The 60,948-nt window shown below is 40.9% G+C and overlaps 3 protein-coding genes and 1 non-coding gene across 6 annotated transcripts in view; all 4 read left to right on the top strand.

Annotated features, from left to right (window-relative positions):
• The first annotated feature begins 6,334 nt into the window (after positions 1-6,334).
• On the top strand, positions 6,335-12,641 carry manea (mannosidase, endo-alpha). Of its 3 annotated transcripts, none has more exons than XM_038969180.1 (5): positions 6,335-6,452; positions 7,985-8,627; positions 8,741-8,850; positions 10,920-10,996; positions 11,292-12,641. In XM_038969180.1, the coding sequence occupies exons 2-5, from the start codon at positions 8,099-8,101 to the stop codon at positions 11,923-11,925; spliced, it is 1,350 nt and encodes a 449-aa protein (XP_038825108.1). In that variant the 5' UTR covers positions 6,335-6,452; positions 7,985-8,098; the 3' UTR covers positions 11,926-12,641. The 3 variants fall into 3 exon arrangements, with proteins under 3 accessions (XP_038825108.1, XP_038825107.1, XP_038825109.1); XM_038969179.1 differs by lacking the exon at positions 6,335-6,452 and adding an exon at positions 6,459-6,626; XM_038969181.1 differs by lacking the exon at positions 6,335-6,452 and adding an exon at positions 6,625-6,738.
• Positions 12,006-12,081, top strand: trnaa-ugc. The gene has a single exon. It is a non-coding gene; the product is annotated as a tRNA-Ala (tRNA).
• Positions 12,642-17,836: 5,195 nt separating the features above from the next.
• On the top strand, positions 17,837-21,320 carry fut9a (fucosyltransferase 9a). Its single transcript, XM_038969625.1, has 2 exons — positions 17,837-18,032; positions 19,142-21,320. Exon 2 carries the CDS (start codon positions 19,150-19,152, stop codon positions 20,236-20,238), a length of 1,089 nt encoding a protein of 362 aa, XP_038825553.1. The 5' UTR covers positions 17,837-18,032; positions 19,142-19,149; the 3' UTR covers positions 20,239-21,320.
• A 35,201-nt stretch (positions 21,321-56,521) lies between these two features.
• Positions 56,522-60,948, top strand: part of fhl5 (four and a half LIM domains 5) — a 19,685-nt gene continuing 15,258 nt past the window's right edge. Inside the window, exons 1-3 of the mRNA XM_038969671.1 lie at positions 56,522-56,598; positions 56,764-56,935; positions 59,824-59,998. Of these exons, the coding sequence (XP_038825599.1) occupies positions 56,777-56,935; positions 59,824-59,998 (334 nt within the window). The 5' untranslated portion in view covers positions 56,522-56,598; positions 56,764-56,776. The remainder of the gene's footprint in view (positions 56,599-56,763; positions 56,936-59,823; positions 59,999-60,948) is intronic.

The following is a 60,948-nucleotide window of genomic DNA, read 5'->3' as shown; positions in this document are numbered from 1 at the left end:
CAACTCTAGGTTCAAAAGTCTCCTTAACAGCTTCTACCCCCAAGCCATAAGACTCCTGAACATTTAATCAATGGCCACCCGGACTATTTACATTGACCCCCCCTTTGTTTGTACATTGCTGCTACTCACTGTTTATTGTCTATGCATAGTCACTTTACCCCTACCTACATGTACAAATTAACCCGACTAACCTGTACCCCTGCACATTGACGCGGTTTATTGTTATGTAATCTTATTGTGTTACTTTTGATCTTTTAATTTAGTTTATTTAGCAAATACTTTCTTAACTCTTTCTTGAACTGCATTGTTGTATAAGGGCTAGTTAGTAAGCACTTCACGGTAAGGTCTGTTGTATTCGGCGCATGTGACAACTACATTTGTATTTGATTTAGACCTTTTCGTCCCGATGGGAGACATGGTTTACCCAGAGAACACTGCTACTCCAGATGCTCTCTCCATCTGACCACGTGTTCTCTCACCGTCCAAAATATTCTGGTTGTCACGGTGGTGGCACAGGGCTACTCATTTCTAGGCTTGGGCGGATTACTGGGGTATTTGGAAATAGCCAAGGAATGGTTTTTCAATACATTTACTATTTATTTGAACAACAAAAAAAATATACAACTATATATTTGTAACTAAACTCAGCAAAAAAAAGAAACAACCATTTTTCAGGACCCTGTCTTTCAAAGAAAAATCCTTAAAAATCCAAATAACTTCACAGATCTTCATTGTAAAGGGTTTAAACACCGTTTCCCATGCTTGTTCAGTGAACCATAAACAATTAATGAACATGCACCTGTGGAACGGTCGTTAAGACACTAACCGCTTACAGACGGTAGGCAATTAAGGTCACAGTTATAAAAACTTAGGACACTAAAGAGGCCTTTCTACTGACTCTGAAAAACACCAAAAGAAAGATGCCCAGGGTCCCCGCTCATCTGCGTGAGGCATGCTGCAAGGAGGCATGAGGACTGCAGATGTGCCAGGGCAATAAATTGCAATGTCCATACTGTGAGATGCTTAAGACAGCACTACAGGGAGACAGGACTGACAGCTGATCGTTCTCGCAGTGGCAGACCACATGTAACAACACCTGCACAGGATCGGTACATCCGAACATCACACCTGCGGGCCAAGTACAGGTTGGCAACAACTACTGCCCGAGTTACACCAGGAACGCACAATCCCTCCATCAGTGCTCAGACTGTCCGCAAAGGGTGAGAGAGTCTGGACTGAGGGCTTGTAGGCCTGTTGAAAGGCAGGTCCTCACCAGACATCACCGGCAACAACATTGCCTATGGGCACAAACCCACCGTCGCTGGACCAGACAGGACTGGCAAAAAGTGCTCTTCACTGACGTGAGTCGTGGTTTTGTCTCACCAGGGGTGATGGTCGTATTCAGGTTAATCGTCGAAAGAATGAGCGTTACACCGAGGCCTGTACTCTGGAGCAGGATCGATTTGGAGGGTCCATCATGGTCTGGGGTGGTGTGTCACAGCATCATCGGACTGAGCTTGTTGTCATTGCAGGCAATCTCAACGCTGTGCGTTACAGGGAAGACATCCTCCTCCCTCATGTGGTACCCTTCCTGCAGGCTCATCCTGACATGATGCTCAAGCATGACAATGCAACCAGCCATGCTGCTCGTTCTGTGCGTGATTTCCTGCAAGACAGGAATGTCAGTGTTCTGCCATGGCCAGCGAAGAGCCCGGATCTCAATCCCATTGAGCACGTGTGGGGCCTGTTGGATCGAAGGGTGAAGGCTAGGGCCATTCCCCCCTAGAAATGTCCGGGAACTTGAAAGTGCCTTGGTGGAAGAGTGGGGTAACATCTCACAGCAAGAACGGGCAAATCTGGTGCAGTCCATAAGGAGGAGATGCACTGCAGTACTTATTGCAGCTGGTGGCCATACCAGATACTGACTGTTACTTTTGATTTTGACCCCCCCCTTTGTTCAGGGACACATTATTCCATTTCTGTTAGTCACATGTCTTGTGGAACTTGTTTATGTCTCAGTTGTTGAATCTTGTTAAGTTTGCTGAAAATAAACGCAGTGACAGTGAGAGGACGTTTATTTATGAGTTTATTAAGTAGTGGTGGCTGATGGGAGAAGGTGGCAGAATCTGAGGTTTAGTTTGAAATTGCAAGTGAGTCAGGTGAAGCTAATAGTACAGAAAGTGAGAATGAGTGGATTACAGTAGCAAAGAAAAAGGGAAACAAAAGTAGGAAAGCTGTGGTAGAAAATAGGAAACCACTACAATCATGTTTAGACGGAGTGAGGGTTTTGGATCAATGCTACTTGGGAAATCCATTTAACGTCTCGAGGAAAATCTGAAAATCTGGAATGTGTTACCTGTCACATTATTTTACATTATGAAGCTTCCCGTAGATCCCCAGAACAGTTGAGCCAGTCACGTGTTTTTTTGTAAATATCACAACGGAAGAAAGTGGGAGCAGGTGAGTTGTGCTGTGTATTGACAGGGGTTGCATTTTATATTGAGAGAGTATATCAACAGTTGTTTTGCTTCAATAGAGTGATTAGGGACATGCAACTATATTTTCACTTCACAGAAAATACATTAGTGCAACACATTCTCTAGAAAATTGTTAAATGTTCATCAGATGACAACTGAAGTGCAACGCTATTTGCCTGGCAACCACACAAGTGAAAAAGCTTTTTTTGCCAAAACTATGCATGGGCATCACATTTCTAATGTTTATCATAGAATGAATGTAGCCAGCTACATTACCTAATGTTTTATTTAAAGTTAATCTTGAATTTACTAGAGAAATGTAGGCTGACTACATGAGAAACGTTTTGGAGAAAAGTAACTACACATTAGTCAGAGCGCTGTCGGCTGATAGAATGCCCGTTCGTGAATTCTCATCCACTTGGGGAAGTGTAACTGAAGGACAAAATGAGTCTGATGCGGAGCAGAAATTCCAACTAGAAGCATTTTAGATCTGCATTTACAAAACGCATCAAGATATTTGTTATACATTTAATTGTTTTTCCTGTGTGAAAAACAAAGATTTCCTAAGTTTAACTCGCTAGTTATCTAAGTCAGTGGCTGAATTAATAAGGTGACGGAGCATCATAATGTGTTAGCTTTCTGCGGTGTTTGAGAAATTAAAACCCTTTGGATGAGTTATCTGTACAGCTGCCACTGCTATCTTTTGACATCCTTGTGTTTTTTTTCTCCTCTCCATTCTCGGCCCGTCTGCTCCTCCCCCATCTTCTCAGAGCAGAGCAGGCAGGCCCGTTGCCCTAGTGTCACGTTGCCCTAGTGTCACCATACTCATTTCTCCTAAGTGGAGATTCTCTTTTCTCCCTCACTCACCTGTCCATCTACTCATTTTAATTCCATGCTGTCACTTGTCCACTCAAGCTTAACATTGTTGTCATCTATCTCCCACCAGGTGCCCTTTAGAGTTCCCCAATGAGCTTGACACATTGATAAGATAATTTGCTGATGATGGCTCACCAGTCATTGTACTGGGTGACTTCAACCTCCCGACGTCTGCCTTTTATCCACCCCTTTCCTCTTTTGACCTCATTCTTTCCCAGTCACCTCCGACAAGGCAGGCAATGCGCTTAATCTCATCTTTAATATATGCTGTTGGCCTACTAATCTCACTGCAACCCCCCTCCAGGTCTCTGATCACTGCTTTGTTTCCTTTTCAGTCTCCATCTCCTCCAAGCCTACCCACATGTTCATGCGGTGTCGCAATCTTTGTTCCCTCTCTCCCACTACTCTCTTCTCTTCTATCCTATAATCTCACACTTCTGCTAAATCCTTCTCCCTCCAGATTCTTCCTCTTTGACCCTACTCTCCTCCCTTTCTGCATTATTAGTTTGTTTTAACTACTCCTATTGAAATGGTAGTTTCAGGTACTCAGCAAGAAGATCTGATTTAACTATTATTAAAACAAGACCCCTATGGCAAATATAAAGATCCAGTCCATCTAAAAAAAACTGGAGGCATCTCACACTTTAATGTTGTGATGCAAAAATACCAGCGAAATGTATAGCACTCAGAATTAAAAAAGGGTTTTCCATGTATTGTTCATTCTGATCGGACAGGTTTTTTACATGGACGATACATTGTCAAAATACGACAACTCCTAGAATAGAACAACATGAATCATCTAAGAAGGCATGCCTGGTATTCATAGCAGATTTGAAAAGGTCTTTGATAAACTAAGAGTCGATTTTATAAATACTGAACAAAAATATAAATTCAACATTTAAAGTCTTGGTTTCATGAGCTGAAACAAAAGATCCCAGAATTTTTCCATAAGCACAAAATGCTTATTTCTCTCAAATTTTAGACACAAAATTGTTTTCAAATTTAAAATCTGTTAGTGAGCATTTCTCCTTTGCCAAGATACTTAAAAAAAAACTTTAAACACCTGACAGGTGCGGCATATCAAGAAGCTGATTAAACAGCATGATCATTACACATGTGCACCTTGTGCCGGGGACAATAAAAGGCCACTCTAAAATGTGCAGTTTTGTCACACAACACAATGCCACAGATGTCTGAAGTTTTGAGGGAGCATATAATTGGCATGCTGACTGCAGGAATGTCCACCAAAGTTGTTGCCAGAGAATGTAATGTAAATTTCTCTACCATAAGTTACCTCCAACGTCATTTTAGAGAATTTGGCAGTACATCCAACCGGTCTCACAACTGTAGACCATGTGTATGGCGAGTGGTTTGTCAACGTTGTGAACAGTGCCCCATGCTGGTGGTTGGGTTATGATATGGGCAGGCATAAGCTACGGACAATGAACACAATTGCATTTTATCGAAGGCAATTTGAATGCACATAGATACCGTGACGAGATCCTGAGGTCCATAAATCCGCCGCCATCTCATCATGTTTCAGCATGATAATGCACAGCCTCATGTCGCAAGGATCTGTACAAAATTCCTGGAAGCAGAAAATGTTCCAGTTCTTCCATGAATACTTTCTGAAGGCACTGGATTTCATGCCTGTATACTCACCAGATATATCACCTATTGAGCATGTTTGGGATGCTCTGGACCGATTGGTACGACAGTGTTTTCCAGTTCCCGCCATTATCCAGCAACTTCACACAGCCATTGAAGAAGAGTGGGACAACATTCCACAGGGCACAATCAACAGCCTGATCAGCTTTATGCGAAGGAGATGTGTTGCGCTGCATTAGACAAATGGCGGTCACACCAGATAATGACTGGTTTTCTGATCTACGACCCTACTTTTTTTTTTTTAAAGGTATCTGTGACCAATTCCCAGTCATGTGAAATCTATAGATTAGGGCCAAATTAATTAATTTCAATTGACTGATTTCCTTATATGAACTGTAACTCATTAAAATCATTTTAATTGTTGTGTTTATATTTTTGTTCAGTATAGATCAGAAAACGTGACTTCAATGTCAGCAAAATACATATTTCCAACTTTCATTCAAAACCGAAAATGAGTGGATTTCAACGTCATTTTACTCAATGGAAGACACTATACAATTTTGATTCAATAGTTGGATTCAGCCATAAATGTATTTTAGCAAAAAGGCAACGAAATCATATGTGTATTGCATTGTTAAAAGAAGAAAATGTGTTCTAATTAAAAGAGTGATTTGGTTCAGTGAACGAGTTGGTGAATGTGTTTGTTGTAGGCCTAGTAAGTCAATCTAACATATAATATGCCATTTTCTATGATCGGTTGAAATTTTAATCCTGAGTTGGGAAAATTGCACCAAAGTGAAAACTATTCAGCATGGAAACGGATTCACAGTTGGGGCTAGGTGGATTAATGCATCTGACTCTTGATAATTAGGTATTTCAATAATTAGTTACATCTGTCCCTAGTCCAAATACATGGGTTATAAATACATTAGAATGTATCAATGATTTTACTCACCACTGGCTTTAGCTGGCAAAATGGGAGGATCTTATGAGATGATCGAAAATATTGTCTTTCCTTTATGACGCCACAAAGATGGTGTCCTTTTTACGTAATGTGGACGGTTGATCAGTGGCATCACAGAGAAAAACGTTTGCTCGTGGAAGCAAACAAACAATTTACATAAATACACTATGCACAAGAAAATCATGATATATAACTAATATTTTGCTGGCTGGTTTAATGCAATACGTCTTCTTGAAAGATTGAGGGCGACATGCTTTGGGAATGCACCCTTGACTGCTGTTTTTCATTTGCTTGCTCAATTTTGTTCGTTTGAGCGCAGCGCACTCACAAATCTTCAGTAACATAGATGGATCATAGAGTGCTTTGGCATTAGGTCAGATAACTTGTAGATCTATACGCCGTCTACCTACGCAGCACGTGAAACCCGTCACATGTCACCAACACATTAATGATAGGCTATGACAAATCTTGAACAGGAACAATGCATAGCGTCAATTCACAAGTAGATTGTCTTGTGTATAGCGTGGGTAGGTACCCTGTGACCTAATGTCTAACTCAGTAAAACCAACATTTTAGTGTGCTTCGGACAAAATAGATAATACTCTAGTAGCTCATTCGGATTCGGATTTCCGCTGTCCTGTTCAGTCTAAAGTTCAATGCAGCAATGTCCGGAGAGAACAACAGCAAGAAAATTAATGCTGGTAATGTTAACCTTGATTGTTGAATCGTCGTATTTTGCAAGAATATAGCTTCATTTCGACTTTACGGCAAATGCGTTTCTTACGGAGTAATCTGCCTCTTCTAAAACACACGGTAGTAAAATTTCAATATAGCATTTCCGCATAGCGCACTGACATGTTGGTTGTTGTAACAGTGTAACTATTAAACGATAATCATAACAAAATACTTTCACATTGCAATATTGCCTTCCCGGCATATCACTAGACATACAATAAGAAACTATTAAACTGTTAGCACATTGCACGTAGTGTCTGGGAATTGGGAAGGTGCAATGTTCTTTCAATTTTTGATATCTAGGCTACCCATTGCTTCTTGAAGAATACAAGTATGTCTCACGATTTTAGTACAACTTTCTGTCTTCGTCAGAACCCAAAATATACGATTTTATTTATTCCTTGTTTACAAGCAACGCGAATGTAATTAAACGAGTCGGCAGGTAGCCTAGCGGTTAAGAGCGTTGGGCCAGTAACCGAAAGTTCGCTGGTTCAAATCCACAAGCAGATCAGTTGCGCAGTCTGCCTGTGCCCTTGAGCAAGGCATTTAATCCTAATTGCTCATGTAAATCTCTCAGGGAAATAACTTCTGCTAGTGTCCATGTGCCCTTGAGAAAGGCACGTAATCCTTATCTCTCTGGATAAGAGTGTCTGCTAAATGACTCAAATGTAAATATAGTGAAATATGGTTAACCTTTGGATCTCCTGGACAGTCAGTCCTTGGATCTAGAGTGCACTGTCGGTACATTTTAGTGGGGTTGAATTTGACTTGATTCTTTCTCACACTAAAACTGAAAAGCAACATTTATGTAATAAAAAATGACATGGACAATTGTGTAAGAAAGTCACATTCCTTACCTCCATTACATGTCGTTTACATTTCCCTAGCAATATACCTCAGCTGTACACCAATACAAGTGGCGGGGACCTGTTTTGTTGTTTTATTTAATTGTAGCATTAATGCATGATAGGCCTGCTAATGTAGACACTCTAGCTGATAATAATAATAAGGAAGTGGATATTTAACCTGCAGACAGGGGTATAGGGGTCAGAATTAATGAAAGTTATAGTCAGGTATAGTTTCAGTAAGGGTTAGGGAAAGGCATAAAAGTTAACATTGGGTTAGCGTACCATTGTCCGCCGTCATTCATTTTCTGCTGGTCAAATATAAACTGCTTCATTTTAGAAATGATCCTCACTCTTTTTGGGGGAACACTGTCCCTAATCTGTCACTTGCATTTCAGTTGTCAGTAGGCTATTCCTGCCCTATCATGAATGGATAATTAGTCAACCTGTTTTTTTTTCTTCTGCATTTCAATTTGTAGAATGAACCAACATGGAGCAGCCAAGTTTCATTGACAACAATGAGCCCAAAAACCTCTAACGTTAACAGTTCTCCCAAGAATGGACAGTGGATCACAACAAGCATTAACTGAAGAATGGCAAGGTTTAGACGAAAATCTTGCTGTACATTTATTGGTTTGGTGTTGCTCATATTCATAGTAACAGTTGTTTTAAAGTCCTTTACACCAGAATATTCTCCATTTGGAAGCATCTTTGGTCTGGAATTGTTCCCTAATATCAAAGGACCTGGAAAAAATGACATTCAAATGCTTAGTAATATTGACAGTGTCGTCCCTGAAGCACTGAACAACATGAATGACGTAGACTCTGAGAGGGTCAAGAACGTAGAAGCTGCCCTCAGGCAATTCCCTGCTCCAAACTACAATATTCATGCCTTTTACTACACATGGTATGGCAACACACAGTTTGATGGAAAGTACATTCACTGGGACCACCCTCTTCTGCCACACTGGGATTCAAAGGTGGCAGCAGGATACCCAAGAGGGAGACACAGCCCACCAGATGACATTGGGGCCAACTTCTATCCTGCTTTAGGAGCTTATAGTTCCAGGGACCCCTCTGTTATTGAAGCTCACATGAAGCAACTGCGAGCAGGAGCTATTGGTAAGGCTTTGCCGTTGGTAATACATTTAATTTAGTATTTTTCTGCTACGGCAAGACCCAAGTATGCCATGTCATTCATCATCAGTTGAATAACTCAGTCTGTGCATTTCTAGGTGTTCTTGCTGTTTCCTGGTATCCACCTGGCATGAAGGATGAAAACGGTGAGCCAACAGATGACATTGTGCCTTTGATACTGGAGGTGGCACATGCATATCATGTAAAGGTGTGTATGATAATCAATGAAAAGAGCAAGCATGGCTCATATATAGTGGGGTTTGAAGTTCTTGGCACCTTTAAAAAGATGAGCAACAATGACTGAACAAAATAAATAATTAAAATACTGAGCTATATTCTATGCTCAAAGAAATTGGGATATTATATTTAGTACTAATACAATTGCTTAAGGAAAGCGATTAGAGGAAATAGGGGTCATAATTATTGACACCCCTGTTTTCAATACCTTTCAATATCGCACCCTGCGAGGATAATGGCACTGAGCCTATTTAGAAAATGTTTTATGAGTTGGAGAACACATTGAGAGGGACCTTAGGCCATTCCTCCATACAGAATCCTTCCAGATCCTGGATATCTTTCGGCGCTTATGGACTGCCCTCTTCAGTTCAAACCACAGATTTACAATGGGGTTCAAGTTCAGAGACTGATGGCCATTACAAAATGTTGATTTTGTGGCCAATTAACCATTTCTTTGTGTGCTTGGGGTCATTGTCTTGCTGGAGGATCCACCTGTGGCCAGTTTCAGCAACCAGGTTTTTGTGGACAATATCCTGATACTGGGTGACGTTTATTTATAATGGGGTCCAGGAAAAGTTGCTGCAATGATGCCGTTGACTTTAACAAGAGCCACAGGACTAGTGGAAGCAAAATAGCCCCATAACATTAAAGATCCACTGGCCGAATTTTACAGTAGCTATGGGGTTATTTTCTGCTCATGGTTTCTCATTTCGATGCCAAACCCACCACTGGTGTGCGAGTCGGACGTGCTCCATTTTCATGTCATCTGACCACAGCACCGTTTCCAATCCAAGTGGCAAATGCCAGTGCAGTTTAGCAGACTCCAAGTGTTTACATTTGTTGGATGACAAGAAAACACAACTCTTCGATGTCGAAATGAGAATGCACGAGCAGAAAATAACCCAATACCTACTTTTAAAATATGGTGGTGGATCTTTGATGTTATGGGGCTATTTTGCTTGGTGGTGGATCACCTAAGTTGACTAACTTGTTCACAGGATTGGTTAACACTTGGCTCCTAGGGTCTCCACCGAGCTAGTTCAATACACTTTTAGTTTTAATGCACCGTATTGCTGGAACAAAATTCTAAATGCATTTCATCTTGATGTTCTGGTGCCGTTTGGGCAATTTTAAAGTATTGATTGGCGCTTTATTTGTGGAATGTAACTGTAGGAATGTAACTGTTTTTCTGAGTGATTTGTGATGTTGTATTTGTGCTTAGGATGACTGTGCTTTTATATTTTAATATATATTTTGTTTTTAATATGTATTTTATAGGGTGCATTTGGAAAAGAGACCCAGGTCTCAATATCTCTTCCCCGTCAAAATAAAAATAAATGGGGCTATTTTGCTTCTACTGGTTCTGGGGCACTTGTTAGAGGAATCATGAACTTTACCCAGTACCAGGATATTTTAGTCAAAAACCTGGTTGCCTCTGCCAGGGGGCTGAAACTTGGCCGCAAGTGGATCTTCCAGCAACCCCATGCACACATCAAAGAAATGGTTCATTGCCCACAAAATCAACACTTTGCAATGGCCATCTCTGTCTCTGGACTTGAACCCCATTGAATACCTGTTGTTTGAATTGAAGAGGGCAGTCCATATGCGCAGAGAAAGGACATCAAGGATCTGGAAGGATTCTGTGAGGAATGGTCTAAGACTCCCCCCCCCCCCCCCCCCCCTCCATGTGTTTTCTAACTCCTAAAATATTTTATAGAAAGGCTCAGTGCCGTTATCCTCGCTGGGTGAGGTATTGAAAATGGGTGTCAATCATTTAGACCTCTACCCTTTTGAGAAAATAAATGATTACTTGTTAAACTAAATCAATTTTCTCTGAGCAATTTTTTTAGCACACAATATAGGTCAGTATTTGAATGATTTATTTAATACAGTCATTTTGCTCATCTTTATCAATGGCGTGAATACTTTTGGACCCCAATGTACATGTGTTCTTTGACAACATAAAAAGAAAGTAATTTTTCAGTTCATCCATTGCCTCTTTTTTTCCCATATTACTGTTGATTTGTGTTTACTACACAGGTTGCTTTTCACATTGAACCATACACAGGAAGAGATGAAACAAGTATGTTTAACAATGTCAAGTACATCATAGAGAAGTAAGTATTACATCATTCCTTATTTTATATTTCTGATTGGCCTTTAGTCTTGTCAGTATCAATAGAGTTCCACTTATATTACTATTTAACATACGTTTTTTACCTCAGCTTAACTCATTTATTTGTTCAGTAATACCTTATATTGGCAATGTTTCAAATATTACCTCAGCTTTATGAATTTGTATATGATCGAACAGCCTAACTCAAATCAGATCATGTCTATTTCTTAATCTTTGTAAGTAGACCCTGTTTGTAAAATGGTACTTAATTTGTAATCCTGTCATTCTATCTGAAGATATGGTGAGCACCCTGCATTCTACAGGCATAGAACAAACACTGGCAAGTTTCTTCCTCTATTCTACGTCTACGATTCCTATCTACTCAACTCAGAACAGTGGGCAAAACTCCTTAAACACACCAAAAGCAGTAGCATTAGAGATACTCCCTATGATGGTATCTTCATAGCCCTTCTTGTTGAAGAGAAACACAAGAGGGATATCGTCACGGCAGGTTTCGACGGAGTCTACACTTACTTCGCCACCAATGGGTTTTCCTATGGCTCCACTCAGCGCAATTGGGAGTCCATTAAAACTTTCTGTGAAGACAACAACCTGTTGTTCATTCCGAGTGTGGGGCCAGGTTATATTGACACCAGTATTAGGCCTTGGAATTTCCAGAATACACGCAACCGCATTAACGGGAAGTACTATGAAATGGCCCTGAGTGCAGCCCTAGAAGCTGGTGCAGATATTATATCTATAACATCATTCAATGAATGGCATGAGGGAACCCAGATTGAGATGGCAATTCCAAAAACAAGCCAGACTGTGTACCTAGACTACTTACCACACAAGCCTGTTGTCTATTTAGAGGTAACTCGCAAATGGGCAGCAATATTTAGCAATGAAAGGAAGAGACGGCTAGAATGATACGAAAAGCAAGGGCCTAACATTAAATCTGACCAGAAATTGTCTTACACAATATAGATTATGAAATTTGACAACAATAGGGCCCCGTGTGGCTCAGTTGGTAGAGCATGGCGCTTGCAACGCCAGGGTTGTGGGTTCGATTCCCACGGGGGGCCAGTACAAAAAAAGTATGAATGTATGTACTTGTAAGTCGCTCTGGATAAGAGCGTCTGCTAAATGACTTAAATGTAAATGTAAATAGTGCATGTGACAGAAACCTATATTGACTTTTTATCCTGTATGGTAACATTTATCATGGTTTTACAGATGAACTAATGAAAGGGCAGCCTTGAATTGTGTGGTCTTTGTCCTGCTTTATATGATTATAATGATTTGTACTTTAATCTATAACTGTTATATTTGGGTGGTTTAAACCCCTTCCTGGGCTAAAAAGCACTTTTAAAGGAGGGTCTGAATTGAATATGCTTTTTGTCTCGGAAATTCTTAACCTGGGTCTGTACAAAACACCACAATGTGACAGTTCCTACTTCATTGCACTACTGTATATACTGTCTGCTTTTTTTTCTTTTTCTTACCCATCCACCAATAGGTGCCTTTTGAGAGGCATTGTATAACCTCCCTGATCTTTGTGGTTGAATCTGTGTTTGAAATTCACTGCTTGTCTGAGGGACCTTAGAGATAATGGTATGTGTGGGGTACAGAGATGAGGTAGTCATTCAAAAATTGTGTTGAACACTATTATTGCACACAGAGTGAGTCCATGCAACTTATTACGTGATTTGTTATGCACATTTTTACTCCTGAACTTATCTAGGCTTGCCATAACAAAGGGGTTGAATACTTACTTATTCACTCCAGACATTTCAACTTTTCATTTTTTATTAATTTGTAAAAAAAACAGTTACACTTTGACATTATGTAGGCCAGTGAAGACAACATATCTATATAATCCATTTTAAATTCAGGCTGTAACAACAAAATGTGGTAAATATCAAGGGGTGTGAATACTTTCTGAAGGCACTGTACATACCAATGTCTAAGCAGCTTAAGTTTCTGTTAATTGTAAACCATAATGCACGAATATATACATCCTTAATTAAAATAAACATTTTGTACATTTAGGCTACTCTTGTTATTTCAGGGTTATCCTTCCTTATTTCTTTAAATACAGGACAGTTAACAAAAGGGGCAAACATTGTCATATTAAAATTACCAACCTGGGTTACCTCCTACGAAGCAGCCTCAACATTATCTCTTGTAATGCGCATTGTAGGCTACTGTATCTCTGAACAATTTAGATAGGGGATTATTCAAATAGACTATCAAGTAAACTTTAATTAATCACGAATCTTGTCAATTTAATGAGTATGGGTTTACATACAGGTTATGCCTATGTTGTAGGCTACATGTCATTTTAATAATGTACTTGGAAAACCACGTCACCTGCGAACAAATAATTGTATGAGCAGCGTCAATATTGCACATGCATTCCCAATTGAAAGATGGGGAACGTATGATGCACATTACATTTATTCAATAATGCAATTTTTTGAACGCATGCCCACTGATAGAATCTCTGCTGGGCTACCTACATTCGGTTTCACGAATACACTTTCAGCCTATATCTGCATTGTCGGTAAATAGGGGCAAGGAAGGTAGCGCATGGGCAGCCAGTGAGGAATTATTCCACATCGCATCACATGCCTTACATGGCCGTCCTTATATTTAACGAAACGATGCATTTGCTCAAATTTAGTGAATTGAGAATAACAGTCATTTTCGAATTCTGGTAACCTTCTCGGTTAGGTCGCATGGGAGGGGGATTTTATATAGCCTCCCTACATTGCAAGTTCGCGGAAACGTTATGGGTTTCGCCTCCTATGAATCCTGGCCAATTCCTGCAAATATTGCCATCAGCGCAAATATTTATTTGCATCCTTAACGTTTTCGGCATGTAGGACTGTATATATGAGGGAACGACCCGGAAAAGCAATGGAAGATATGCATATTTTAATACACGCTTGTCGAGATGGTGAGTAAAATTGATTTTTCTCCGCACCGTGTCAAAGCAGTGGTACCTCGTTTCGCAAGCCAAGATGTGCTAACTAATTATAAATAAAACATCAAGAAGAATCTGAAGGAAATGCGTATATCTCATCATTCAAGTCACCATTTTTGCATTAAAAAAAAATACACATTTGTATTAAGGTCATTGACGTTATAGGCATTTGTCTTCGATGATTTGCCCCCTATGAATGACGATAAGGAGTAGCCTATGTTTACACGCCTGTCAGTGTTCTCAAAGATGCTTATATATGGCCCACATGATTTGAAGCTCTGTTGGTGCGTAAAAGGGCGTTTGTTAACCAGAGGGAATAGGGCTACAATAATATAAGGCTACATTTTTTACCAATAGATTTTATTTTAAAGACACCAACGACAATGCTGCTTAATGAGGAATGACACTCATTGCAAGTGTGTTTAGGCTACAACTGGTTTTTAAATGACCTTCAGTTGCACCGGCTGAAAATTAATTCTTACTATGGATACTGCTCGTTTCAACCTTTCGCCAGTGTAGCCAAACCAAACGAGAAATGCAGGAAAATTATTATAATAGCCAATCTGCAAATGGACCTGTTTTATTCCGCCCTCAGATAAAGCCAATAGCCTACACAAGACCACTGCACCCCCACCCCCCCAGTTGTCATACTAGTTTGAAAAAACAATTTGATCCCTGCATAAACTTATACATTTACCAAATGAAAATAAGCGCAATGAGCCTTAGCAATTTCTCTATATAATTGATTTCTTTGACTTTAGTTTTGATCACCATGGAAACCTAACTATGCCACCTGTGAATGAAGAACTATTATTCTAAAATGTCTCACCCTCACAGTTTAGTTGTCTGCTTCCATTCACCCTTCATCATTATCATTGGAATTCAGTCCTATTTTGCATACTATAGCTTCCCCTTAAATCCAACTTAATACATTTCAACCTTTTAAGCACAATGTATCACTCTAATACTTACAGAAAGTGGATTCCTGTCATGTAAGAGGATTTGGTGTACATGAAAATGCATTGATACTGTAAGCCTTTAAAATGAGGTGCATTTGTCTACCCTAGTCCATTAATGGCTGATGAACATAGCTCTCTTAACCACTGCTCAGTCACAAATGCCTGTCTGTATAGAAAAATTGTGCCGCCATACGGCAATACGCTAGAAAATTGTGAAAGACTCTGGAAATTGGAAAGTTACTGGTTTATCTAGAATCATCTCTTTATAACTGTTTCAAGAAAATATGGAATACATGAAAAGAGTAGTCTAATTCTACACAGATATTATTTGATTTGCTTATTTATTATCTTATGTAACATGCAGGTCACAGGTGTGTGTTCAATTTACAAGAGCTTGGAACATTATGTGTTCACTCCGCCTTAAGATGGCAGCATTCTCATATGCATGCAATTGATGTGTGTGACATGTCACATGGATATTTGAATACTGTATTTTTCTGACAGTGATTCAATTAATGTGTAGTGGAGGAGTAGGTGCTTAATTGAACAACCAGTATGCATGTGTGATGAGCATTCTTGCCTAAGACCTGAAGAATTGTGTTAGCTCCCAGAACGTATACCTACGGTATAGGTATAGGCTTTAACTCGATAGGTTAACACTGAGATGAATCAAGTTCAGTATCAGGCCAGTCAAACATGTAAAGTAGTATCACCAAGTTATTCCAGTGGTGCAAGTCTACCCTGATTTGTTGATATTGTCTTTTTAAAGCTAGAATCCTTAGCAAAGCAGATACCCCGCCTCTGTTTTGATGAAAACCCATTTACTTGTTCCACATTTTGTTACGTTACAGCCTTATTCTAAAATGGTTTGAATAAAAAAAAAAATCAGCAATCTACACACAATACCCTATAATGACAAAGTGAAAACAGGTATGTAGAAATGTTTGCAAATGTATTAAAAATGAAAATCAGAAATAGCTTATTTACATAAGTATTCAGACCCTTCTTTGCTGTGAGATGTGAAATTGAGCACATGTGCTTCCTGTTTCCATTGATCATCCTTGAGATGTTTCTACAACTTGATTGGAGTCCACCTGTGGTAAATTCAATTGGTTGTATATGATTTGGAAAGGCACACACCTGTCTATATAAGGTCTCACAGTTGACAGTTCATGTGAGAGCAAAAACCAAGCCGTGAGGTGGAAGGAATTGTCCGTTGATCTCCGAGAAAAGGATTGTGTCAAGGCACAGATCTGGGGAAGGGTACCAAAAAATGTCTGCAGCAATGAAGGACTTCATCATTCTTAAATGGAAGAAGTTTGGAACCATCAAGACTCTTCCTAGAGCTGGCCGCCTGCCCAAACTGAGCAATCGGTGTAGAAAGGCCTTGGTCAGGGAGGTGACCAAGAACCTGATGGTTACTCTGGCAGAGCTCTAGAGTTCCTCTGTGGAGATGGGAGAACCTTCCAGAAGGAAAACCATCTCTGCAGCACTCCACCAATCAGGCCTTTATGGTAGTGTGGCCAGACGGAAGCCACTCCTTAGTAAAAGGCACATGACAGCCCGCTTGGAGTTTGCCAAAAGGCACCTAAAGACTCTCAGACCATGAGAAACATGATTCTCTGGTCTGATGAAACCAAGATTGAACTGCCAAGTGTCACGTCTGGAGGACACCTGGCACCATCCCTATGGTGAAGCATGGTGGTGGCAGCATCATGCTGTGGGGATGTCTTTCAGTGGCAGGAACTGGGAGACTAGTCAGGATCGAGGCAAAGATGAATGGAGGAAAGTTCAGAGAGTTCCTTGATGAAAATCTGCTCCAGAGCACTCAGGACCTGTGCACTCAGGACCTACTGGGGCGAAGGTTAACCTTCCAACAGGACAACAACCCTAAGCACACAGCCAAGACAACACAGGAGTGGCTTCGGGACAAGTCTCTGAATGTCCTTGAGGGGCCGAGCCAGAGCCCGGACTTGAACCCGATGGAACATCTCTGGAGAGACCTGAAAATAGCTGTGCAGGAACGCTACCCATCCAACCTGACAGAGCTTGAGAGGATCTGCAGAGAAGAATGGGAGAATCTCCCCAAATACAGTTGTGCGAAGAAGACTCGAGGCTGTAATCGTTGCCAAAGGTTCTTCAACAAAGTACTGAGTAAAAACAGTTTTTGCTTTGTCATTATGGGGTATTGTGCTTAGATTGACGAGGGAAAAAAACAATGTAATATATTTTAGAATAAGGCTGTTACCTAACAAAATGTGGAAAAAGTCAAGGGGTCTGAATATTTTCCGAAGGCACTGTAACTGTTTCAGTTTTAACCATGTTTTGAGGCTTTACAGTGTTTTTTTTACATTTACATTGTTTTCAAACATTGGTGTAAACAAGCTTATATTTTAGGTTCTGATGGGGAATGACAGTTGAACTAAGCTGATGAGGCATATATAAGTTATATATTCTTTATGAATCAATTAATATATATTATATATAATATATAAGTCCAAAAATGGATGTAGGAATTAAATATTTGCACTTTAAATGGGCAATCTGCGATTGCTACAAAAACACGCTTGTATTTGTAGCAACACACATTGCCCCTTTAAAGCTAGGATACTTAGTTGATACATCCATTTTTGTACTTATAAATTAATGATCTACCCATTGATTCTTGAAGAACATATAATGTATACATGCCTCATCAGCTTAGTTCAACTGTCATACCTCATCAGAAACCAAAATATAAGCTTGTTTTACTCTGTTTGTAAACAATGTGATTGTAAACAAACACTGTATAGCCTCAAAACATGGTTAAAACTGAAACAGTTAGGGTGCCTTCGGATACTCCCTTTTAACAAACTATTGTAACCTCACTTGTTCTCTTTTTCTTAAGGATACATCAATGAGATGACCTGGGAACTCAACATCAGACCAAAATCACTAGATGACTAAGGACCTTATTCCAACTGTGTGCAGCAACACCTCATTCAAACACTACTTCAAACACTACTACTGAGCCAATGTAGAGCCTGCCCCTTCAGAATTCCATGACTTTTTTCCTTGCCTGGATTTCAGCACAAAGTCAAATCTACCAGGTGTGGAATAGTTATTTTGTTCTTTGATACTTTTGAACTAATAGTAAAAGGATTTAATGCAGATTCAATGTTACATTACCTTTTAGATATCTACTTCTCACTGCAAATTAGAATTATAAGACTGCCAGGGAGAGACAATGCTTTTTTACCAATCGCAAACTAGCCCAACCCACTGGGCACAGTAGTCAGTTCAATGTCTAATGTTGATTAACCTTTGGTTGAGATGTCAACTAATGTGAATTCAATGTGAAATCAACCAAACATTTCACCATGTCATTGGATTTAGGTTAAAAGTTGGGTGAAAAAGACTAAATTCCCTTACGTTGATTACTTTTTGTAAATCCAATCAGTTTCTCATGTTGATTCAACGTCATCAGATTACATTTTTGTAATGAAATGGCGTGGATACAACGTTAATGCAACCAAGTTTTGCCCAGTGGGAAGCACTATACTTTAAAAAGCTTCCACGTCTTGCTGTCTTTATTCAAGCCACACTGCAAGTTAAGAAAGTGCAAGTTAAGAAAGAGGGCAGTTAGTAGTATTTGTGGACGTGGTCTCCACTTTGACAGAGAAGTTTGGACTTGAGGTATGTAAGACCGCCGCTCCTCACGATCATCTGAGAAGATATTATAAATCATCACCATACTCGGTTCACAGCAGAGCAGACTTTCATAGACCTTTTGCACCATAGTTTGTTTATATCCATTGGTTATTGCAGGTTGTCGAAAGGCACACTGGATTTACCTTGCCCAGCGAAGATTCACATTTGGAGCCATTCTATCGGTCCCTAGTTGAATCTCTCTCCTACTCTGCAATCCGGGCGAGCTAATCTCGTGTGCTCGTTCACAAATCGCCTCAACACACTTCTCACACTGCACGAGCCACAACAAAAATGTTTGCCAAACAGTTCATTGAACGTAAAAGCCATTATTTAACGTTGTTGGCCCTCTCATACTGTATCAGGCAAGGACAGACACTTACAAACAATCTCAAACTTTTGTCATCATTCCTCTCTTCCTCTTATTCACTGGAAAGAGTAATTCTGATTAAATAAGGAATTCACAGATTCATTGATTTTAATGTTGTTGTTTTTTACGTATCTTTTATAGGACAGAGTATGCCATCTGCACCTTTCCACAGAATTCTACGACCCCTTCTACTTGGCACCTTCCTACTGGGCTGTTTTGTGACTCTGTTTTTGATGTACTTTAAACCGTCCACTAGCTGGCTATCAGGTCCTGTAGAGTCAACAGCATCCACAATCCGAGTTAAAAACCTCTTCTCCGCCAAGAGTGACAAAAACCTGACCACTGTACTCGTCTGGCTCTGGCCCTTTGGACAGACCTATGACCTGGGTGTCTGCAGCTCTCTGTTCAACATTGAGGGCTGTTTCATCACAGCAGATCGGAACCTATATAATAAGTCAGATGGGGTCGTCATACATCACAGGGATATCTGTACTGATCTCTCCAACCTGCCCCCCCTTCAGCGTCCCTCCTTCCAGAAGTGGATATGGATGAACCTAGAGTCACCATCTCACTCCTCTCAGCTGCCCGGTATCGAAAACCTGTTCAATTTAACTCTGAACTATCGCCAGGATGCTGATATCGAAGTGCCTTATGGGTCGATCGTGACGGCCCAAGGGGACGAGGATTTCGTGCCTCCGAGCAAAAGCAAATTGATCTGCTGGATTGTCAGCAACTGGAACCCGGATCATGTGCGAGTGAAGTACTACAACGAGCTATACAAACACATTGAGGTTCGCGCTTATGGACAAGCCTTTGGGGAGTACATTGCGGATCAAGACTACTTTCCTACCATTGCCAGTTGTAAATTCTACTTGGCATTTGAGAACTCAATTCACAAAGACTACATCACAGAGAAACTGTATAACCCACTCTCTGTAGGGACGGTGCCTGTGGTTTTAGGCCCGCCAAGACAGAACTATGAGAACTTTGTCCAGGGGGATGCTTTTATCCATGTGGATGACTTCACCTCTCCCAAAGAGTTGGCTGACTATCTCCTGCTCTTGGACAAAAATGAGGAAATGTACCTCAGGTACTTTGAGTGGCGACGGCACTTTAAGGTGAAAAAGGCATACTTCTGGGCCGAACACACATGCCTCACTTGTGATTATCTCAGAAGGCACAAAGAGTACAAGGCATTCAATAACCTCGATAAATGGTATTGGGGTGGAACGCCTTGAAGGCCCAAGAAATTGTTGTTTTGCTGTTGGAGGCATTGCTTGAAAAATATTTTCAGTCATGGACAATGCTTCAGCATGTTTTTCTCAGTGGTTACAGGGGCCCAAATTAGCCATTCCCTTTTTTTATTTTGTTACCAGCCAGATTTGCTCAGCCTTACTTTGCCTATTGCATTTTCATTCAATCATGTATTTGTATTTATGTTGTAGTCATTTGCAATGCTTTTAATATTTGTTTTATAAAATAACACTTTTATATTTAATGTCTGAACGTGACCACATTTGCTGCTATCTGTTTTTTTTAATGATGTACTGTAACTGTTTCCCACCCCATAAGGTGGGAATCAAGCTGACATGCCACATCTTTCATCTGGCAGTATTCACAACATTGTGGTGTTGAAATTGTAGTTTTTGTAATTGTAACCAGTATTCTTTTTTTTTTTCTGTGGAATGTTCATGTTGAATTTGTTGTCCTCAGGGCACTATTGAAAATGAGTCACTGGTCTCAATGGGCTCCCAAGGTTAAATAAAATAATAATGAAAAAATATATACAATAAATAATTGAAGAAATAGTTGTTTCAATTAAAATATTTATGTACTATTTATTGAATTGAGACATTGTATGATACAATACCATCTAAAATTCGTGATACAGTCATCTATGCAGTGTTTACTGAACTTCAAATGTAAAAGTAGTTCAGTTTTGTTATCTACTGTATATTGTATATGTGTGTGTTTTTGAGAAATCACCCTCAATTTATTTTTGCAAGGTTGCATTTGCAAAACAAATGGACACTCATCTTTGATCATGTATGTACAGTAACACATTGTAGAAAGCAGGAAAGATAACAAAAAAATACTGACAAAGTGTGTCAGGGGAGAAATGTGAACTTATTATGCTAATAGTGGTTTCTTAGTGGGCATTATCACATTAAATGCATTGAGGTTCTTTAAAATGCCCAGTTTTCATTCCATGCTGTGTAAATGCCAATTTTGTCTACATTTTCTCCACTGAACAATGGAGAAAAAAACAGCTCTCAGCACGATGGTTGAATCGGTAACACTTTATTTGAACTGTACGTAATAAGAGTCATAATATAACATAAACATTTCTGAAATAGTTATAACAAGTGTTATGACAACAGTTAATGTCACTTGCAATTGCTAGCTGTTGACACCTGTCAAGACTACATAAATGTGTCATAACCATGAGAAATGTCATGCCAGTTTTTCCTAAAGGGTAACACTACCTTAATGAAGTAAAATATTCATAATTTCATGAGTATAATATTGTCATAACATTATCCTATCAGCCACTAACCCTTCATTACATTTTTTTCTATGATATTGGCCTCTTACATTTAGCACCATTTAGCACTTTCATCAAGTCTAAGCACTTCACATTTCCAGTAAAAGCTCTCTGACCTCATCCACCTGCAATGTGTAACACCCACCTGGATGATGCACAGCAGCAGTGGAGAGATAAGACGTGAATGTGCCAATTGGAATTAGGGTAAGATTAGGTGCTAGGATATAAAGCGGAGTAATGATCACTTCACTGTGACGGCAGATACCCTACATAATTATGTCATAATTCACCAAAATAAACATCAGGAGTATTATTTAATTTTTTTACACTTCTGTTTATGACACAATGCCAGGTTACCTACACTACAGCTAACCATTTTAGCCTTGATGAGTAAGTGACAAACCTATGTTAATAATACCTGTCAGTCATGTTTACGACAATATTATGATGCTGGTATGTTGTAGCTACAGTTCAAATACAGTGTAGGAACACTTTCTTTGAAGGTTGAATACGTGAAGCATTCGTATCAGCATATATAAACTATTCATAACACATCCATGAAATCAGTAACATCATAAAGACCTTAAGAGTGCATTCAATAAGCATACAGTAATATTATTTGTCATTAGTGACGTTATGGAATAGTTTAAATGTGAAAATAAAAGTCCTATGGAGCAACAGATTTTGGGCAGAACAACAAAAAAACTATCTTCCCTTAAGTTACTTTATTGGTTCTGAAATACTGTTTCTTTTTTACTATTTCCATTTTGTTTATCACTATGCATGTTGTGTTAACATTGATGCTTTTTGTTTACTTTTAAATTCATTTCCAAAATGTATCGCCAGATAGATTCACACAATCTATAGATTGTATGAAGACTTGTCACAATGACCCTCAAAGATATGAACCACAGATTTACAGACTGAACGGTCAACCGAATGGGCAATATAACTTCTGTAGACTACATTTAAAACATTTCTTTTTTAAATGTAACCTTTATTTAAATCAAACATAACTGTTGATTACATGTTCTAAAAATACATCAGATATTTATAGTATCTGGCTATATGGTTGGAAAACACATGTAACATGAAATCAATGTTAATTAAGGTAACACTAATACATGTTTGAGAAGGTGAATTTAAAAGTTAAGGACATTTTCGTATCTCTACTACTGTAGATGCTTTATGAATGAATACACTATGAAGGTCTTTATAAATGTCACTTACACCTTCGTGGATGTGTTATGAATTTGTGTTATTATGTTGTTGTGAATGCTTTCTGTATCAGTAACGAACATCCCTGTGCTTGCCTCGCTGTGCCACTTCCACCTGCTCCAGCACACACCGAGACCATAACCTTGGACCTCTGCCTCGCAAACACACGTGCTCGCCCTCTTGAAGCACATTTAACTAGCTGCGCCACCGAAAAGGTACCAATGTAATGGTGCAGGTGGTGGTTTCAAGCTCGATTCAGTCCGTATTGCGGAGGAGCCGCGGTATAGAGCGATTTACATTTAAAGGTAATTTTCCGAATGAGCCGACATATGCAGCGTTTGCCGTGAATGCAGTCTCCGCAAACACGGGAACATTGCCTTTAAATTTGAATCGCCCTATACAGGGGATATTCCGCTATACAGATTGAATCAAAACCTTTGTTTAACCAATTCAATTCGGTTATATATGTCACCTTCAAAGAAAGTCACCTAAAGAGTTGCTGTTGAATCTTAACGCAAAACTTATGTAAGACTTTCAAAATATATTTTATGCAAGATTAGTTTCTACCTGGTGAAAATACTAAACTTTCAGGTTTTTTTCATTTTGTTGTATTTACTGTGAGTGGGACCATTAGTGTAAAGAGGATGATTATAAATATTTGTTATATAGACAATAAAAAAAACAATCAGTCTATGTGTATAACTTGAAATTGAAAGGCTATTTTAATAAGGTGGTGTAAGGGACAAGGACACAACATAAAGCATGTCGTCCGTGTGCAGCGGGCAGCCGCCCTATAGCCTCTGACCGCAGAACATCGGCCGTCATTTTCTTTCCAAGCGATTCTTCATGTTGAAGCGTCAACTTTCGTTGACACCCAAAAGATCTACTGCACACGACCGACGTTCGTAATGATGTGTCCCATCCTCAAAACTAGTCCACTGACATGTCGACGAGCGGAATTCTGTAACTTTCTTTTTAAAAACACCCCACAGCTCTACCATTTAATTAAATAACGTAGAAAGAAGTTCAACAGTCTTGATTGAATGGAATTTTTTTTCTCCCACTGTTCCAGGCTGTGATTGGTTGATACTGCCGGGACATAGCCTAGTTCCAAATACTGAATCAGACCAGCGCTAGCGTTGCATTATAGCCTGCCGCCAGTCAAGGGAGAGCTGCACAGACCATAGCTAAGTCAATCAGTCTACCTACCATAGATAATATTGTGGGCAGCTGTAATATCTAGGCTAACCTTTGTTGGACTGTATTTATACTCACACTAAGTTAGCTAGCTACTAATGGACTAGCTAAGCTTTGATAACAAATTGCTAACACTAATTCGCACCAGCTATGAATGCACAAAGTGAGTAGTGTCCGGTGAGTAGGCCAACTCTGCTTTGACAACAACAGCTAGCTAGTTGATTCATTCACTGAGGTAGGTAATAATACCTATCTTGCTAGTCTAAAAAACAGCAGCACATAGCCTATTAGGGTCAGCAAACCATATATTTTTTTTTACAGCCACTGCCAAAGATTTTAGCTAATAAAAAGCTTGCCTTCAGCTCAGCCACTGGTATTGCCTTGCTTTGATCTTCTGGCTATGTCAACTAATCATATTCTCAAATTATGAAATAAAATGCATTCAATCAAGACCGTCAAATGTCATTCTGAATAATGTGTATATATTTGTAATGTTTCAGTCTCTTTTTTAACGTTCAAGTGTTGCCAGCTTTGAATAATGATTTGTGCTTCAAAGCAGCTTATGAATGAGGGGGAAAGAAAAGAGACACTTATACCGGAGAGCCAGCGTTGAAGACAACAGTAATACTGTTTTGGAAAGGCCGTTTTTCTTCAAGTGAGGCAATTATACAAAAGAGAATGCAGACCGTTTTTGGATTAGATGCTAATCCTGTTGACATGACCTAAATTCAACCATCCTGTTGAAATTTTGCAGAGATATATAACTTTTATTCACGCATAAATGTATGACTCATTGGCTGTCTCAAATGGAGCTATTGTGAGTTCATGAACTGTCCCAGACTGTCCCAGAATATGACTATGACACTTCCAGGTATGGTTTCATATTGTACAGTTTCACTTCATGTATGAAACAGAGGTTTCTTGTTAAATGTGATCTGTTGCAACAGGTTTGTTCTCTTGTTGTCTGAACTTTCTTTGTTCTTTGCACAAACATGTCAATTCTCTTTTCTGTGACTAAGTACATTAGGAGAGTGGCTTAGGATATGTTTTTTATTCGAGTTGGTGCAAAGATGGTGTCCATGGACATTATCTCTGCATGAAGAGCATTCTTCATGTTTTGCTGAATCTTAATTGAACAATGCCTTTTCTGCCAGTTTACTGAAAGAGATGTTGAATCGATCATTGTAAGGTTCATTGTATTTTGCCAATGTGTATAACTGTAGATGTCTGGTATTGTCACGTTTGCTGGAATAAATATCGGACCAAGGCGCAGCGGATGTTGAGTTCCACATTATTTATTAAAGTGAAAACTTAGAACAAAACAAATAAAGATACAACGAACCGTGACTACAGAGGTGCTACGTGCACTAACTCAAAACAATATCCCATAAAACACAGGTGGAAAAAATGCGTCTTAAATATGATCCCCAATTAGAGACAACGATAACCAGCTGCCTCCAATTGGGAACCATATCAAGCACACCAACCTAGAAATATGAAAACTAGAATACCCACATAGAAATAATGAACTAGAATACAACATAGACATCCATATACTAAGTCACGCCCTGACCTACTATACCATAGAGAAACAATGGTTCGTGACTGGTATTGTCAAGAAAATAAAGACATTTATAAAAGAGTAAACGTTTTAGGGTTAGTATACATATCCATATAGATTGGAAGACACAATGTCCCGATTTACTAAGTTTAATCTTCATAAGGTTTCAATAAGAAACATAAGGCTCTATTCAATCTGTATCTTTGAAGCTGGTTCCGACTGACATTTTCGCTTATAACTTGATCTGTGGGTACCGTAGATCGAAATGGCTTGCATTGAGCGATAGCCCTGGTTCACACGGACACAGTAGTACTGTAATTTGTCTGAACTTGTGTGACACATGCCTGCAATCGTTACATCATAGCGCAACAGTAGATAGTTGTTTCAAACAAAAAAACATGTTCTGTTTGTCATAGATGGACAATATTAATATGAGATGAAAAGCTAACAAGCTAACAAGTTCAGGGAGCCAAGCTAGAGCTCTGTGAGACGTTTACAGTGATGGGGCAGACGTTTTGATCAAGAGAGGCCTTTAGAAAATATGCACATTTTCTCTAGCACTAAACATACAAATATGTATTTTACAGTTATAAGGAAGGTGAAATGTTATAGTTAGTTGTTTTATAATTTGATTATGCTATATGTAGCTATTTCAATTATTATCCAAAATTATTCCAACCAATACAATGTGATATACAGCACCAGTCAAACGATTGGACACACCTACTCATTCAAGGGTTTTTCTTTACTTTTTACTATTTTCTACATTGTAGAATAATAGTGAAGACATAAACACTATGAAATAACTATGAATAACCAAAAAAGTGTAAACAAATCAAAATATATTTTATATTTGAGATTCTTCAAAGTAGCCACCCTTTGTACCCTCTTGGCATTCTCTTAACCAGCTTCATGAGGTAGGTCACCTGGAATGCATTTCAATTAAAAGTTAATTTTTGGAATTTCTTTCCTTCTTAATGCATTTCAAATCAAATCAAATGTATTTATATAGCCCTTCTTACATCAGCTGATATCTCAAAGTGCTGTACAGAAACCCAGCCTAAAACCCCAAACAGCAAGCAATGCAGGTGTAGAAGCACGGTGGCTAGGAAAAACTCCCTAGAAAGGCCAAAACCTAGGAAGAAACCTAGAGAGGAACCAGGCTATGAGGGGTGGCCAGTCCTCTTCTGGCTGTGCTGGGTGGAGATTATAACAGAACATGGCCAAGATGTTCAAATTTACATAAATGACCAGCATGGTCAAATAATAATAATCACAGTATTGTCGAGGGTGCAGCAAGTCAGCACCTCAGGAGTAAATGTCAGTTGGCTTTTCATAGCCGATCATGTCTGGGACAGGTAGCACGTCCGGTGAACAGGTCAGGGTTCCATAGCCGCAGGCAGAACAGTTGAAACTGGAGCAGCAGCACGGCCAGGTGGACTGGGGACAGCAAGGAGTCATCATGCCAGGTAGTCCTGAGTCATGGTCCTAGGGCTCAGGTCCTCCGAGAGAGAGAAAGAAAGAATTAGAGAGAGCATACTTAAATTCACACAGGACACCGGATAAGACAGGAGAAGTACTCCAGATATAACAAAGTGACCCTAGCCCCCCGACACATAAACTACTGCAGCATAAATACTGGAGGCTGAGACAGGAGGGGTCAGGAGACACTGTGGCCCCATCCGATGATACCCCCGGACAGGGCCAAATAGGAAGGATATAACCCCACCCACTTTGCCAAAGCACAGCCCCCACACCACTAGAGGCATAACTTCAACCACCAACTTACCATCCTGAGACAAGGCCGAGTATTTGAGCCATTTGAGCCAATCAGTTGTGTTGTGACAAGGTAAGGGTGGTATACACAAGATAACCCTATTAGGTAAAAGACCAAGTCCATATTATGGCAAGAACAGCTGAAATAAATAAAGAGAAATGACAGTCCATCATTACTTTAAGACATTAAGGTCAGTCAATATGGAATATTTCAAGAAGTTTGAAAGTTTCTTCAAGTGCAGTCTAAAAACCATCAAGCGCTATTATGAAACTGGCTGTCATGAGGACTGCCACAGGAAAGGAAGACCCAGAGTTACCTTAGAGTTCATTAGAGTTACCAGCCTCAGAAATCGACAATTAACTGCACCTCAGATTGCACCTCACAGAGTTCAAATAACAGACACATCTCAACATCAACTGTTCAGAGGAGACTGCGTGAATCAGGCCTTCATGGTCGAATTGCAGCAATGAAACCACTACTAAAGGACACCAATGAGAAAAAGAGACTTGCTTGGGCCAAGAAACATGAGCAATGGACAATAGACTAGTGGAAATCTGTCCTTTGGTCTGATGAGTCCAAATTTGAGATTTTTGGTTCCAACCGCTTTGTCTTTGTGAGATGCAGAGTAGGTGAACGGATGATCTCCGCATGTGTGGTTCCCAACGTGAAGCACGGAGGAGGAGGTGTGATGGTGTGGGGGTGCTTTTCTGGTGACACTGTGATTTATTTAGAATTCAAGGCACACTTAACCAGCATGGCTACCACAGCATACTGCAGCGATACGCCATCCCATCTGGTTGGTGCTTAGTGGGACTATCATTTGTTTTTCAATAGGACAATGACCCAACACACATCCAGGCTGTGTAAGGGCTATTTGACAAAGAAGGAGAGTGATGGAGTGCTGCATCAGTTGACCTGGCCTCCACAATCACCTGACCTCAACCCAACTGAGATGGTTTGGGATGAGTTGAACCGCAGAGTGAAGGAAAAGCAGCCAACAAGTGCTCACCATATGTGGGAACTCCTTCAAGACTATTGGAAAAACATTCCAATGTGAAGATGGTTGAGAGAATGCAAAGCTGTCATCATGAAGTATATTTTGATTTGTTTTGACTAATTATTATTTACAATAACGGCCTAGCCCGGACAATTGTGCGCTGCCCTGTGGGACCCCCAATCACTGCCAGATGTGCTGCAGCCTGGATTCGAACCAGGGACTGTAGTGATGCCTCTTGTACTGAAATGCAGTACCTTAGACTGCTGCGCCACTCGGGAGCTAATGCTAACTGTTAAGGCTAACTGCCTTAATTTTGCCAGGAAGAGTAACTGCTGCCTTGGCACCAGCTAATGGGGATCCATAATAAATACAAATACAAACAGTGGACTAATGTAGAAAATACTAAAATACACTGAGTGTATGAAACATTAAGGACACCTGTTCTTTCCATGACGTATAGACTAACCAGGTGAATCCAGGTGAAACCTATGATTTCATATTGATGGTAAATCACTTGGTAAATCCACTTCAATCGGTGTAGATGATGGGGATCAGACAGATAAAAGAAGGGTTTTTAAGTATTGAGACAATTGAGACATGGATTGTGAATGTGTGACATTCAGAGGGTGAATGAGCAAGACAAAATATTTAAGTGCCTTTGTACGGAGTATGGTAGTAGGTGCCAGGCGCAACGGTTTGTGTCAAGAACTGCAACGCTGCTGGGTTTTTCAGGCTCAACAGCTTCCCGTGTGTATCAAGAATAGTCCACCACCCAAAGGAAATCCAGCCATCTCGACACAACTGTGGCAAGCATTGGAGTCAACATTGGCCAGCATCCCAGTGGAATGCTTTCGACACCTTGTAGAGTCCATGCCCTGACAAATTGAGACTGTTCTGAGGGCACTAAGGGGTGTGCCACTCAATATTAGGAAGGTGCTCTTAATGTTTTGTACACTCAATGTATGTTTTTGTTGAGTAAAATATCCCTTTAATGTGAAATATTAGGTGTTCAACTGCATTTAGACTTTTTTGTAATTGTCTTTTGTCAAATTTGAATGGCGGCTGCTACAGCTGTAATCTCCATTTCTGCATGCAGTACATTGTGGCATCATGATCCACACTGGTATAAATAGCGGGCTAAATGCACTGATACGTGATTGATGAGAGCAAGGGCCCAGTGTTATGATGGTAACACCTCAATCCTCTGACTGTTGTTAGTTACCCGAAATCCTCACTAGCACTCTTGGCATTCGCAGTCATCCCTTCTGACATGCAGTTGACACAGATTAACCCATTGCCTCAGTTGGGCACTCCGGGCCAAAGCCTAACTTGAGATAAGTATGCTCAATGTCAATGCGAGATTTGCATGAATCTTAAGTATGAAATACTGTAGTGTTCTAATGAATTATTCTGTCGAATTCTGAATAGAACTTTAACCCAGAATCCTAGACAATTGAATTTCAGTATTTCATCTGATTGTTCAGTCATTTTTGTCCAAGTTCGCAGACTTGAGAGTGGATTCTATCAGATCCGCGCTAGCGGTTGTTTTGGCGGTGTCGGAGGTGGAAGTGCATTTGAGCGGTCAAATCCACAAGCGGTTCCTTGCGTTAGCTTATGGCGGACACTGCCATTGGATGCAACGAAACCACACAACTTTAGAATCTGACAAATCCCATGCAGCCGCGTAACAATTTCAAACACTCAAATGCGTGATGTTCTATTGTCTACACCTCAATTAGACTAATAAACTATAAATCCCCCCATCCAAATTGTGGTTCATTAGATTCGTAACTTTACTGGCATATGACTACTACAGATGTACTTCCTCTGTTCGAAGGAAAGGTTGAGTCCAAACTATCAGTATATATTCCATGTAGGAGTATGGTAGGAGAATGGTGTGTGAGCGTGTGTGTGGTCTCTGAAATAGAGAGAGTACACAAACATGAATATACAAAACAAAGTAGGCAGCAGCCAAATAAATAGCATTAACAGCCACAACTTATTGCATGAGCATATAAAATACAACATCACTTGTAAGCTATAGTAAGGTTCTACCGCTAGGTGAGAGTACATAAAATGGCCACTAGGCACAACTCCATAAAGAAGCATAGCAATTATGAACAGTAAGGTAACATGAGGGTGCCGCCATTTTAGCTATTAAACCTCTAAAAGTCTAAACCGATTGGGGAGGGGTTCTACTAAGCTAACATATGGAATTGTTTTGAGATGGCCATACCATAGATAATTTAGCTGTTTTGATTTAGTACGTTAGGACCTCTTTAGGTATCCCCCAAAAATATTTTCAAATGATTTGATAAAATATTGAATTTGGCCTTTACTACTTTAGCCCATGGAAACACATTGAATAACACATTCATAAATGGCAAAAAAAGACCGTCAAAAATGTATCATATGGAATAAGGTTTTGAAGTGTCTGTCCTATATCTAGGAGACATAAGAAAGCTCAGGAAATATATGTTTTAAATTCAACACAAACACTTGTATGAGTTACCTTCAGATGAGTCCCATGACACATGTGGGGGGGTTGTAGAGAAAAACATAGAACACTACCGTGGTTTGTAGGCCAAACCGTTCGGACGCTACCAACTTCTTTGTGAGAAGACCAATTTTTGGGATGTTTCATGGTCTGACAAATAACACTGTAGCTTGGCCGCCTTCCACCGCAGATGTGGAAGGCCGACATACTGTAGGTCGTATGTGGTGGATGTGGTGCAGGACATGCACATTTTCTATTTTTTTTCATGGTCTGGTATCTCTATCTTAAACTGGTGGATTTACATGGGGATTTTTGTATTATTTTTCTTAGATTGTAACCTTGTTAGGGTGCGTCAGTAGACTATTAAGGATTAATAGCCAATAAAGTGCACATTATTATTTTTTTATTTTTTATTTCACCTTTATTTAACCAGGTAGGCTAGTTGAGAACAAGTTCTCATTTGCAACTGCGACCTGGCCAAGATAAAGCATAGCAGTGTGAACAGACAACAACAGAGTTACACATGGAGTAAACAATAAACAAGTCAATAACACAGTAGAAAAAAGAGAATCTGTATACAATGTGTGCAAAAGGCATGAGGAGGTAGGCAATAAATCGAATAATTACAATTTAGCAGATTAACACTGGAGTGATAAATCATCAGATGATCATGTGCAAGTAGAGATACTGGTGTGCAAAAGAGCAGAAAAGTAAATAAATAAAAGCAGTATGGGGGGTGAGGTAGGTAAATTGGGTGGGCTATATACCGATGGACTATGTACAGCTGCAGCGATCGGTTAGCTGCTCGGATAGCAGATGTTTAAAGTTGTTGAGGGAGATAAAAGTCTCCAACTTCAAAGATTTTTGCAATTCGTTCCAGTCGCAGGCAGCAGAGAACTGGAAGGAAAGGCGTCCAAATGAGGTTTTGGCTTTAGGGATGATCAGTGAGATACACCTGCTGGAGCGCGTGCTACGGGTGGGTGTAGCCATCGTGACCAGTGAACTGAGATAAGGCGGCACTTTACCTAGCATAGCCTTGTAGATGACCTGGAGCCAGTGGGTCTGGCGACGAATATGTAGCGAGAGCCAGCCGACTAGGGCATACAGGTCGCAGTGGTGGGTCGTATAAGGTGCTTTAGTAACAAAACAGATGGCACTGTGGTAGACTGCATCCAGTTTGCTGAGTAGAGTATTGGAAGCTATTTTGTAGATGACATCGCCGAAGTCGAGGATCGGTAGGATAGTCAGTTTTACTAGGGTAAGTTTGGCGGCGTGAGTGAAGGAGGCTTTGTTGCGAAATAGAAAGCCGACTCTAGATTTGATTTTGGATTGGAGATGTTTGATATGAGTCTGGAAGGAGAGTTTGCAGTCTAGCCAGACACCTAGGTACTTATAGATGTCCACATATTCTAGGTCGGAACCGTCCAGGGTGGTGATGCTAGACGGGCGTGCGGGTGCAGGCAGCGAACGGTTGAAAAGCATGCATTTGGTTTTACTAGCGTTTAAGAGCAGTTGGAGGCCACGGAAGGAGTGTTCTATGGCATTGAAGCTCGTTTGGAGGTTAGTTAGCACAGTGTCCAAGGAAGGGCCAGAAGTATACAGAATGGTGTCGTCTGCGTAGAGGTGGATCAGGGAATCGCCCGCAGCAAGAGCAACATCATTGATATATACAGAGAAAAGAGTCGGGAATTGAACCCTGTGGTACCCCCATAGAGACTGCCAGAGGACCGGACAACATGCCCTCCGATTTGACACACTGAACTCTGTCTGCAAAGTAGTTGGTGAACCAGGCAAGGCAGTCATTAGAAAAACCGAGGCTACTGAGTCTGCCGATAAGAATATGGTGATTGACAGAGTCGAAAGCCTTGGCCAGGTCGATGAAGACGGCTGCACAGTAATGTCTTTTATCGATGGCGGTTATGATATCGTTTAGTACCTTGAGCGTGGCTGAGGTGCACCCGTGACCGGCTCGGAAACCGGATTGCACAGCGGAGAAGGTACGGTGGGATTCGAGATGGTCATTGATCTGTTTGTTGACTTGGCTTTCGAAGACCTTAGATAGGCAGGGCAGGATGGATATAGGTCTGTAACAGTTTGGGTCCAGGGTGTCTCCCCCTTTGAAGAGGGGGATGACCGCGGCAGCTTTCCAATCCTTGGGGATCTCAGATGATACGAAGGAGAGGTTGAACAGGCTGGTAATAGGGGGTGCGACAATGGCGGCGGACAGTTTCAGAAATAGGGGGTCCAGATTGTCAAGCCCAGCTGATTTGTATGGGTCCAGGTTTTCCAGCTCTTTCAGAACATCTGCTATCTGGATATGGGTAAAGGAGAAGCTGGGGAGGCTTGGGCGAGTAGCAGCGGGGGGGGGGGGGGGGGGGGGGGGGGGGGCTGTTGGCCAAGGTTGGAGTCGCCAGGAGGAAGGCATGGCCAGCCATTGAGAAATGCTTGTTGAAGTTTTCGATTATCACGGATTTATCGGTGGCGACCGTGTTACCTAGCCTCAGTGCAGTGGGCAGCTGGGAGGAGGTGCTCTTGTTCTCCATGGACTTTACAGTATCCCAGAACTTTTTGGAGTTAGAGCTACAGGATGCAAATTTCTGCTTGAAAAAGCTGGCCTTTGCTTTCCTGACTGACTGCGTGTATTGGTTCCTGACTTCCCTGAACAGTTGCATATCGCGGGGGCTCTTCAATGCTATTGCAGTTCGCCACAGGATGTTTTTGTGCTGGTCGAGGGCAGTCAGGTCTGGAGTGAACCAAGGGCTATATCTGTTCTTAGTTCTTTATTTTTTGAACGGAGCATGCTTGTCTAATATGGTGAGGAAGTAACTTTTAAAGAATGACCAGGCATCCTCAACTGACGGGATGAGGTCAATATCCTTCCAGGGTACCCGGGCCAGGTCGATTAGAAAGGCCTGCTCGCAGAAGTGTTTTAGGGAGCGTTTGGCAGTGATGAGGGGTGGTCGTTTGACCGCGGACCCGTAGCGGATACAGGCAATGAGGCAGTGATCGCTGAGATCTTGATTGAAGACAGCAGAGGTGTATTTGGAGGGCAAGTTGGTCAGGATAATGTCTATTAGGGTGCCCATGTTTACGGATTTAGGGTTGTACCTGGTGGGTTCCTTGATGATTTGTGTGAGATTGAGGGCATCAAGCTTAGATTGTAGGACTGCCGGGGTGTTAAGCATATCCCAGTTTAGGTCACCTAGCAGAACAAACTCTGAAGCTAGATGGGGAGCGATCAATTCACAGATGGTGTCCAGGGCACAGCTGGGAGCTGAGGGGGGTCGGTAGCAGGCGGCAACAGTGAGAGACTTATTTCTGGAGAGATTAATTTTTAAAATTAGAAGTTCGAACTGTTTGGGCATAGACCTGGAAAGTATGACAGAACTTTGCAGGCTATCTCTGCAGTAGATTGCAACTCCTCCCCCTTTGGCAGTTCTATCTTGACGGAAAGTGTTATAGTTGGGTATGGAAATCTCAGAATTTTTGGTGGCCTTCCTAAGCCAGGATTCAGACACGGCAAGGACATCAGGGTTGGCAGAGTGTGCTAAAGCGGTGAGTAAGACAAACTTAGGGAGGAGGCTTCTGATGTTGACATGCATGAGGCCAAGGCTTTTTCGATCACAGAAGTCAACAAATGAGGGTGCCTGGGGACATGCAGGGCCTGGGTTTACCTCCACATCACCCGAGGAACAGAGGAGTAGTAGGATGAGGGTGCGGCTAAAGGCTATCAAAACTGGTCGCCTAGAGCGTTGGGGACAAGGAGTGGCATAAAGCACTGTACATTACATACAAATAAAGGCACAGAATAATAAAGATGTAATTACCTAATACCCTAACAAGGTTACATACAGAAATATAATACAAAACAACAGGAATTACTCAAATGTTCACATATTAATATGAACCACAGGAGGCAGAAATGTTGATAATACAGGCTAATATCTCAATATAGGAATTAACCAAGGCAGAAATATGCATATATTCACAGAGTTTTTAAACAGCTAGTTTAGCATGACAGGGCATAGCAAGTATCAGGCTAATAGGTTGTTATCAATAAAACATCACAATACAGTGCAGAGCATTCAATTTGGCTGCTGGGGGGCAAGGGGACCCCAGCTCCTCTAAAACCATTGACAGTTAACTATGTGCCATAGTTCTGACTATGGTCTTCAAGAGGTGATGATTTTTGACTCCTTCTGGAATAGGCCTGGCTACTTTGTGGAAGACGGAATTCACCTGAGGTGAAAATGGCTCCCAGCTGTTGTCATCAAACATTGGAAAGGTTCTTGGTCAACTAAATTGATGTGAGGACAACATTAGCATTACATGTAAGTCAGTTTTTACCATCTCCTCTTTGATCATTTAAGAGCTCCACATGCTGTATCTGAAAGTGGTGACATGCCTAATGGTGCTAACTGAAGAAATGTAATTGCTGTTCCTACTTTGTTTTCTTTTCCTAGTAGATATAATCCAATCTTTGAATCTCTTGTTGTTCTGAAATCTCAAAATAATTTTAAATGCAGAAAAGGTTTTAAATGTTTACATCTTAACATTCGTAGTTTATTACCTAAAATGGTTAATGTCAAGATCTGGGCCTCTCAGGCACCCTGGTATTTTAATTTTATCTGAAACCTGGTTAACTGATAAACCCTGGACTTTGACGTTGCTATGGATGGTTACAATGTGTTTAGGGCTAATAGGAAAGGCAAAGGTGATTGTGTTGCTATTTACATAAATCATCTTCTTTCTGTTTCTCTGCTAAAGGACACATCCAGTCCTAATCAATTAGAATTTTTGTTTTTAGGTCTTCACTTAAGTCTTCAAACATAAAAGTTGTAGGAATTAGAGGTCGACCGATTATGATTTTTCAACGCCGATTATGATTTTTCAACGCCGATACCGATACCGTTTATTGGAGGACAAAAAAAGCCGATACCGATTAATCGGACGATTTTTAAAATGTATTTGTAATAATGACAATTACAACAATACTGAATGAACACTTATTTTAACTTAATATAATACATCAATAAAATCAATTTAGCCTCAAATAAATAATGAAACATGTTCAATTTGGTTTAAATAATGCAAAAACAAAGTGTTGGAGAAGAAAGTAAAAGTGCAATATGTGCCATGTAAGAAATCTAACGTTTAAGTTCCTTGCTCAGAACATGAGAACATATTAAAGCTGGTGGTTCCTTTTCATATGAGTCTTCAATATTCCCAGGTAAGAAGTTTTAGGTTGTAGTTATTATAGGAATTATAGGACTATTTCTCTGTATACCATTTGTATTTCATATACCTTTGACTATTGGATGTTCTTATAGGCACTTTAGTATTGCCAGTGTAACAGTATAGCTTCCGTCCCTCTCCTCGCTCCTACCTGGGCTCGAACCAGGAACACATCGACAACAGCCACCCTCGAAGCAGCGTTACCCATGCAGAGCAAGGGGAACAACTACTCCAAGTCTCAGAGCGAGTGACGTTTGAAACGCTATTAGCGCGCACCCCGCTAACTAGCTAGCCATTTCACATCGGTTACACCAGCCTAATCTCGGGAGTTGATAGGCTTGAATTCATAAACAGCAGAGCTGCTGGCAAAACGTACGACAGTGCTGTTTGAATGAATGCTTACGAGCCTGCTGCTGCCCACCATCGCTGTCAGACTGCTCTATCAAATCATAGACTTAATTATAACATAATAACACACAGAAATACGAGCCTTTGGTCATTAATATGGTCGAATCTGGAAACTATCATCTCGAAAACAAAACATTTATTCTTTCAGTGAAATACGGAACCGTTCCGTATTTTATCTAAAGGGTGGCATCCATCAGTCTAAATATTCCTGTTACATTGCACAACCTTCAATGTTATGTCATAATTACGTAAAATTCTGGCAAATTAGTTTGCAATGAGCCAAACTGTTGCATATACCCTGACTCTGCGTGCAATGAACGCAAGAGAAGTGACACTTCACCTGGTTAATATTGCCTGCTAACCTAGATTTCTTTTAGCTAAATATGCAGGTTTAAAAATATATACTTCTGTGTATTGATTTTAAGAAAGGCATTAATGTTTATGGTTAGGTACACGTTGGAGCAACGACAGTCCTTTTTCGCAAATGCGCACTGCATCGATTATATGCAACGCAGGACACGCTAGATAAACTAGTAATATCATCAACCATGTGTAGTTAACTAGTGATTATGATTGATTGATTGATTGTTTTTTATAAGATAAGTTTAATGCTAGCTAGCAACTTACTTTGGCATCTTACTGCATTCGCGTAACAGGCGGGCTCCTCGTGAGGCAGGTGGTTAGAGCGTTGGACTAGTTAACCGTAAGGTTGCAAGATTGAATCCCTGAGCTGACGAGGTAAAAATCTGTCGTTCTGCCACTGAACAAGGCAGTTAACCTACCGTTCCTAGGCCGTCATTGAAAATAAGAATGTGTTCTTAACTGACTTGCCTAGTTAATTAAAAATGTCAAAATAAAAAAAGATAAATATTTTTTTTAAATCGCCTTAATCTGCGTCCAAAATGACAGATTTCCGATTGTTATGAAAACTTGAAATCGGCCCTAATTAATCGGCCATTCCGATTAATCGGTCGACCTCTTGTAGGAATCTATTGTCACCCTCTGCCAAGAAGTGTGTACTAAACGAACTCACTGATTTAATTGCCATTTTACTACCCCAGAGGTGTTGATTGCTGGAGATTTTAATCTTGCATGGGGAACGCAAGATGCTGACCGTTTAAAGGATTTTTGTACTAATCAAAATTTGACCCAGCTGATTACAAAGCCAAACCATCCAAACCTAAAGGACCCTACCAAATCGACTTTGATTGACCTCATATTTACAAATAATCCAGAGAAATATGCTGGGAGTGGGGTATTTGCTTTGGATATTAGTGACCACTGTCCCATTGTATGTGTCAGGGATGTATGGATGCCTCGATCCAAACCTCGTTTTATCAACAAGAGGAATTTTAAACATTTCAATGAACAGGCCTTTTTTTGTGACCTTTATTTTGATGACTTTGATTGTATTGCATCTATACCTGACCCAGAGTTGGTTCTGAACCACTTCTCAAATGTTTTCAATTGTATTGTAGATTAACATGCTCCCTTTAAAAAACTGAGAATTAAAAATAGGTATTGCCCTTGGTTCAGTCCAGAGCTATCTGAAGTAATATGGCTGGCCATGCTTCCCACCTGGCTACCCCATCCCAGGCCAACAGCTCTGCACCCCCCGCAGCAACTGCCCGTCTTCATCGACCTGGCCAAGGCTTTCGACTCTGTCAATCACCGCATTCTTATCGGCAGACTGATCAACCTTGGTTTCTCTAATGACTGCCTCGCCTGGTTCACTAACTACTTCTCAGAGAGTTCAGTGTGTCAAATCGGAGGGCCTGTTGTCCGGACCCCTGGCAGTCTCTATGGGGGTACCACAGGGTTCAATTCTCGGGCCGACTCTTTTCTCTGTATATATCAATGATGTCGCTCTTGCTGCGGGTGATTCTTTGATCCACCTCTACGCAGATGACACCATTCTGTATACATCTGGCCCTTCTTTGAACACTGTGTTAACAAACCTCCAAACGAGCTTCAACGCCATACAACAATCCTTCCGTGGCCTCAAACTGCTCTTAAATGCTAATAAAACAAAATGCATGTTCTTCAACCGATCGCTGCCCACACCCGCACACCCTACTAGCATCACTACTCTGGACGGTTCCGACTTAGAATATGTGGACAACTATAAATATTTAGGTGTCTGGCTAGACTGTAAACTCTCCTTCCAGACTCACGTTAAGCATCTCCAATTCAAAGTTAAATCTAGAATCGGCTTCCTATTCCGCAACAAAGCATCCTTCACTCATGCTGCCAAACATCCCCTTGGAAAACTGACCATCCTACCGATCCCTGACTTCGGCGATGTCATTTACAAAATAGCCTCCAAAACTCTACTCAGCAAATTGGATGTAGTCTATCATAGTGCCATCCGTTTTGTCACCAAAGCCCCATATACTACCCACCACTGCGACCTGTATGCTCTCGTTGGCTGGTCCTCGCTACATATTCGTCGCCAAACCCACTGGCTCCAGGTCATCTATAAGTCTTTGCTAGGTAAAGCGCTGCCTTATCTCAGCTCACTGGTCACCATAGCAACACCCACCGTAGCATGCGCTCCAGCAGGTATATTTCACTGGTTATCCCAAAAGCCAACACTTCCTTTGGCCGCCTTTCCTTCCAGTTCTCTGCTTCCAATGACTGGAACGAATTGCAAAAATCACTGAAGTTGGAGACTTATATCTTCCTCACTAACTTTAAGTGTCAGCTGTCAGAGCAGCTTACTGATCGATGCAGCTGTACACAGCCCATTGGTAAATAGCCCATCCAACCAACCAACTACCTACCTCATCCCCATATTTGTTTTTGTTTTTCTGCTCTTTTGCACACCAGTATTTCTACTTGCACATCCTCATCTGCACATATATCACTCCAGTGTAAATTGTTAAATTGTAATTACTTCGCCATGATTGGCCTATTTATTGCCTCACCTCCTTACTTAATTTGCACTCACTGTATACAGATTCTATTGTGTTATTGACTGTACTATTGTTTATCCCATGTGTAACTCTGTGTTGTTTTTGTCGCACTGCTTTGCTTTATCTTGGCCAGGTTACATGTGGTTACTTGACCTGTTTTCTGTTGTTTTGTATGTGTTTAGTTGGTCAGGGCGTGAGTTGGGGTGGGTATTCTATGTTGTGTGTCTAGTTCGTCTGTTTCTGTGTTCAGCCTAATATGGTTCTCAATCAGAGACAGCTGTCAATCGTTGTCCCTGATTGAGAATCATATATAGGTGGCTTGTTTTGTGTTGGGGATTGTGGGTGGTTGTTTCCTGTCTCTGTGTTTGTGTTCTGCACCAGATAGGACTGTCTCGGCTTTCACGTTTGTTTATTTTAGTTATTAGTTATAGTTATTTGTTAATGTTCATCGTTTATTGTTTAATTAAACATGTTGAACACTAACTGCGCTGCATTTTGGTCCTCTCCTTCATCCCAGGAAGATATTGTCTGAGCCATCCGTCTGCCCAGCGCCGTCTGAGCCATCCGTCTGCCCAGCGCCGTCTGAGCCATCCGTCTGCCCAGCGCCGTCTGAGCCATCCGTCTGCCCAGCGCCATCTGAGCCATCCGTCTGCCCAGCGCCATCTGAGCCATCCGTCTGCCACGAGCCTTCAGAGCCGCCCGTCTGTCCCGAGCCATTAGAGCCGTCCGCCAGTCAGGAGCCGCTAGAGCCGTCCGCCAGTCAGGAGCTGCCAGAACCGCCAGCCAGTCAGGAGCTGCCAGAGCCGCCAGCCAGTCAGGAGCTGCCAGAGCCGCCAGCCAGTCAGGAGCTGCCAGAGCCGCCAGCCAGTCAGGAGCTGCCAGAGCCGCCAGCCAGTCAGGAGCTGCCAGAGCCGCCAGCCAGTCAGGAGCTGCCAGAGCCGCCAGCCAGTCAGGAGCTGCCAGAGCCGCCAGCCAGTCATGAGCTGCCCTCCAGTCATGAGCTGCCCTCCAGTCATGAGCTGCCCTCCAGTCATGAGCTGCCCTCCAGTCATGAGCTGCCCTCCAGTCATGAGCTGCCCTCCAGTCATGAGCTGCCTTCCAGTCATGAGCTGCCTTCCAGTCATGAGCTGCCCTCCAGTCATGAGCTGCCCTCCAGTCATGAGCTGCCCTCCAGTCATGAGCTGCCCTCCAGTCATGAGCTGCCCCACAGTCATGAGCTGCCACCCAGTCCGGAGCTGCCACCCAATCCGGAGCTGCCACCCAGTCCGGAGCTGCCACCCAGTCCGGAGCTGCCACCCAGTCCGGAGCTGCCACCCAGTCCGGAGCTGCCACTCAGTCCGGAGCTGCCACTCAGTCCTGAGCTACCTCTCTGTCCTGAGCTACCTCTGTCCTGAGCTACCTCTCTGTCCTGAGCTACCTCTCTGTCCTGAGCTACCTCCTAAATCATGTGGGGGCCTTGGGGAGGATTCTTAGGCCGAGGTCGTGGGCGAGGGTCGCCACTCAAAGGACGCTAAGGAGGGGGACAAAGACAGTGGTGGAGTGGTGTCCTCGTCCACCGCCGGAGCCGCCACCGCGAACAGATGCCCACCCAGACCCTCCCCTTGAGTTTTAGGGGTGCGCCCGGAGTTCGCACCTTGAGGGGGGGTTCTGTCACGTTCCTGACCTGTTTTCTGTTGTTTTGTATGTGTTTAGTTGGTCAGGGCGTGAGTTGGGGTGGGTATTCTATGTTGTGTGTCTAGTTCGTCTGTTTCTGTGTTCAGCCTAATATGGTTCTCAATCAGAGACAGCTGTCAATCGTTGTCCCTGATTGAGAATCATATATAGGTGGCTTGTTTTGTGTTGGGGATTGTGGGTGGTTGTTTCCTGTCTCTGTGTTTGTGTTCTGCACCAGATAGGACTGTCTCGGCTTTCACGTTTGTTTATTTTGTTATTTGTTAATGTTCATCGTTTATTGTTTAATTAAACATGTTGAACACTAACTGCGCTGCATTTTGGTCCTCTCCTTCATCCCAGGAAGAAAGCCGTTACAAAAAAGGTGAAATAAAAAATAAAGATATAAAAACACACAACAGAGATGTTGCCTGGTCCAAAACTAGATTCACAGACTCGGGCCCAGACTGGCAGTCTTTCAGGCGATTGAGAAATCTGTGTGTAAAACTAGTTAAAAAAGTACAAATCTGATTATTATGTTAATATACACCATTTTGAAAAGCTATTATGTCACTGAAGGGTTGTCTCCTCTTCTCTCCTCCAATAAATGAATTTAGATTCTGGCCCTATTACTGACAAAATGTACATCATGAATGCATTTAATCATAATTTTATCTCTGCAGGCTTTATATTTGAATGTATTTCAAAGCCAGCTCTTGAATAGAGTAGTTTGGATGTAGATGGTGAAAATCTATTGAATGATAATGAAAAAGCTGGTCAGGAGTTTTCTTTCCGGAAATTCCCCGATAAAGAAGTCCTGGATGCTTTGCTAACATTAGAAACAAACAATCCACAGGGGCTGATCATTTGGAGCCTGGTCTGCTTAAGTGTGCAGCTCCCTTTACTGCAGGCTCAGTAGCCCACATTTTTTATTTAACATTGTTATCAGGAAGTATAGGGCGGTTAGGGTTTGGCTGGGGTAGGACGTCATTGTAAATAAGAATTTGTAAAAGGTTAAGTCAAAATAAATACAAAATAACTATTCCAACGGCATGGAAATCCACATATGTGCTGCCACTTAATGACACTGTTAGTACTTGTAGCATTCATCTCTATGCAGATGACACAGTTTTCTATTCCCGTGCCACCTCAGTGCAGCAAGCCATTGTGAACTACAGCAAGGTTTTTGATTCAATTCAGAAATCACTTACAGATCTTAAATTAGTGTTAAATAGAAGTAAAACCAAGCTCCTGCTGTTCTCTAGGTCATGAAATGTTGACCCTGAGGACCTGGATATTTGCCCAAATTTAGCTTGTTTCTCAGTAGAAGTACCTGGGTGTCTGGATTGATGACAAGTTGTCCTTCGTAACGCATATAGAAAATCTGACTAAGAAGCTAAGATACAAGATAGTTTTTTTTATAAATAAATCATGCTTCAGTATTGAAAATAGGACAAAGATTGTTCTACAACGTTTCTCCCTGTATAGGATGTTGGTGATATTGTTTACATGCATGCGGCAACTTCTGTTTTGAAACCCTTGGACGCAGTCTACAGTTCCGCAATACATTTTATCACAGAGGACAATTTTAAGACTCATCAATGTAGTCAGTGTAAAAATGTGGGTTGGACCTCTCTGTCTGTAAAAAGAGAGCTGCATTCTCTTTTATTTATTTACAAATCAATCTGACATATGTAACTTCATTAATTAAGTTAAGAATCATAAGTTACCAAACCCGTTATCAGGAATGGATAACACTGGAAAATCTGCGTTTAGTTTTTTTGCCCCTAATTTGTGGAACATTCTGCAGTTAGATGTGCTGGTGCAGTTAGATGTGCTGGTGCAGTTAGATGTGCTGGTGCAGTTAGATGTGCTGGTGCAGTTAGATGTGCTGGTGCAGTTAGATGTGCTGGTGCAGTTAGATGTGCTGGTGCCACTCAGGCAGTTTAAATTATTGATTGAGGACCTCTATGTAGTTGAATGTGATTGCTTTTATTAAATATGTTTATTTTGTTATTGTGTGCTGGTGCCACTCAGGCAGTTTAAATTATTGATTGAGGACCTCTATGTAGTTGAATGTCATTGCTTTTATTAAATATGTTTATTTTGTTATTGTGTGCTTAATTATATTGTTTTATACACGTATACAGTACCGTTCAAAAGTTTAGGGTCACTTAGAAATGTCCTTGTTTTTGAAAGAAAATCAAATTTTTTGTCCATTAAAATAACATAAAATTGATCAGAAATACAGTGTAGACATTGTTAATGTTGTAAATGACTATTGTAGCTGGAAATGGCAGATTTTTTTATGGAATATCTACATCGAGACCGAGTCTGCATCTCTCACATGGATAAAACAACAAAATGTATGCCAACGTTTGATATGATTGAATCGATGCCTTGACTAAATAAGCCTACACTGCACTCAGTGCTGTACTAGTTTACAAAAATAGGTGACATATTTCAGTATGTTTTTTGTTTCAGTTCTCCTGATGGCCCCCACCCCACAGCCAATTCACCAAGAGTATACTGTTGTCCAACTAAAATTCCTGTCATTCTTACCACTACTGGTCCAACAATTTTGGGATGTTTTTTTTTTCCTTAGAAAATTAAGCTTGTGTATTTGTGTAGAACTGTTTTAGTATCCAACGTGATCTTGCAGAAAGCCATGCAGTAAAGTTATCCTTTTGGAAAAATATTTTTGCAATCCATACAGCAGGAGACAACATGGAGGAAAGAGTTCTAGTGGGCAGTTGCTCTGGTCTTTTGGGGTTCTCCAGCTGCCTGAAGCTTGCATAACATTTCAGCCTTCTCCAGCCTTTTATTTTCAACCATTTGCCTAGACTATGGTCTTTTCAGGTTGAACAGTATGTCGATTTTTTTGTTGTTAAAATTGTTGATCGATGACATGCTTTCAAACCTGTCAGATGCATGCTGTATAATTGTCATATGAATGCATTACTGTAATTCTGCCACCTTTGTTACTCTACTCTTGTTGTCAAGATATTTCTCCAACAGATCATTTAAACATCATTAAGATCATTTAAACAGTTTGCTCTCTTCAATGTGTTATATGTTTTAGCTCCTCCTTAACAGAAGAGTTCATATGTCTGGCTTGTTGACAGGCCTTGTCACACTCCTATGATGACTAACTTGGCAAGAGTGGGAGGGAACCAATTTCACAGGCACTCACAGACCATCCCTGAAGGGGTGTAATGTTTTGCTAGATCACAATTTGCAATTGTGCCTCCTTGTCCCCTGCCTACCCCCATTTGAGGCTATCCTGTTTAGGCAGAGTACTTTGCTGAGAGCCTGGCCCTTGGGTATCCATGGCGGAGAAAGCTTATCGCCTGGCTCCGAGGAACAGGTTCGTGTGAGGCCTCTCATTAACCACTAGAACAAGCCCCATCTCAACCCAATGGATCCACTTATCCTGTCATCACCATGCCAGGCAACTGACAGTCTCATTTCAGGAAAGCGTTGTGCTGCAAAAGGAAACATCGCTCCCCCTCCCCAACAAGTCACCGCCTCAATGGACCCAACAAAGTAAAGTCATCTAATTTTCTTGAAGCCTCGTTGTTAAGAACGCTCACTGACACCTTGCTATAAAGAGTGAAAGCATTAGAGACACTTGAGACAAGGTTCTGATAAGGCAAGGGTTAAATATGACATCAGTTGGTGGGTGTCCATAGGTTAATGTCAGAAGATTAAGCAGTCAAAATAATGTGCAATATCAGTAAGATTTTGCCTAACACAGCTTATGCAATTGATTATGTTAAAATGTTAATCATGTGGCCTAGGTGTAGCGGTCTAAGCCACTGTCTCCAGAACACATATGCTGCTGTAGCTTGGGTTCCAATCCATCCCACTGCTATTTCAGCACACATTACTCTATCCAATAAATAGGAAATACGCTATCGCCCTATTGGACACATCCTCTTCTGAACTATTAGAGTTTGAATCAGTGATGCCGTAAAGACATGCAGAAAACACATACACTACTCACACACATTGTACGCAATAACTATAATCCAAGCTTTAGTGTCTGGCAGACAGTGCTCACCAGTGCCTAGCAACCCTCAATGTGTTAATGTATGTTTACACGGAAGTGCTCTTTATGTATTTGGGGGTAGATCAGTTTTAATGTTGCAGATAGATTGTGGCTTCCATCAGTGCAATTGTCTGCATCATTTCCAATCTCCCATGTACAGTTGAAGTCGGAAGTTTACATACACCTCAGCCAAATACATTGAAACTCAGTTTTTCACAATTCCTGACATTTAATCCTAGTAAAAATTCCCTCTCTTGGGTAAGTTAGGATCACCACTTTATTTTAAGAATGTGAAATGTCAAAATAATAGCAGAGAGAATGATTTATTTCAGCTTTTATTTCTTTCATCACATTCCCAGTGGGTCAGAAGCTTACATACACTCAATTAGTATTTAGTAACATTGCCCTTACATTGTTTAACTTGGGTCAAACATTTCGGGTAGCCTTCCACAAGCTTCCCACAATAAGTTGTGTGAATTTTGGCCCATTCCTCTTTACAGAGCTGGTGTAACTGAGTCAGGTTTGTAGGCCTCCTTGCTCACACAGACTTTTTCAGTTCTGCCCACAAATATTCTATAGGATTGAGGTCAGGGCTTTGTGATGGCCACTCCAATACCTTGACTTCGTTGTCCTTTAGCCATTTCACCACAACTTTGGAAGTATGCTTGGGGTCATTGTCCATTTGGAAGACCCATTTGCGACCAAGCTTTAACTTCCTGACAGATGCCTTGAGATGTTGCTTCAATATATCCACATAATTTTCCTGCCTCATGATGCCATCTATTTTGTGAAGTGCAACAGTCCCTCCTGCAGCAAAGCACCCCCACAACATGATGCTGCCACCCCCGTGCTTCACGGTTGGGATGGTGTTCTTCGGTTTGCAAGCCTCCCCCTTTTTCCTCCAAACATAACAATGGTCATTATGGCCAAACAGTTATATTTTTATTTCATCAGACCAGAGGACATTTCTCCAAAAAGTACGATCTTTGTCCCCATGTGCAGTTGCAAACTGTAGTCTGGCTTTTTATGGCGTGTTTGGAGCAGCTTCTTCCTTGCTGAGTGGCCTTTCAGGTTATGTCGATATAGGACAAATTTTACTGTGGATATAGATACTTTTGTACCTGTTTCCTCCAGCATCTTCACAAGGTCCTTTGCTGTTGTTCTGGGATTGATTTGCACTTTTCGCACCAAAGTACATTCATCTCTAGGAGACAGAACGCTTCTCCTTCCTGAGCGGTATGACGGCTGCGTGGTTCCATGGTGTTTATACTTGCGTACTATTTTTTGTGCAGATGAACGTGGTACCTTCAGGCGTTTGGAAATTCCTCCCATTGATTTTGATGAACTAGACTTGTGGAAGTCTACAATTTTTGTGGAAGTCTTGGCTGATTTCTTTTGATTTTCCCATGATGTCGAGCAAAGAGGCACTGAGTTTGAAGGTAGGCCTTGAAATACATCCACAGGTACACGTCCAATTGACTCAAATGAAGTCAATGAGCCTATCAGAAGCATCTAAAGCCATTACATAATTTTCTGGAATTTTCCAAGCTGTTTAAAGGCTCAGTCAACTTAGTATATGTAAACTTCTGACCCACTGGAATTGTGATACAGTGAGTTATAAGTGAAATAATCTGTCTGTAAACATTTGTTGGAAAAATTACTTGTGTCATGCACAAAGTAGATGTCCTGATCAACTTGCCAAAACTATAGTTTGTTAACAAGAATTTTGTAGAGTGGTTGAAAAACGAGTTTTATTGACTCCAACGTAAGTGTACGTAAACTTCCGACTTCAACTGTATATATATATTTTAAATATTTTCCTTAATTATTTTCCCCTAACCCTTCCACCCCTCCCCTAATTGGAGTAAACTAATGGACAACAACACTTAGGCTTCAACTTCCAGCTTATACATACTACAGTGCATTCGGAAAGTATCCAGACTCCTTGACTTTTTCCAAATTTTGTTAAGTTACAGCCTTATTCTAAAATGTACTAAATGTTTTTTTCCCCTCATCAATCTCCACACAATACCCCACAAACAGGTTTAATTAAAAAACTGAAATATTACATCTACATAAGTATTCAGACCCTTTACTCAGTACTTTGTTGAAGCACCTTTGGCAGTGATTACAACTTCGAGTCTTCTTGGGTATGACGCTACAAGCTTGGCACACCTGTATTTGGGGAGTTTCTCCTATTATTCTCCACAAATCCTCTCAAGCTCTGTCAGGTTGGATGGGGAGCGTTGCTGCACTGCTATTTTCAGGTCTCTCCAGAGATGTTCAAATGGGTTCAAGTGTGGTCTCTGGCTGGGCCACTCAAGGACATTCAAAGACTTCTTCCGAAGCCACTCCTGCATTGTCTTGGCTGTGTGCTTAGGGTCATTGTCCTGTTGCAAGGTGAACCTGTGCCACAGTCTGGAGCAGGTGTTCATCAAGGATCTCTAGGGACTTTGCGCCGTTCATCTTTGCTTTGATCCTGACTAGTCTCCCAGTCCCTGGTGCTGAAAAACATCCCCACAGCATGATGCTGCCACCACCATGGTGCCAGGTGTCCTCCAGACGTGACCCTTGGCATTCAGGCCAACGAGTTCAACCTTGGTTTCATCAGACCAGAGAATCTTGTTTCTCATGGTCTGAGAGTCTTTAGGTGCCTTTTGGCAAACTCCAAGCGGACTGTCATGTGCCTTTTACTGAGGAGTGGCTTCCTTCTGACCCCTCTACCATAAAGGCCTTATCGGTAGAGTGCTGCAGAGATGGTTGTCCTTCAGGAAGGTTCTCACATCTCCACAGAGGAACTCTAGAGCTCTGTCAGAGTGACCATCGGGTACTTGGTCACCTCCCTGACCAAGGCCCTTCTACACCGATTGCTCAGTTTGGCTGGGCGGCCGGGTCTAGGAAGAGTCTTGGTGGTTCCAAACTTCTTCAATTTAAGAATGATGGAGTCCACTGTGTTCTTGGGGACATTTAATGCTGCAGACATTTTTTAGTACCCTTCCCCAGATCTGTGCCTCGACACAATCCTGTTTCGGGGCTCTACGGACAATTCCTTCGACCTCATGCCTTGGTTTTTGCTCTGACATGCACGGTTAACTGTGGGACCTTATATAGAAAGGTGTGCCTTTCCAAATCATGTCCAATTAATTGAGTTCACCACAGGTGGACTCCAATCAAGTTGTAGAAACATCTCCAGGATGATCAATGGAAACAGGATGCACCTGAGCTCAATTTCGAGTATAATAGCAAAGGGTCTGAATACTTATGTAAATTAAGGTATTTCAGGTTTACATTTTTAATATAAATGTGCAAATTTTTTTAACAGCTTTTGCTTTGTCATTGTTATCAGGTATCAAGGTAAGTCCCAGATGCAGACTGTCGAAGTAACAATGTTTATTGTAGCAACGGGGCAGGCAAAGACAGGCAGGGGTCGATAATCCAGAGCAAAGATACAGGACAGCCGGCAGGCTCAGGGTAGGCAGAGGTCGGTAGTCCAGAGGGGAGCAGAGGTACCGATCGGCATGCAGGCTCAGGGACAGGCAGAGTGGTCAGGCAGGCGGGCTCAGAGTCAGGACAGGCAAGGGTCAAAACCGGGAGGACAAGAAAAGAGAAACTGGGGGAATAGCAGGAGCTGAGGCACAAAACGCTGGTTGACTCGAACAGGTATAAATACACAAGGGATAATGGGGAAGATGGGCTACACCTGGAGGGGGGTGGAGACAATCACAAAGACAGGTGAGACAGATCAGGGTGTGACAATTATGGGGTATTGTGTGTAGTTTGCTGAGGAAAATGTTTTTTTTTTAAATCCATTTTAGAATAAGGCTGTAATGTAACAAAACGTGGAAAAAGTCAGTGGTTCTGAATACCTTCCGAGGGCACTGTATATGCATTTTACGTAAACATTATATTTTACAACAGTTATCTTTTTTTGTTTTTAGTCCCATTTTCAGCTCTACTCAACCCCTCCCTATCTCTGAATACCATCCAGTTTTGAATTCAATTTGATATATATTTTTCAACTGTGCTGTGATTTTTCACAAATGTTCTGAACCTTTCTATTCTCATAGATTTTACATATTGTAAATGAAGGTTGGTTTTTTTGCTACGAGTTTTGGCATAAATATTATTGCTCAAGTGACTTTTTAAAATCACCCAGCAGTGCTATTTGCAGATTTTGCAATTCTTCAGCCATTCCGGAACCTGGGACCAAAAACAGGTTACATGGACAGTACCAAAACAAATTATCTAATGATTCTGTCTATTCGTAGAAAAATATGTAGAGTTGGGATGGTCATGTCCTTACAGTACCAAATCCTTCCAGGATTTTTCTACATTGTAGAATAATAGTGTAGACATCAAAACTACGAAATAACACATATGGAAACATGTATTAACCAAAAAAGTGTTAAACATATCAAAATATATTTTATATTTGAGATTCTTCAAAGTAGCCACCCTTTGCCTTAATGAAAGCTTTGCATTCTCTCAACCAGCTTCATGAGGTAGTCACCTGGAATGCATTTAAATTGTTAAAAGTTAATTTGTGGAATTTCTTTCCTTCTTAATAAGTTTGAGCCAATCAGTTGAGTTGTGACAAGGTAGGGGTGGTATACAGAAGATAGCCCTATTTGGTAAAAGACCAAGTCCATATTTTTGCCAGAACAGCTGTCCCGCCGTGACCATAGAGAGCCTTTTTAAAAATTCTCTATGTTGGTTAGGTCGGGTGTGACTAGGGGGGGTGTTCCTATCTAGGTGTTTTGTTTTCTATGTTGGCCTGGTATGGTTCCCAATCAGAGGCAGCTGTTTATCATTGTCTCTGATTGGGGATCATATTTAGGAAGCCATTTCACCACTGGTTTTTGTGGGATCTTGTTTTTTGGGTAATTGCCTGTGAGCACGCCATTAGCTTCACGTTTCGTTTGTGCTTTATTGTTTTTTTGTGCCGGTTCACTAAATAAATATGTTGAACCCATACCACGCTGCACTTTGGTCCGACAATCCTTACAACGACGTTCGTCACAACAGCTCAAATAAGAAAAGATAAATGACAGTCCATCATTACTTTAAGACATGAAAGTCAGTCAATATGGAAAATGTCAATAACTTTGAAAGTTTCTTCAAGTGCAGTCGCAAAAAACACTAAGCGCTATTATGAAACTGGCTATCATGAGGACCGCCACAGGAAAGGAAGACCCAGAGTTACCTCAGCTGCAGAGGATAAGTTCATTAGAGTTACCAGCCTCAGAAATTACAGCCCAAATAAATGCTTTACAGAGTTCAGGTAACAAACACATTTCAACATCAACTATTCAGAGGAGACTACGTGAATCAGACCTTCATGGTCAAATTACTGCAAAGAAACCACTACTAAAGGACACCCGTAAGAGGAAGAGACTTGCTTGGGCCAAGAAATGCAAGCAATGGACATTAGATGGGGTGGAAATCTGTCCTTTGGTCTAATGAGTCCAAATTTGATTAGTTCCTCCATGAAGCATGGAGGAGGAGGTGTGATGGTGTGGGGGTGCTTTGCTGGTGACACTGTCGTGATTTATTTAAAATTCAAGGCACCCTTAACCTGCATGGCTACCACAACATTCTGCAGCGATACGCCATACCATCTGTTTTGCGCTTAGTTGGGTCATTTGTTTTTCAACAGGACAATGACCCAACACATCTCCAGGCTGTTTAAGGCCTATTTGACCAAGAAGGAAAGTCATGGAGTGCTGCATCAGATGACCTGTCCTTCACAATCACCCGAAGTACTTAGCATATGTGGGAACTCCTTCAAGACTGTTGGAAAAGCATTCCAGGCGAAGCTGGTTGAGAGAATGCCAAGAGCATGCAAAGCTGTCATCAAGGCAAAGGTTGGCTGCTTTGAAGAATCTAAAATCTACAATATATTTTGATTTGTTTAACACTTTTTTTGTTACTACATGATTCCATGTGTGTTGTTTCATAGTTTTGATGTCTTCACTATTATTCTACAATGTACAAATTAAGAAAAAACATTTTTGTAAGATTTTTGTATAGTACATAGAAAAACTTGTTTCTGAATTCAGTGTCGTTTTGTGTATCAGTTCATAAACCATGTGCCATGGAATCGGTACATCGGAAATCTCTTCCCAATTTCTTTGCAATCTATATTGCACAGCTGTCAATGTTTTGGTATTTAAATCAAACTGGTACTCAAACGTGCTTTTTCATGACCATATTCAGATTAAGCCAGCATGAGATCTGTGCCCAATTGTTTGCTCATCAATATAGGTCACATCTGCTATGTCTTTGTACATTACAATGCAGACAGACATGTCAATGAATCCACACATTTTAGAAGTGTGTGAATAGTTCAAGTACAGTTGGTCTACAGTCTCAACTTGTGCAACATCTCAGCATAATTAATAGTTGCTTCCTCGATCATATGAAGTTAGCAAACATGATAGCTAACATTATATTAAAACTGGTAAGGCTCACATGAATTTCTGCTTGCAGGCCAAAACTAATTAAACCTCTGCTATCCCACAAATAGTATTTGATCACACGGCACATAACAAAATAAATATAAGAGTTTGCCTCCCACTAAAAATAGACCAACCAGTGAGGCTAGTCTCCCTTGTGTAGCCTAATACAATGTATTTACATTTGTGAATTTCTTGACATGTATGGGCATTGAATGCCAACAATGTGTTTGACTGTGGAGTTGACAGCAGAGTTGACAGCCCATAACAGGAGTTGCATTCCTCTCGGCCTCATCTCAGCCACTGACCTTCCTGTCTAAGCCTCTGGACGGGTGGTCTTCCGAGGCTATTTATATAAGATGATCGCCTCCTGATCCTCTTGAAAAAAGATATGATCACATGCTCAAAGATTAAAATGTAATTAGTTGTCTGCCAGTCAAAAAGAATCAACTGGGATTTTTAACTAGGTGGCAAAAGGACAACTGGGTTATTTATTTGACCACATACATTCACCATTCACATTTCTGTGGTTCAAAAGCACCACATTTACTATAAACTTTATTGTAATCTGGCAGCATGATTTAATTTGAAACTGTTCTTCAACAATGTGCGTTATAAAGTGTTTACTATTTATGTTTTGCTCAGTTTACTTAAATCTTGTAAAAAATAATCGCCTCCTTATAACGCATAATCTCTTTTCATTTCTGAAGAAATTGGTTTAAGGTACAGTAGGTTTTGCACTTCACACATTGCTTTTGCACCATGACACGGCTTTTTGTCACTGTAGTGGTTCACCATGTTGTTGCAACAATTACAAAAATACCTCTAGCTCCGGCTCAGAATGTTTGTTCCTCTATTTATTTATGTATTTGTAAAAAGTCACACCATCTTAAAGAGAAGACATGACACACAACAAATGCTACCAAAAGATACATCTGGGTCTAAAGGAGGTCAACTATGCAGTGTTTGACATGAGTTTGGGACCTGTTGCATTTTTGCAACCGGGGGTCTCACAGGGCTGTTTTAATTCACCCAGTTCACAGAAACTCTCCTCCTGAACTTGAAAATGTGTGGACTGTTACTCGAACTCTTGAATAGATCATGCATTGATGTCAATGGGAGATTGGTGCAAAAATATTTTCACTCTCTATACAATCTACACAATCTACGCAACAGGACTAACTCTATATCAGACATACTCAGTGTTTGTTCACTGTTAGCTCATAAACTCCCTACTTTCTAAGAATATGGCACAGTTCGATTGAGTCTCTGCAGGCCCACAGTTCCCTCCATCTGATCAGGAGCCAAGGCACTGGCAATAGCCACTGAGAGGGCTTGGCAACCACTAACCACTGAGAGGGCTTGGCAACCACTAAGCACTTGGGGGCCGATTCTGACCCGAGTTAAGAGTGTGTAAATTCCCTTTTTATGAACTTTTCTCTCTATGCGTATTCTGACCTTGAACTTAAGCACGAGATTAACGTGCTATTCACCCACTATTCGTTCGGGGTGGAGATCTAAGAAATGAAGGTGTGGCGGAGAGAGATATGCCATATTCTGACATTGACTTAATTCCCTCATAATTCCACCACCTTTACGTGCGAGGAAACTATGAATAAGGTTGAACGAACCGGACGTTTCCAAGTGGAAAAAGCATCTACTTTATATTTTGCCAATAGAAATAACAGCATTCTCCATGCACTGTAATTTATAAATTGATAAGACCTTAAATTAGTAATCCGTTTGGAGAAGGGGATTGTAAATACACATAGCAATTGTTTTAGCTGATTTTTCCATATGATCCCTGGAGACAAATTCCATTTCATTCTGTTTACCTTTCTTTCCTCTCTCATGTCTGTGTAGATGTTCCTGAGGGTCACTAGCATTAGTGGATCATGTTAGGCTAACATTGTGCAATTATTTGGGAATGCCTATTTGAATCATTGTGGAATTCAGACCACACGTAGCAGGTTACACCTGGAGCGTGGCGAACAGTTCACGATGACTGGACTGGTGTCAAGAGTTCAAGAGGATTAGGGTATATTTATAGTACTATTGTTCAACTCTTATTGTACACAGTATACAGTATTTTGTGTGTAAAGGCTTTCCAAACCAGCTTTTTTTTAATGATTCATACATACTTTCCTAACCCTAAAATTTGCCTAAATGATTTACAAAATCTGCGATTTTTAAATGTATTTACGAGTTGGTGCTGAAACAGAGACTAATATATATTTAGATGGCGTTCTTTCATTGATCCCTATACTCTGAACCCGTTTTCTCGATGTAGAGTCTGTTGACAAAATTCTAATTAAAGGTACACTGTATCTATAGGGACGGCTTAATTAAGATAAATGTACTGAAAACCCTATTAAATTTAAACTCCACAAGAAAATATGCTGGCCAGCAATTGGGAGGGTTTTCAGCAGCAAAATTAAATGTATTCAGGGCGCGCAAGGGAACCACGCCTGCAAAGCACGTTACGCACCCGCATAAGGTAAGTCTAAATACCATCTACTTGGAAGGCCCTCATAGGGAAGGCGTACATTTCTTAATTAAGTTGGAATCGGGCCCTTGGCGCCTCAGTCCCACTAAGCCATCTGCAACTGCTATGTGGTTAAGACATGGACATAGGCCACAAGTGTGTGCAGACACACGGCTGTGACATCCAAAGAACAACCAATATTAAATAGTGTGGTATCTTTGCAAATGTTCTAGAATGATTTGCAGTACCCACTTTTAACAAAGTACACCTTACACTCTCAGAAATAAAGGTTTAGATGTGTTCTTAAAGGTGTACAACCGCTAGTCACTAGGGGGGTACCCTGTAAGGTCATCCTTTGTACCCCAGTTCATACCTCAAATAGTACCTTTCTTAGATAAAGTCCACAGGTACAAAGGCATGCTTTTAAAAAAGGTATAATTTGCCTTTATAGTGAACCACCACAGTGACAAAGCCATTTGTTTCTAATACAGTAATTGACAACATCTTACCTCTACCATAGACCACTTAAACTGGTACCACTCTTCCAATCATGGGTGGCCAAAAAATATCTAACAGAAAGCCACACCTCCAATTTAATTTCCCTTTGTGCCTTGCCCTTTGGAGTGAATTGTAGAGTTACCTGTATTTGTTAAAGACAGAGACATGGTTGTTGAATTCGTTCATTTTCAGTCCTGTGGTCTTCACCAAGTGAGTTCCTGAGCATATGTTATAACAATACAGGCCATCAGGCCTTATTTGAGACCTAGTATTACCTTAATACAGTAGCCTGAAACTGATGGTTTACAGGCCACATCAGGCCTGCAAGTGGGGTTGCAAAATTATTTCCCCAAATTCCCAGATTTTCAAGAAATCCTGTTTGAAAGATTTCCTGCTTATTCCCTCCCGTTTCTAGGAATGTTCTAACCGGGAATTCTGGGAAACCTGGGATTTTTTTGTTTGTTGTAAAGGTTAACAATGAGGTAAGGTATGGCAGAGGTTTATGCAAGAGGGCTTTATAGACAAAAAGAGTGCAATGCATTGATCTATGAGACTTCAAAGAGGGCCAGTCTACTTTCTGATACAAAATGAAATGATGTGTACTGAACCTATCGCTCGTAATAAAGCGCAATGCGCTATGATAAACTGCGTCCAATGGCTTCAATACAGTGACAGCTGCATTCATATAGATGATATCGCCATAGTCAATAACCGGAATGAATGTTGACTGAATTATTAGGTTTCTGCACTTTAACGAAAGACTGTTCCTATTGAATAAGCCTATTTGAATTATTAACTCATCACCATGCTTTTTGAAAGATACACCACATGACCAAAAGTATGTGGACACTGCTCGTCGAACATCTCATTCCAAAATCATGGGCATTAATATGGTGTTGGTACTCCCTTTGCTGCTTTAAAGCCTCCACTCTTCTTTCAACTAGATGTTGGAACATTGCTGCGGGGACTTGCTTCCATTCAACCACAAGAGCTTTAGTGAGGTCTGGCACTGGGTGATTTGGTCTGATATACCACTGCTTTCAGCCAATCAGTATTCAGGGCTCGAACCACCCAGTTTATAAAGGGGTGGTTCGAGCCCTGAATGCTGATTGGCTGACAGCCGGGGTATATCAGACCTAATCGCCCACTGGTATGACAAAACATGACTTTTTACTGACCTTATTACTACGTTGGTAACCATTTTATAATAGCAATAAGGTACCTCAGGGGTTTGTGGTATATAGCCAATATACCACTGCTAAAGGCTGTATCCAGGCACTCCACGTTGCGTTGTGCATAAGAACAGCCCTTAGCTGTGTTATATTGGCCATATACCACACTCAATCATGCCTTATTGCTTAAAAAATGCACGCTCTAGAATGCCCTTCAAGCCAATCAGAAACGAGTATTCTACAGTGCCGTGGTGTAAACACCACTATAAACTGGGTGATTTGAGCCCTGAATGCTGATTGGCTCACAGCCGTGGTATATCAGACCGTATACCATGGGTATGACAAAATATTTATTTTTATTCCACTCATCACGTTGGTGATCAGTTATTTTTATTTAAACGTCAATGTAAACTAAGGATTCAATTAAGCAATAAGGCACCTCGGGGGTTTGTGGTATATGGCCAATACACGGCTAAGGGCAGTATCCAGGCACTTTGCATTGCATCATGCATAAGAACAGCCCTTAGCCGTGATATATTGGCCATAAACCACATTCCCTCAGGACTTATTGCTTAATTTAATCCTCAGTTTTCAACGGCATTTTCAAAAACATGTAAACCGTAAGATTAATATGAAACGTCTCATGTACCAACATGCCTTCCCCATCCACAATATTCAGATTTATGACCACAACTTTTTAAACAACATAAATGTATGCCAATATGCTCAGCACAAACTCCCTTAAAAGGTGCAGAAGTGTGTAGTGGAACACGTATGTTCTCCTCAGAGATTACTAGTAATAAGAGGGCTAGTATTTATAGATGTGCCTTTCAATGATGTGACCACTTAATCCTGGTTTACCCTTCTCCATCCCCACACCTGGTCCTCACTCTGCAGCCCTCAATTCAGTCTCTCCTTGGAAGCGACATCATCAGAGGTAAATATATGTTTTAAAGTCATCACTTAGAATTCAGACGACATTGAAATGTATGGGGAAGGACATAGGTTGGTTCCTGATTGCAGGAAGGAAGTGTTTTTCCTCAGGATACAAATAATATTTTGGTATTTTATTGCTGTTCATTTCTGTGTCTTTGACCTGCAGGTAAAGAGCAAGCATGCCTACAGAGCGGTTTGACTGCCATTACTGCAAGGAGTCCTTGTTGGGAAATAAATATGTCATGAAGGAGGATACTCAGTACTGCACTAAGTGCTATGAGAACTTGTTCTCCAATTGCTGTGAAGTGTGCTCTCTGCCTATTGGGTGCAACTGTAAGGTAAGAATTCTGTACTGACCCCACATAATGCATATTTTCATGTGTATAGAGTATGATACACTGAGTATAGAAAACATTAGGAAAACCGGCTCTTTCTATGAGATAGACTGACCAGGTGAATCTAGGTGAAAGATATGATCCCTTATTGATGTTACTCCAATCAGTGTAGATGAAGGGCAGGAGACAGATTAACTGACATGCCTAGTTAAATAAAGGTTAAATAAATAAAAATGAAGGATTTTAAAGCCTTGAGACAATTGAGACATGGATTGTGTATGTGTGCCATTCAAAGGGTGAATGGGCAAGACAACATTTTGAAGTGCTTTTGAACAGGGTATGGTGGTAGGTGCTAGGCGCACCGGTTTGTGTGAAGAACTGCAACGTTGCTGGGTTTTTCACGTTGAACAGTTTTCCATGTGCATCAAGAATGGGGGAGGTGGGGGGTGCAAGTCAATATTCGGAAGGTGTTCCTAATGTTTGGTATACTCAGTGTACATAAGCACGTCAGCTTATGTACACTGTTAGGTTTAAAGGGGCAGTGCAGTAAAAAAATGTGATTTTCTGTTTTTGTAATGATATTTCCACACCATGAGGTCGAAATAACACTGAGTCTAAGAGGTTTTTGAAGAAAATATAAACACCTGGAATTTCAGCTTGTTCAGGTGGGATGGAGTTTTTGGCCCAGATCATGTCACAATCTGTTCTGGTTGTTCTGACCAATGACCAATCATCTTTTATTTGCATATGTATCCTCCTACTTTGAAGGGGTAAGGGGGTAGGCTCTTTAGAGCCTAGACGATCCTATCCGCCAATAAGGGCTATGTAAGTAAATACGTAAATTTACATTTCTATCAACACAGCCACACGGTCAGACTGAGCGATTCAATAGCAAAAGGAGGCTCATGAAATAAACACACAAATTAAAAACACTGCATTGGGGCTTTAAAGCCTTTCATAAGTGATGGTTTGAACCAGCAAAGTTGTGAAAAACATATTTCCAAGGTTTATATAGACATCTAATTAACTGAACTGCATTACTGTCTTAAAGCCACACTCCTTAAGTGCACATACCTTCAAACAAAGAATGGGCCACCAACAACAATTTGCATCCCATGACATTTTGACATGAATTATTGTTGTTCTCAAAGAATGACTTTCCATGAGAACAAAATGGCTTTAAAAAACATGCTTTTAATTAACCTGTTTGGGGTGCAGCCCGACACCGGTACACTTATGACAACATCCAGCTCAAGTGCAGGGCGCGAAATTCAAAAGATATTTTTTTTAAATATTTAACTTTCACACATTAACAAGTCCAATACAGCATATGAAAGGTACACATCTTGTGAATCAAGCCAACATGTCCGATTTTTAAAATGTTTTACAGGGAAGACAAAATATGTAAATCTATTAGCTAACCACGTTAGCAAAAGACACCACTTTTCTTACTCCATCAGTTTTTTACTCCATCAGTAGCTATCACAAATTCGACCAAATAAAGATATAAATAGCCACTAACCAAGAAACAACTTCATCAGATGACAGTCTGATAACATATTTATTGTATAGCATATGTTTTGTTCGAAAAATTTGCATATTTCAGGTATAAATCATAGTTTACATTTCAGCTACAATCAGAAATTGCACCGAAAGCAGCCATAATATTTACAGACACCAACGTCAAATACCTAATTACTCATCATAAAACATTTCTGAAAAATACATAGTGTACAGCAATTGAAAGACAGGCATCTTGTGATTCCAGACAATATTTCCGATTTATTAAATGTTTTACAGCGAAAACAAAATGTAGCGTTATATTAGCATAGCCACAATAGCCAGAAACACTTGGGCGCCGACGACCAGTTCACATGCACGACAGATATTAGAAATAGCATCATAAAATGTTTCTTACTTTTGGTGATCTTCCGTCAGAATGTTGGACAAGGTGTCCTTTGTCCAGAACAGTCGTTGTTTGGATCTGGAACGGCAAATGTCCCTCTTCATTTAGCATGGGCACTTGCCAAGTGCTACGGATCTCTCCAACGTCAACAAAGTCAGAGAACGGAACACGGCAAAACTCCCGAAAAAATTTAAATAATCTGATTAAACTATATTGAAAAAACATACTTTACGATGATATGGTCACATGTATCAAATAAAATCTAAGACGGAGATGTTAGTCGTCCATAACGAAAGCAAAACAGAAGGCAAATCCATGTCCTCTTTCGCGCGCTCCAGAAACAGGAAGTGGACGGTCACGTCAAACAAAGAGCTTTAATTCCACCTCAGACCAAGATAAACACAATTTTTTTTCTCTCACCGCCTCTTGACAACCAGGGGAAGGTGTATGAAGTGTATGTAGACTCTTACGTATCATGCCCATGTATAGGCAGGAAGTTGAACAGAGCATCGATTTCTGACATTCCACTTCCTGGTCAGGAAGTGTGCTGCAGAATGACTTCTGTTTCACTCAGAGAAATAATTCAAACGGTTTTAGAAACTAGAGAGTGTTTTCTATCCAATAGTAATAATAATATGCATATTGTACGAGCAAGAATTGAGTACGAGGCCGTTTGAAATGGGCACGATTTAACTGGCTACTCAATACTGCCCCTTGCAGCCATAACAGGTTTTAAGCTATATATAATTTCTTCAGAAATTGGCCAATGACAACAAAAACCAACGATACCAACAACCAAACTTTTTTTTTGAGATGATGAGGTAAGACAGTTGATAAGGAAGACAGTAATCTCAGTAAGGTACTATTTATAAATCATAATCTTTCAAATTCTTCAATTGAATCATTTAAATTGCTGTGGCAATAATAACCATAAATCCAATCAATCCATTACATGGTTAACACTGTCTGTATGTTTGTTTGATAGGATCTGTCCTATAAGGATTGCCACTGGCATGAGCAGTGCTTCAAGTGTGCCAAATGCAGCCGCCCTCTGGTAGAAAAGCCCTTTGCAGCTAAGGATGAACAACTTCTCTGCACAGAGTGTTACTCCCATGAGTACTCCTCCAAGTGCTCCACCTGCAAGAAAACCATCATTCCAGGTGCTGTAGGACAACATTGATGATGATATTGATTATTCTAAAATATGTATTTTAGTTCACATTGTTCTTCCCTGAAAAATGCTTGATATGATATAGCAATAACTACCACTACTGCTCAGTCCCTATTGGTGGAGGTGTTCTATTTCTGCAGGCCTACTACTGTATGTGCAGTACAGTGGCTGTCGGTGCCATTGAAGATTAGGAGGGATGATTTTATTTTTTTATGAGCATGGCCTCATTTCTCATTTCTCCCAGTCCCTGCCGCTGAAACACATCTCCACAGCATGATGCTGCCACCACCATGCTTCACCGTAGGGATGGTGCCAAGTTTCCTCCAGACGTGACGCTTGGCATTCAGGCCAAAGAGTTAAATCTTGGTTTTATCAGACCAGATAATCTTGTTTCTCATGGTCTGAGAGTCGTTAGGTGCCTTTTGGCAAACCAAGTGGGCTGTCGTGCCTTTTACTGAGGAGTGGCTTCTGTCTGGCCACTACCATAAAGGCCTAATTGGTGGAGTGCTACAGAGGAAGGTTTTCCCATCTCCACACAAGAACTAGAGCTCTGTCAGAGTGACCATCGGGTTCTTGGTCACCTCCTTGATTAACCAGTTTGACCGGGCAGCCAGCTCTAGGAAGAGTCTTGGTGGTTCCAAACTTCTTCCATTTAAGAATGATGAAATCAACTTTGTTCTTGGGGACCATCAATACCTGCAGTAAGTTTTTGGTACCCTTCCCTAGATCTGTGCTTAGACACAATCCTGTCTCGTCGCTCTACTGACAATTCCTTCGACTTCATGGCTTGGTTTTTGCTCTGACATGCACTGTCAACTGTGGGACCTTATAGACAGGTGTGTGCCTTTCCAAATCATGTCCAATCAATTGAATTGACCACAGGTGGACTCCAATCAAGTTGTAGAAACATCTGAAGGATGATCAGTGAAAACAGGATGC

The sequence above is a fragment of the Salvelinus namaycush genome, chromosome 30 (genome assembly GCF_016432855.1).
Source record: "Salvelinus namaycush isolate Seneca chromosome 30, SaNama_1.0, whole genome shotgun sequence".
Taxonomy (NCBI): Eukaryota; Metazoa; Chordata; class Actinopteri; order Salmoniformes; family Salmonidae; genus Salvelinus; species Salvelinus namaycush.
This window is presented reverse-complemented; position numbering and strand designations above follow the sequence as displayed.

Bases quoted from the DNA above. Each gene is read 5' to 3' on its own strand.
- manea (XM_038969180.1), top strand. From the start codon at position 8,099: ATGGCAAGGTTTAGACGAAAATCTTGCTGTACATTTATTGGTTTGGTG. The intron at 8,628-8,740 runs GTAAGGCTTTGC...GTGCATTTCTAG, and splicing joins ACTGCGAGCAGGAGCTATTG to GTGTTCTTGCTGTTTCCTGG. The intron at 10,997-11,291 runs GTAAGTATTACA...TTCTATCTGAAG, and splicing joins GTCAAGTACATCATAGAGAA to ATATGGTGAGCACCCTGCAT.
- fut9a (XM_038969625.1), top strand. From the start codon at position 19,150: ATGCCATCTGCACCTTTCCACAGAATTCTACGACCCCTTCTACTTGGC.